A 72,089-nucleotide genomic window follows, 5' to 3' on the forward strand; every position below is an offset into this window, starting at 1 on the left:
ACAAAAGGATGTGAAGAGAGATGAAATGAAACATGAAAACGAAATCCATAATTTCAAACTGGACCATACCAAATCAGACCATCATGCAGTATTCCTTCAACTACTTTTAGTTCTTTATATCCCATTGGGATTCAAAGAAGTATACAACCATCCTTTCTCTACCACTTTATTATGGGGCAAATTGTATTACTTTGCCCATGCCGGATACCAAAGGTTGCAACTATGTATAGAATCCTGGTCAGAACGATTGCTGAGAGCTAAAAACTACAGAGAGTTTCCTCCAATCTGAAGACTCCATGTTCGACAGCAGTACCAACAGCAAAGGCACCAACAGTGCAGCGATGCCCACACGCATGCACCAATGGCCATGAGATACCCTTCCCAACACTGACTTACAATATTTGTCTGCATCCTTGAACAGTGCATGGCGAGCAGCATCAGACCCACTAGTCAATGCTTCCTCATTCTATAGACAAAATTTAACAATCAAAAAGAGTATAAACGGGTTCATAATATATCTACATAACCAGGCAAAAAAAAAACTACCACTTCAAAAGGAGGATATATCCATCACAGTATGCTGAGTCATTCATAAATACTCTTATCTACTATTCTTGCACAACTAGTACTACAATTTGTAAAACATTCGAAACAATGTCAATGCCGATGACCACCTTATAAAAAAAACAATGTTGACGGTGACGACGAAAAAGAATAATAAGCGTACCTTGTTCCTAAAACTCTTGAGTGCTTCCCTCAAAGGGTCAAGAGGAGATAGTTTGACAGAATGCTCCTTCCATTCCTCAGAAATTTTTTTCAAAATAGCAACACTTGCTTCTAGGTTGTCCTCATAAACCTCGTCCTATTTACAAGCAGGGTACAATAAGAAGACTAGATTAGTAAATCCCCAATTCCAAGTGGTGAAGCAATAAATAAGAAAGAAGAGACCATCATCCATAAAACTAAGAGTACAAGATATTAAATAGTGTGCTCACCCACTGCTTGAAACAATTAGCATTTTGGGTCAAGCACCAAATGAAAATATCAGTCGCTTCCTTGGATAACTCAGTAGTGCCTGTGACAAACAGATTCTATAAGCCCATCTTTTTTTCTTTTATCAGTGATTCTATAAGCCCATCTTTAAATTCAGTTTTCCTGAATTTACACCACAAAACTAATGAAAGGCAGTTCATTGAAGTTTGCATACTTTCCCCTGCCATTTTGACAGAAAAACTCGATATCTGCTGCGAAACTTGTTTCATTGCTTTGCTTCCAGGGGAGCCAGCAAGAGCCACCTCTTTTAGGGTGGGATATAAAACCTCAAACCTTTCAGTAGCCTGCATGAAACACAAACCAAAAGGGCATTAAGCAATTAATCTGCAATACAATTCAACATCAATACACAATGCCCAAAGAGTACCCACCTTGACTCTAGCTGAAGATGCAGGGAAGGTAACTCGCATGAGTATCTCCAATGCAGAAGGTGGCATCAACCTCTCCCCCTTCTTAACAGCACCATTTACTAGAATAGAGCGAGCTTTTTGGGCAGACAAAATTCTGCCACCAAAAACCATAATGAAAAATTCAAATCAATAACAGATCAGTAGATATAGATGCATTCACACATATTTCAGAACTATTCCAGCTTTCATACCTCTCCACCAGCTGCAAAACCAGATCCCTGGACTGTGTATTACAACTTTTTCCACTGACCAAAGGCAAGAGGTTGCATGCCCATGCATTCAATCCTACAGCCAGGTCTCCTTGACAGGACTACACAAAAGTTGTCAATTGACATGAGAAGTACAATTAAGGGAAAAAGGAAAGAACTAACTGTAATCTTGGTTCTCAAAAAATATTTTTAGTTACATTCATGATACGCTATTATTTGCTCACCTGCGCTATCATCCATATGATAACTGGAAGCTTATCCTGCCCCTGATACTTAGAAGTTTCCCTCAAAGTCGGCAATAGATTAACTAATACATCAGGTTTCCTCTGCAAAACCATTGCAACAACTACGAACATCGCAACCTGTCATATAAATTTGATAACAAGCTGATTTAGCAAATATAAATTTGATGAGACCTAGTGCAAGAATTGAAACACATGAAAATGAACTTTGTGATTGAAAGCAAGTATTTCAACCCTAACCAATCATCTCGTTCAGTTGGCCAAGTGGTTTAAATGATGACATGCTAACTCTATCTCACCAAAGTACCACAATATACTAGGCGAGAGATCAAATCACCAGTTAAGAGAGAAAAAACACAATCTCAACAGACATATTAGATAATGTTGTTAAATCACCAAGTGCCCCAAAGCTTAAGTTAATTGAAAGAGGTAAGTTGTAACAACCCAATGAAGACCCAAGCCACATTTAATCAAGTTTACAATTGGAGTCATTCTAAATCATTATGAAGGGATTGAACTTCTCCCTTTCAAGCAATGTGGGATCCCATTTACCACCATCCTATACACAATCTGAGTTATTACAATTATATCAACCCACAGAAGGCCCAAGCCACATTGGGCCCATATTCTAAAAGGACTAGTGAATGTTTTTAATAAGTAATAATTCTTTATCGATAAGCGTAAAAGGTGAAATTCAATTACACAAGGGATATAAAGGAGAGACACCTATCTAGAAGGTGAAAAGGATGCTTAAAATTCATGCAAGTTTAGTCCATTAAAGTCTATAGATATAGTCCAAAGGAAGAGCGTTGATAAAGAAGTTCCTCCCCCCACTCTCGATCCTAAAGAGTTTATTATTTCTCCTAGTCTAGATACACTAAATGAGGCAAATAGAAATCAGTTTTTTTTTTTTTTATAAGTGAGGCAAATAGAAATCATCTTCCATATTGCTGCAATTTTTGGGCTGCCACCTAGTATTCTCCATAAAAAGGCTTAGGCCTGCTACCTTCATGGACGGGTAGCTACCCTTCCCGCCTGGGCAGGGTGGCAAGATTCCTCCCCGTCCCTGTCTCAGGCCCTTACCCATCCGTATCCATTCAAATGATCTACAAAAAATACATACACTACAAAAAAAAAATAAAAATGATTTATATAGATTCAAATATACACACAGATATGCCACACAGATTCTCAAAAAATACAAAAATAACCAAACAAATTTGCAAAAATACATATCTTGGCGCCTCCAGCAATATTGCGGTGAGGTCAATACTTTTCTAACTTCTGAGATGCCATGGGTCTCATTGAACACAGATTTGATACTAAACGGTGCGATTGTGGGTCTAGATCTGATTTCTGAGACCCACGGCACAGAACACAGATCTGAGGCCCAAGGTTGCGCCGTGGATCTAAGTGAACTCAAACCTAAGATCACACGGTCCAGCCGTGGGTCTCAAATCCACCATTTCCAAAGCTAGTGATGATGACCATGGGAAAGGAGGAAGAAGAAAAAAAAATAAAGAGAAAAAAGATGAAGAAAGAAGAGAAAGGAGGAAGAAATAGAAAGAGTAGAGGAAGAGATGAGAGAGGAAGGGAGGAAGAGTGGAAGACGAAGAGAAAAGAGAGGGAGAGGAAGAGTCCGGAAGATGAAGAGAAAAAAGAGAGGAAGAGAAAAGAGAAAAGAGAAAAGAGAGGGAGAGGAAGAGGAAGAGGAAGAGTCCAGAAGAATCGAAGAGGAAGCCAAAAGAGAGAGGAAGAGGAAGAGGAAGAGTCCGGAAGAATTGAAGAGAAAGAGAAATGAGAGAGGAAGAGAAAAGTGAGAGGGAGAGAAGAGAGGGAAGAGAGAGAAAAAAAGAAATCGAAAAATGGGGAGGGGGTCTTTTTTAAATTTATATATTATTAATAAAAGAGATGTGGGCAGGAAGTCACCCGCCCGCCCGCAGGGCCCAGGTGGGCTATTTGCCCGTGATAGCGGGAAGCGGGCAAGGGTGCCGAGCAGGCCAGATATGGGTGCCAGCCCAGCACCCCTAAAAAAGCTCCTCAATACTTTTAGGCATGACCCAAACCAATCCAACCCGATTGAAGAAGTCATTCCAAAGTGTGCTTGCAACATCACAATATAGTTGGAGATGATCAACGGACTCCCCACTACTGTTACAAATGCAGCACCAGTTAATTACAACTACACGTCTCTTTCTTAATTATCTATTGTAGTGGCAGTCCTAGCAAAAAAAAAAACTGCTTGGAGATATACAGTAGTGGGAACTTGCACAGGCTATAGATGACAAGAACTTGCACAGATCTAAAGACATGATCGCATAGTCATGTTTTCTCTATTTTCTTTATCGGTGATAAAGGGCATACTTTTTTTCCCCATGCAGGAAACTTTTGGGCAACCAGTATTAGATAGGATGTCTATTAGATGGCAAGAACTTGCACAGATCTAGAGACATGATCGCATATTCATGTTTTCTCTTTTTTCTTTATCCTCTTCTCCATTCCGTATCGGCTTAAAAAAATAATGTGTTATCTCCCAAGTTTATATAATAGACATCCTATTTAATACTGATTGCCCAAAAGATTCTTGCATGGGGAAAATAAAGTAAGCCCTTTATTGTCCATATTTTTTTTTACAAGGTAAACAATCTCTGTATAAACCCAATATTATATGCATTTTTTAAAACCATTCTCTTTCATAAAGCCATGCCAAGTTTCTAGACATGCAATATTGGTCATGATTTATCCCAGCTCCTTCCAAACCCATCCTTGTGTTTGAGAATCTTGCTGCTAGAATTTGCTAGATGAAAGTGCTTCTTTCAATCATCCAATAAACCAAAGATTGAGGCCCCGTTTGGTTTCACAGATGTTCTCAACTCATCTCATCTCAACATCCAAACATCATTCAAACACAAACACTTTTCAATTTTTTCATCTAATCATTATCTAATCATTAAAACTTTTCAAACAAAACACAAAAAGCAATTCAACTTTTTCAAATCTCAAAACAAAAATAATATTAAAAAATTATATTCTAACAATATTTTAACTTTATAATATTTTTATTCAAACTTTTCTCTCTCCTTTCCCAAAACCCCATAAACATCTTAAATCAAACCATTTCACTACTATTCACAAACTATCTCACTACTATTCACAAATCTCTCATCTCATCTCATCTGTGTAACCAAATAAGACCTGAAAATATCCTTCTCCAAATCCCAAAACCCTAAATAAACCAGCTGCCAGAAAATCCTGCAACCCTACTTCCATGTCCTAGCCCAATTTGAACCATAACAGCTCTACATTTTGCCCTATCCATTAGAACTACAAGACCACATTTTTCTTTATTTTACATTTTATCAAATATTTGTTTGTATCCAATGAAACTTTGTAAAAATTTAAGCACGATAATTTACCAAAAATTGCTACAAGCATCATAAACATGTAAGATACCACATAAGATTGAGACAATCTGCATCAATAAATTATGTTCTGGGCTTTTTTATAAATCATAGTTGTCACCATTGTAACTGAGAATTTTCTCTTCTTTTTTTTTTTTGTATTGAAAAGAACCAATATCTATTAGTATAATTAGTATCACTTTGGATTTTCTTCATATCATGAAAAGATAGTTTCACATTCAAACCTATAATCATTCATGAATTCTAATTCACAGTCAATAGTTAATGGGGAGGAGAGGAGACCAAAACTCCCTTAGTGAGTTGGAAAAAAATTTGTTGTCCAATTGCTGATGGAGGTCTGGGTATTCATAGTCTATGTAGTTTTAATAAGGCGTTGTTGGGGAAGTGGCTATGGAGATATCATGGGGAAGAGGAAGCATTGTGGAGGGGGGTGATTGATTGCAAGTATGGTAGTGATTGGGGAGGATGGTGTACCATGGAGAGCAGGGATTCGTATGAAGTGAGTCTATGGAAGTTTATTAGGAAAGGTTGGGGTCGCTTCCTGAAACAAGTTAACTTCTCGGTTGGTGATGGTTCAAAAATCAGATTTTGGTCTGATGTTTGGTGTGGGGATATTGAATTGTCTCGAGCATTTCCGGTTGTTTTCAGATTGGCGACTAATAAGCAAGCTTCAGTTTCCGAGGTGATGGTATTTTCCAATGGAGTGGTGCTTTGGGATGTAGGCTTCTCCAGATCTGTCCAGGATTGGGAAGTAGAGGAGGTTACTGATTTTTTTAGACAGTTGTATTCAGTGGAGATAAGAAGACAGGGCAGGGACCAACTATGTTGGAGACAAACAGCCTCTAAAAAATTTACAGTTCGGTCATTTTATAAGGTGATACTAAATCAGCACCATATTGGCTTTCTTTGGAAAAGGATTTGGAAGGCTCATGTTCCATCAAGGGTGGCTTTTTTTGTATGGACAGCAGCAATAGGGATATTCAGACTATAGATAACTTGAGGAAGCGCGGAATGATTGTTGTGGATTGGTGTTTTATGTGCAAGAAAGAAGCGGAATCAGTGAACCATCTACTACTTCATTGTGAAATGGCTAAAGTGCTATGGGATGGTGTGTTTGGAAGGGTTGGGCTGTACTGGGTTATGCCAGAAGCAGTGGTCGATTTCTTAACATGCTTAACCAACTTTCAAATGCATACTTGTTCCCAAATGGCAGCTGCATGGAAAATGATGCATTTGTGTATTATGTGGTGTATTTGGTTGGAGAGAAATGAGAGGTGCTTTAATGATCGGGAATGCAATAGAGATGCATTTTGGAAGTTTTTTATAAGCACTCTACTTAGCTGGTTCTCCGCTATTGTACTCAAGGGTGGGGCTGTAAACGAGTTCTTGTCTTTGTTTTTCTAAGTTTTAGAATGTAACTAGGTGTTTCTTGTATATACTTCCTGTGTACTCGGGCTTTGCCTGTTACATTGTGCTTAATAAAGTTTTAACTTATCAAAAAAAAAATTTCTCCTGATTTTTTTTTTTTTTGGTGACAGAATCTGCAATTGGATAATGGAATCCACATGGCAAGAGACATGCCATCCTTCAAATTGTAAATGCATGCCAATAATCCAATTGGCTTTAGTCAAAGGTACAAACAAATATATTACAATTCCTTAGATACTTTCCCAATGAAGTCATCACACACTGTTACGAGACAAACCAAGCCTCTTACTTTTTTCCAGTTGATGGACTGCACAATTTTGACATGCTTAAATGATAACATTAACATAACGACTTTTTTTTTATAAGTCATTAACATAACGACTTAAAATCATTTTTTGCCTTCCTTCTTGATTCCTAGCTTATTTGTCAAATAAAAATATAAAAAACTTCTACAATTAAATTGCTATTATCCTACTTTTCAAGGATTTCACACATTATGAAGCATCTATCTTGTCATATCTACGGAAAAGCTTCACCACATAAAATATTTACACAAAGTGCATCCATTGTAGACGCAAGTCCAACCTAAATAAAGGGTTTGTATGGTTTCTACAATGCAAGAAACAACACCATATGAAGAATGAAACTATGGCATATGTATCACTAAACTAAATGAGCTTATAAACAGCAATGCCAACCAAAAGGGAAGGTAAGCATAAGACAGAAGGGAAGGAAAAGATAATTAAAAGAAAAAAGCTCGACAGCAAGTTACCTGTGATTTAGATGATACTTGAGGCCCACCCCTTTTAGAGCCCTTGGCACCAGCTTGCTGGCTTACTAAATCAGCGAAAATGCTGTCTAAAGACCACAATACAAATGAACCAAGTGCCTCAAGCGACAGTTCGTTGATCCAGTCAATTGAGGTCTTGTAAACAGTTTTGGAGATGTGCGAAATAGGAATCTGTTGAAAGCATTCTTTCTGATTAGGTCCACTTATATCACAATAATGAATTCTGATAAATCTACAAATGCATAATTATGAATACCTTTTTTATTATTGAGATTATGTTACGGAGATGTGAACAATTGGATAGTATGATGAGTTAAAAAAAAAAAGGAAAAAAGAACAAACAAGACGGTTTTGCACATGAACAAACAAATTCACTCAAGAAAAGGCAATGATATTAGAGACTAGGGTAAGGTATGTTGGTATACATATATATTTCTTACGATGATTGTCAAAATCTTAATCCAATAATTTCCTCTGCAACAGTTATTTACTTGCCTTAACTGTTAGTTTATTTGTGACAAGGATGTGAGTTGTCAATTTATATTTTTTGAAATGGGTCTTCTTTTTTATGCTAATGTAACTTCATTAACTTTTGCCAATGACATATCAACCAGCCATTAAGAATTAGCTGAAAGGGATTTATTAAAAAAAATATATATTAAGTATGACAATTTCTTTTAGAAGTAAATATAACTATGACACGCACGTTACAGAAGAGAAACAATGGTTTATTATTATGAGTTGTGCTATATATTACACTCACATTCTATATCCATCCCACTTTACAGATGTGACACTGCCTATCAACCCTTGGATTAACTCTTTTTTTTCTCTCAAAAAAATGAAGGGTTGATGGAAAATGCCACATTGACATGGTGGGATGGGGCGTACTACATAGCATTTTCTTTTGGTTTTGGGTAGAAGAAGAAACCTAAGCTCCAAAATGAGCAGGATGAGAGCAAAAGAATTTAAAATTTAGTATGCTGCAATACAACATAAAAGGAGCTTTGAAACAGTATTAAAAAAACTCATCCATTTACTTTGTCTACTTCTTAATGGAAACAAATCAAAAGTGTCTTTCCATTGAAGCACTACTTGCAGCTACCTATCTTTGACCTTACAACATTAGCTTATTTGCCATCGCATCTTTGGACATGTGGATAAATATCTTTACTGAATCAGATTTATAAAAATGATAAATTATTTTCCAAAGAAAGGCGCAACATAATCCAGAGGAGCCTCTAAACGAATGCATGCAAAATATACAGGAGAAGATCCTGACCAAGGAGAAAACAACCAGCCCCTCAATTTCATGCTATCCAAGGAATCCACAAAGATAAAGAACAGAACTTTGCTTGTAACGACATAGAACAATGTACACAGGGAACTTATGCAAATAATCTAGTGTTTCTTTTTCTCCAAATGCACCACATCAAAATGGGGAAAAAACCTTATAAGCTTTAACAGTCTTACTCTTCCAAACTACTTTCCTGTTCCAACTCCAAATAACCCAATTAAAGAATTTGGTACGACCAATGTAATGCCAAAGAAAGGAGAAGGTAGGGCCCCAATTATGAGAAGCTGAGTAATTTAGCAACAAATGCTCCATGTTCTCAATTTCCTGTTTACCTCGACGGAAAACCAGCTAGTTACAAAAAATTGGCACCTCCACCATTAATCACGTCACTAGCTCACATCATAGACCCTATAAAAAACCGCAATCTAACGGGCGAGAAAACTCTTCCATAAAATAGAGCACATATGAATATAACCAACACTGATCTACGCTGATCTCATCTGTGATCGTCACCACTGAGAACAATGTACAAGCAGTACTCACATCGGCGAATTTCGCCACCGTCGACTCCCTGAGCATCTTTACCCACGGAAACTGCGACGCACTCACCGCCGAAAATGCGCGCCCAAAGTAATCCGCAAATCGCATCAGCTGTATATCCTGCCGCGACTCAAACGACGCCTATCCGCAAAACAAAAAAGCAAACAGACACATCACATCCAATTCCTTCCCAAACCAGCAGATCAAACCACAACGTACACAAAAAAAAAGAATAAAAAATTCCGTATATGAAATGAACCAATAATTGAAGAACCCACCGAGATGTCGGCAATGAAAGCCGAGAGATGGTCCGCGTCGATCTTCGTGGCGGCCTCGGCAACTGTAACCTTGGGCTTCTTTGGCTTCTTCGGCTTGACTTTCTTGGCATCGTCGACCTTCCCGTCCTCCAACACACCCTCGGCCTCGCTATCCTCTGCGTCCTCATCGTGCGTCCGGTGCTTTGATCTGACAGGAGCGTCTTCAATGGCGGCAGCTCGCTGAGCCTCGAGAATTCGCCTACGGCGGTCCTCGGACTGCTGCTCCAGTGATCGGAAGACATTGTCGGCTCCGCCAAGAGCACCGTTGGGGATGGTTTTATTGTGATTGGTGACGGAGTCAGAGGGCTTGGTCTTCCTCAGCCGCTTAGCATAGGTGACCTTTTGCCAGCCGTGGTCGCTGTTGATGGGCGCTTCGTTGTCGTCCTTGGAGCTCGAATCGAAAGCTACGTGCTTTTCTTCCATGGTTGCTTTCGGGCTTAAACTTTTCTTGGGAGAGACAACGTAAGAGAAAAAGACAGAAGCGAGGGCTGAAGCGAATTTAAGGCGTTGACCTTTGTTACTTTAATCCCTATTTCTGTACTGAATTACAGGATTGCCACGATGCATTTGTAGTTAAAGAAGTGACAACTCTTAACGGCTTCGCGGTCGTCTTAGAAATAATTATAGTTTGCGAAGCGAACCATGATTTTTGAAAAGAAAAATTTTTATTCATTATTCTTATATCACATGTTATATATAATTTTTTTAATTTTTTATTATTTTTTCATAATAATTATATGGTACAGACTACAGAGATGATGAAAATAACCTAATTAATTTAACAAAAATAAAATAAAATAAATATAAATCTAATGTATAGTGTATTAGATGATAAGCAACAAAATTTTTTTACTATGGTATCTAATTTATCAAAGTTGAGATATTACATCATGTCATTATTAATTCTCGGAGACATTATTTTTAATCTGAGCAGTAAGATTCAAATTTTTAAATCTTTAATAATTCAAATCGTGTCATGTCAATGTAATGATAGAAAATGTGTGTCATGTACACTAGTTTCTTGATAATCTTTTTTTTTTTTTATCAAATAAACTTGGTCTAATTTAGATCATTAAGATGACAAAACAAGTAAATTAGTTGACATAATTTTCATTAGTAGTCTTCATTGAAGAATATTTGATCAAGATGTTATGTTAACAATATCTTATAATGAAAGTATATGGTAGTTGGAATAGAAATGTAGTTCTTTTTTTTTTTTATTCTTATTCATTTAGAGATGAGGGTTCGAATTCCAGATTTTCATTTTAGAAGTTGGAAGTTATATCAATCAGACCATATACTTTTGACAAATATTTAGATGCTTAAATACAATTATCAATAAAGAATTTGCTAAATAATAAGATAAAGAAAAATGATAGTTATAATTATGAGTATGTAGGTGCCACACAATCACATTAAAAATAAATAAATAAATATAAGATTTAAATAAAAATAAATAAATTTTTTAATAATAAATTTTTCTCTTTTTTAAAATAACTGTACGATATTTATACGTTGAATATAATATCACTCGAAAAGAAAAGAGAAAGCTAATGTTAGGAGAAATTATGGGACAGTTGGACGGGGGTTGTTGGGGAGTGAAGGACAGATGATGGTGTCTCATAGTCAACAAAAGCGACCACGGGAACAACGGCATCAGCTTGTAAGAGTCCGACTTGAATTTTTTTCTTTTTTTTTTTCTTTTGTTGCAAGGGATATGGTTTGAAGTGTGATTTTATATATATATATATATATATATATATATATATATATATAATATACTAGAAGTGAATTTATGTGCGATGCACGTTTGCCCTGTATTAGATTATTCTAAAATATAAACATCTAGTATAAAAAAAGAGAATTTAATGATAAGATCTATGAAGATAATATAACTAATTGTTTAAGTAAACTATAATTGTTTAAAGTCTCTGATAATAGATTTAAACAAACTATACATTTAAGCAAGTCTGAAAAGTGAATATTACATAATTGTTTCTTTCGTTATTGAAAGTAGAGTCTAAAACGACTAAATATTACATAATTGTTACTTTCGTTACTGAAAGTAAAGTCTGAAACGACTAAATATTACATAAGTGTTTCTTTTGTTACTGAAAGTAAAGTTTGCGGGTTATGGATTCAAAGTGGTGTGTTCTCGTCATTCACAGCATTTATGGAGAGAACATTGAAGTTTTTGTAACGCTGTTTTTGGAGTTGATCTAAATCTGCACCTAATTGTATGATCTATTTTTTGGTTGAACATAATTTTACAATATTTTTGATATACGGTAAATGTTCCTGTATAGTGAATAAATATAATGTAAAAGATATTTTTAATAACTTCCTATTTGAATATTTAAGATTAAATGTTTTTAAAATACAAATTGGAATATGAATAAGTTGGTTACATCTCCTATATGTTCCATTAGTTCGATTGTTGTGCAACCTAAAGCTTCTTCTGCAATTTTACCGAACATGACAGCCCCCAGTCGTCCATTACCATCGTCAACGTTGATGTAAGCTCGACAGCTATATAAACAAACTATATTTTTTTTAGTCTGAATGATTAAGCAATAATTTGAATATAACATAAAATTGATTAAAGAAACATTTACGACGTAAAATATGAATATAACATATATACCGTAGTTGTGCATTACTCATATATTTGCAATGATAACATTGAAATTTTTCATTTTGTTCATATCCAGTCCCCTTCTTACACCTAATGCAGGACATATAGAAGAATATTTGATGGAGATCAACCACACAAATAGTTGCTTTAATCTAAAATCTTGCTTTCTGCATTAATTTTGGAACAGATATATGTTTTTAATGGTTGTTGTAACCTTAAGATAAGGTTGTATTTATTTTGAAAATGCATGTGTAAAATTTTTAAAAGGCAATATATATAAAGAAAAAAAAGTTTAAGAAGACCATAGAAATGTATCGTCATTGGTTGTAATGATTTAAGAAAACCAGCAAGATCATCAAGTTTAATTATGTCTTTCATGTCAACATTTGATACCGATGCTGATGCTGATGCCATTGTGTGATGTAGATTTTTTTCGACGATTTCTTCAAGCAGTGCATGATTTAGCATCGTCCTAAATATTTTTAGAATAATTTAAAATGAATGAGAGAAATCGTGGAGGAAAAGATATAGTAGGTACAGATTATATATATATATAATAAAGTAAGATAGAATTACCATTGACATAATGGAGTTGCAGCAGGGATGACAGGATTTAAGGTAAATACACTTGTTGGTTGAGATGAAAGAGAAAGACCTATATTATAAAGAAAAGAAATTTGTTAGTAGATAATAACATTCTATTTTTAATAAATGCTGATATTATAAGTTGTGTAATATACCATTGTATGAACCGACTTTTATACGTGTTGCGAGTAGAGTTGGCTTAGCTTCAATAATATCAGAGATTGTTCGGCATTCACCATCCACAAATTGACTCCACATATTTAACCATATGGGCATTAGGCTGTAAAATTTAAGAGAAAGTATTTAAAAGTGTAGTATGATGAAATAGTATTGAAAACAAGTTAATTAAAGAATTTATTAATATCACATATATAGTTGAGAAATCTTCTTTACCTCTGGTCGATAACATATATTTCTTGGATTTTTATTGGCCTATGTATTGAGGTAATTTCTCTAGGAGGTTTCATATATATTGCGATTGACAGAATAGCTGTCCAATTATGTTAAAGAAAATTTTTTGTGAAAACTGAATAAGAGTATCAAGAAGTACATTAAATATATTGATGTGATATTTACCTATTTCAGTTTCAGTGTCTTTGTAGTAATGCAGATTGGTGAATGGGATAATATCATATTCTGGTGGTTGTAATTCCACTTCGTCATCTAGAATGTTTTCGATGATTGTTCTTGAATTTAAGATCCACTGGTATTCATGTGCTTCAATTCTATGCCTGGGATCTAAAGGCTTAACATAAGCATTACTGATGTAGTAAGATCGGAAGATGTGTAACATGTCATTATGTAGGTCTATATCTTTGCCGAAAATTGTTGCTTGTAGTCGGTTGCCCTGCATAATATTGTATAAATGAATAGTTATTTGCATTCAATTAATTATAAAATAGTATTTATTAAATAGATATAAGATTTAATTTGAGAATATATTTAGAATGAATCCATGTTGTAAGGGGAAAACATATTTATTTTGGATATATCATGTGAAAAAATACAATATAAATATTAAGTATATTCTTGCAAGTATGATAATGATGTCAATGTGTTACCTCAGGGTCTATCAATGTCAGATTTTGATATTTTGTCGGTGAATGTTGTGCAGTACGTTTGGGAGATTTGTCTGACACAATCATCTTGATGCTCCAATTTCTTGTACTTGGAGTAATGTCTTTGATTGATGTATAGACAGTCCGCATGTTGAAGCCTACTTATGAATGAAGAGAAAAAAAAATATTAGTCTAAACAATTGAATTTAAATAAAACAATTTTAATAAAAGAAAAAAAGGAAGTTGTAAAAATTACATAGTGAAAAAACAAATTGTATTCAATTGAGAGGTATATATTGAAATTCGATTACTTACAGAAGTTTATGATGGATATGCTAGTGTTAGTAATTCTTTATAAACAATATTATTTGTTTCAGCTTCTTCACAATCATGAGTTGATACTGGTCTTATAAGAACTTTTACTGAAGCAGAAGTCTTGACTCTTAACAATGCTACATAAAGTTGGCCATGACAAAATACAGGTTGAGGCGAGTATACACCAACAAAATCTAATGTCTGCCATTGTGCTTTATTTATTGTCATCGCAAAACTTAATCTGATAGGAAATTGTGTTCTTTTGAATAGAAAACCACTATTATCGTCTGCATTTGGCAAGAAAGGAATCCTTGGTATGAAAACTCTTTTTCTGGTGTGGTGACCAACTGCAATTTCAGCATCAATGATATTTCGTTCAAAGTTGCGACAAATAAGACGTGTTCCATTGCATAAACCTTCTGAAGGATTGACATTTCTGAGTAACATGATAGGACAATTTTTTTTTAGTAACAATTCATGAGGTGGAAGTCCATTTGGTGTCAATGTGTTTAAAAAATCCTCCATGATTCCTTATTCTGATGTATCAATCGTTTTATCGAAACTATAGTATTGTGTAACTGTACCAGGAAATCTTTGAATAAGTATTGTATTTATTTCATCGACGGAGTTGTTCTTTAGTGTCAAGATAGCTCGATTTGTCATTTTGGATAAATTTTTTGAATAACTGCCAATATCCTGGAAGACCGCATCGATCAGATCATCTAAAGACTCCACATTATTTTTGTAAGGAATAAGCATTTCATTGGAAATTTTGATCTTATTCTCAATTGTGATTGGTGTTGTTCCATTTCCGACCTGAAGTAAATAATTTGAGAAGTTTGGATCGAATCTTGCTCGCATATTTTTACTCAACCTAATCTTAGTTAGAGTAGACCACAAATATGACGATGCTAAACTGGCATTAACTTCTTCTTGTCTTGTCTTGTGTCAAATTTTATAAAATTAAATTTATTTTTAATTAAATTATATGATTATATTGATTGATTGAATTAATTTTATTTTATATTTTGCAATAAGAATAAATTTTGAGGTTTTTAATTCAAATATAAATAGCAAAAGGAAAAAAAATTGCTTAATAGTAAAACAATAGTAGAAGATGTATGATTACAAAATTATAATTTAAAAATATTTTAATTTTATAATAATTTTTATTTAACTATTATGTTTCATTTCTTAAAATCTAATAATTACTTAATCGGAAATTACATCTCTATTATTTACAAACTTTATTATTAATATTCATAAAATTTTTATTTCATTTTATTCTTGAAGCATCTTTTAAAATACAAGTTTATGCACAATATTATTTTTATTGAATATGTACTCTATTTTATCAAATTCTTTAATTGAATTTTCAATTTTTAAAAATTTCAACATTTTAATAATTGATTACGTATAATTATATGGGTAAAACTGTAAGTATTGATGTAAGTATTTACATATAGAACTAAATTTGTTGGTAAAATTTTATGAGTAATTTTATAGCAATTTTGTAAAAAAATTTTTTTTGATAAATATACATATATAACTAATAAGATATAACATCTAACTATGTCGGAACGCTAGTTTATAAGTTCACAACTTTAAGAAATTGATATTGCTTGATGATAAAAATAAACTCAAAGAGCAAAAGAATGTCAAATTTTATAAAATTAAAATTATTTTTAATTAAATTATATGATTAAATTGATTGATTCAATTAATTTTATTCTATATTATGCAATAAGAATAAATTCTGAGGTTTTTAATTCAAATAAAAATAGCAAAAGGAAAAAAAAATTGCTTAGTAGTAAAATAATAGTAAAAGAGGTATAATTATAGAATTATAATTTAAAAATATTTTAATTTTATAATATTTTTTATTCAACTGTTATGTCTCATTTCTTAAAATCCAATAATTACTTAATCCAAAACTACATCTCTATTATTTACAAACTTTCTTATTAATATTCATAAAATTTTTATTTCATTTTATTCTTCAAGCATCTTTTAAAGTATAAGTTTATGCACAATATTATTTTTAATGAATATGTACTCTATTTTATCAAATTCTTTAATTGAATTTTCAATTTTTAAAAATTTCAACATTTTAATAATTGATTACGTATAATTATATGGGTAAAACTGTAAGTATTGATGTAAGTATTTACATATAGAACTAAATTTGATGGTAAAATTTTATGAGCAATTTTATAGCAATTTTGTAAATTTTTTTTTTTTTATAAACATGCATTTATAACTAATAAGATATAACATCTAACTATGTCGGAATGCTAGTTTATAAGTTCACAACTTTAAGAAATTGATATTGCTTGATGATAAAAATAAACTCAAAGAGCAAAAGAATGTCAAATTTTATAAAATTAAATTTATTTTTAATTAAATTATATGATTATATTGATTGATTCAATTAATTTTATTCTATATTATGCAATAAGAATAAATTCTGAAGTTTTTAATTCAAATATAAATAGCAAAAGGAAAAAAAAAAATTGCTTATTAGTAAAATAATAGTAAAAGAGGTATAATTACAGAATTATAATTTAAAAATATTTTAATTTTATAATATTTACTATTCAACTGTTATGTCTCATTTTTTAAAATCCAATAATTACTTACTCCAAAACTACATTTCTATTATTCACAAACTTTCTTATTAATATTCACAAAATTTTATTTCATTTTATTCTTCAAGCATCTTTTAGAGTATAAGTTTATATACAATATTATTTTTAATGAGTATGTACTCTATTTTATCAAATTATTTAATTCAAATTTCAATTTTTAAAATTTTCTATATTTCAATAATTGATTACGTATAATTATATAGGTAAAACTATAAATATTGATGTAATTTTTCTAATGGCAAATGTATTTTGTTTATTTTGGAATTATAAAAAAAGCAAACTTATAGTTTAAAGTCAATTAAGACAGGTGGAACTAATTAAATAAAATATCATCAGTGAATGTTTTAAGCAATTTTATTTCATTAAATAAAATATAGTATTATTTTTATATGATTTATCTTAGCATATGTTTGGATGTAAATGTGAGATGAGATCGTTTTCTTTTTTGGGAAGATAAATGTAATAGATTCTCTTTTATATAGAAGCTACTACATTTGCAAAAGACTCTAGATAGTCTACAGTGAAAGATTTCAGGAAAAGTCTTCTTAAAACGTAATATTATTTTTAAATTAATTCGAAATTATAATTTAAAATAGTTCAAAGTCCATGCAAAATAATTATTGAATAAATGACATTAAATAATTGACTTAAAAGATTTTAAAATCAGAGAAGCAAAATAGATTATTTGAGTTATTAATTCACAGTATGAAACTAAAAAGTTAAAGGATCCATACTTTCGACACTTTTATATGTAGCTAGTTGTTGGGATATCTTGTTTCCACTTTCAACTTCACGGTGCTCAACTTATGTAAAAAATTCAACAATGTAATATTCTAGTAAGGACAAAAGCAAAGTTGTAAAGAAAAAAAAAAAAGAATTTACTATTATTTAATATTTTTCAGATGAGAAATTGTAAAATACAGGAACATATATATATTTTTTTAAGTAATTTTGTAGGAAAAAAACTTTTTTTTCCTAATTTTTTTCTCTCTCGTAGGCGATTCTCCCGCACGGCCAGTTCTCCTCCAGCGCAGCCCGGGGCCGCCGAGCCCTAGCCATGATCACTGCTTCCACCGGCGTGTTCCCCTCACGTCGACGAGCATCCCTGCCACCACCAATGTTCCTCACGCGCAGCCATGGCTCTCTCCAGCAGAAAGAGAACCGAAATGGGTTTCTCCCATTTATGTGATCTTGCGCCGCCGTATGCGGCCACCGGAGCTCACGACCACCACAGAGGAGTCCCCCTCAAGGCGGCGACCAACCCAGCCACCGTCGAAGTCCCCCACGCGCAACCCTCCCTCTCCCCCACGGAAACCGAACCGAAATGGGTTTCACCCATTTGTGTCATCTTAAGCCGCCGTACGCGGCCATCGAACCTCACGACCACCACCGAGGAGTCCCCCTCAAGGCGGCGACCAACCCAGCCACCGTCGAAGTCCACCACGCGCAGCCCTCCCTCTCCCCCACGGAAACCGAACCGAAATGAATTTCACCCATTTGTTTCACCGATTATGCGGCCGTAGGCAGCCACCCAGGCCACCGCACCTCCACCAGTTGACACCGACAACAACCTCTAGCAGACCCAGCCACCACGAGGTTCCGTTTCCCTCTCCGTCGCACATTGTGATTTGCACCCAGAAACCCATTTGAGGTGTAGAAAGGAAAAAAACATACGAGAAACAAAAAAAAAAAAAAAACAAGATGCAGAAGCTAGAGGCGAAATCAGAAGAGAATTGCATACCAACGGCGAGAAGAAATCTCAACAGCACGGGAATTTTTTTTTCTTCCTCGAGTTGAGTTTGAAAATTGTTCTATAAATGTGAATCTGGAAAAGCGAGAGATGTTGAAATCCATCTCTTGTATGTAAAGGTCAGATATTTTAAGTGTCGCACGACGAAAATAGATCATGCTAACTGAACGGAGAAGAGTAAAATTGTAACTGAGAATGAAGAAATTTCACAGAAGGCAACGAGAAAAAAAGAGGGCAGCACTATTCATTACTGTAGATCTTATACATACTTTTAAGTATTGGCAGGATATATATATATATATACTAGTAAATGCACGTTCGCCCAATTGATCATTTTTATTATTTTTCAAAATTTTAACTATAAATTGGACATAATTTTATCTATATTTTTAATTTTTTTTTTGTTTATAACATATTATACACATAATTTGTAGAATATTTATAACTATAATACAACGACTTACAAAAATCAAGTCATAACTATGTACATATATTTTTAAAATATATATTACAAGAGCGATAAGTTTGGAAAAAGATATTTAAAACATTCAAATAATTAACCTATTAAAGAATTTTATTTTAATATTTATTGAATAGAATGAGAAAAAACTTGAAGGAAATGTTTTTTAATAAGAAATGATTATGAATAAACATGATTGCTCAACATTGAGGTAGAGGTATTGTTATGGACGTTAGTTTCAGAATAATTGATATTCGAAGACGATTCAATCTCTCTTATATAAATGGCTTCATTGTTATTTAAATAAAAAGAAAGCATGTTGAGACTTTGTTTGCCTTCGCATTTTATTACTTGAAAATTTTTTCAACTCAGCATATCTCTCTCTTTTTTCCGGTGGATCTCTTATTTTTTCTCTTCTGATTGAGCACTATACTAATTTCTTATTGCCGGATGTTTTTCATGCTCTTCAAGGTTTATTCATAGAAGATGTTAGATAAATTTGAAAAGAATTGGTGTTAATAATGTTTAAATATATTTTTACATTTAATAATGTCGTCTTATCAGTCGGCATAAAAGTTTAGGAAGATTAAAAATTCTGTGTTGATTTCAAAGCGTAATCTAAAACACATTTGAAAACCTATCAAAGATGTGGGTAAATATGTATATATGGCGACATATATGCATAACAAATATTATAAGCATTTATAGTAAAAGCAAGAAAAGAAAATAATTAATTCAAAATAATTTTATACAAATCATATTAAGTGAATCAAATGAAATAGTAGATCTTAGAATAGAATAAATCTATTAAAAGAAATCAACATCATAAGGAAAAGAAATATTCATACAACAAACATATAATATCAATTTATCTTGACTACATGTGCATTTATATAAATATAAAAAAAATTGAATAATATTTTTCAAATGAGATAGAAGAGAACATACTATAAATTAGATGGCAAACAGAAGAACAGTGCAAATAGAGGAAATTGATAACAACTGGATTGACGAACAATAAAGTAAGAGCAAAAGCAGCTAATCTGTAGTAAAAATAAAAACATTAGAAAAAATATTCTAACTAACAGATGAAATAATCTCATCTCAATTAGGATCTAACCTATAAAAAAAAAAAAAAAAATCTCAGTATCCAAACTCACATAATTGGCAAAAGAGCAAAAACATAAAAGAACCGGATTTGATGAGAAAAACAGGGAAAAAAAGAGAGAGAGAGAAAGATTGATGAGAATATTGTTCATCCCTTACTTATTTTCAAATAAATGTCTATTTGAAAATAGATCTTATTTCAAAATTTTCATATCATATCTCATCTCATTTTTAAACATAACTGAAAATTTTTTTAAAATAATCATTACAACTTTCTCAAAATTTCAAATTTCAAATTTCAAATAATTTATTTTTTTAATTTTAAAACAAAAATAATATTATAAAATTATAATCTAAGCGTCTAATAATATTTTAATTTTATTATATTTTTATTTAACTCTTTCTCTCTTTCAATTATTTTTATAAAATTTTATCTCATCTAACTCTCTCCAACATTATATAAATTTTCAGAGAAGGAAAAAATTAAAAATTTTCTAATATATATTAACATATTCTAGACCATATTATTCAGCACTACAAATAATGTTAAATCATTATGTTAGTTCAAAGGCATTTTAGCTCTTAATTTAAGAATGTAAACCAGATCATCTTAATTTACTTCAAAAGTTTTCATAACCCTTTTTAATATTACTAAAACATAAGCATCATAAGAAATAATAACAATGAAAAACATTAATTTATTTAACATTTTCACATTTGGCTAAATAAAATAGTAATAATGACATATTATATTTTTAAATTATTAAGAAGTTATAATTTATTTCCTTCTAAAAATTTGTAATTATACTAACCAACCTACTATTATTACTCTTAATAGTTATAGTTGGATGTGCATGTTGTATATTTGTTATTTCCAAAATAATTATATAATGTGTCAATTTTAAAATTCAAAACTACAGTGGTAAGTATTAAATAGTTTAATCATATATTTTATAAAGTCTCATCCTTTACATTTAAAAAAATTAAACAAACTATAGTACATTAGAAACTGTAGATCTACCTCAAATAATGTAATTAATTTCAGGTTAATTAATAAATTATTCAATTTATCCAAAAATGAAAAAAAAATATTTAAGTTTATTTCTTAATAAATCATGAAACAAAAATCATTAATAAAAGGAAAAAAATTAGATTTATACAAAAATGTATCAATTCAATTCGATATTTACATAATTCAAAATTAAAGGAAATAAAATGTTGCACAACATTAAACAACATTTTGGTTTTTTATTAAAATTTTATGAAGAGTTGGTATCAATTTGGAAAAAAAATAAAAATACTATAGTCCAATTGTAAAGTTCAAACCGATTTGTAACATTACTCATTTTTCACATCTAAATCCTAAGAGCAGTGCTACACGCTCCGAGATGGGTTTCGATAAGGACAAAAAAATTTATTTTTTTTATTTTTTATTCAATTTTTTATACCTTTAATTTTTAAAAAAAATTTACAATATCATTAAAAATACTTTCTTATAATAATGAGATGATATAAGTTCATAATATTACTATATTTAAACGAAACCTAAATGAGAAAAAAAAAAAAAGCAAAGAAAATGTTTGTAAGAAGTTGAGATGAAATAAATACAATACAAAGAGATAAGCTCAATGAAAATTACTGTAAAAAGACATAAACTAAAAGTCGGCAGAAGCAAGAAAGAAGACAAAGAATAAGCTATATTCGTGATAAAATCAGGGGCAAAATAGGAAAAATTTTATTGGACGAAAACACTGTTTATGCCCTATTCGCACAACCGACGCTTTGATTCGCTCGCGGCGGTTAACGACGGGACGAGAGGAGCTGAGATTGGAAGGGGAGGGATGCCGGACGGAGGGGAAGAGAATGGGCCAGGTGGTGTTGGCCATGCGGCGCACTGGAGGGGACGAAGAAAAGGCCGGCCGCGCCTTGGATTTCCTCGTGGCTGTTAACGGTGGCACGACATGGGCTGAGATTGGATGGGGAGGGACGCTAGCCGGAGGGGAAGATAATGACTGGGGTGGTATTGGCCACGATGGCGTGCAGCGGCACACTGGAGGGGACGAAGAAACGGACAGACAGCGCCTTGGATTTTCTTGTGGTGGTTAACGGCGGCACAACAGGGGCTGAGATTGGATGGGGAGGGACGCCGACCGAAGGGGAAGATAATGACCGGGGTGGTGTTGGCCACGCTGGAGTGTGGCGGCGCACTGCAGGAAATGAAGAAACGGACAGGGGAGGGGGAAATAGGGGCAAAACGGAAAATTGAGAATAGAAGGAGGGGCAAATTGGGAAGAAGACCGGGGGCAAAACCAAAATTTAGAAATAAAAGTAGGGGCAAAATGGAAAAAGAAATGTTAGACAAAACACTGTTTATAAGCGATTCGCACTTTATTTATAAGTATAGATATAGATATAGATATATATATATATAAGAAAAGTACGAATAATTTAAAAAATGGAGTCATATCACGTCTGATTCTTGGCTGAAATGTGATTAGGGAGCGTAAAAAAGTTTTTGAGTATTTATAGGGGTTCTTCTATCCCGCTTTTGGGCGAGAAAGTTAGTCAGGTCATCAAATGCATGTAACTAATGTAGGTCACTTCTCCACGTGTATTTAATGCTAGTCTTGTAGAGGTTCGACACTATATTGTATTATGAATAGTGATGTAAATAGTAAGTTAAAATGAGAGTAGATTAGACGAATTAACATGATTTATAAATAATAGTGAGATATTTAAGTTAAGATGAGTTATAAATAATTTGAGTTAAAATCTTTTATGAGATTTTGAAAAATGAGAAAGAAAAAGTTGAATAAAAATATTATATAATTAAAATAGTGTTAGATTAATATTTTTTAATATTATTTTTATTTTAAAATTTAAAAAAGTTGAATTAATTTTTGTATTTTGTTTAGAAATTTGATAAAGTTGTAATAATTATGTAATTATTAGATGAAGAAATTGAAAATTGAAAATTAAAAAATATTTATATTTATGATATTTGGATAGAGCATCTCTCTGTCCAAACCAAGCTAAATGTAAATTGTCAAATGTCTTATCATACTACCCGCAAATCCCACAATTATTTCCTTTCCCATATCCCATGTCCAAAATAAGTAATGTTAGATACAGTTATAAATTGTGTAAGTATTATGTATTTTTTTCTAAAAAAAATATATAATTTATCATTAAAAAATTAATCTTTTTTAATATAAATTTCACATTTATTTAAAAAAAAAAAAAAACAATATAAAACGCTTGCACATTGTGTGACTACGATGTCATTTCCCGTTTGACATATGCTACCTTTCGCCAAATGTATCATCCCCTCACCTGTTGATTCAAGAGACTAGGTTTGGATATCAAAAATATTTTAAATATTCTCGTAATACTTTATTATTATTTATTATTTTATTATTAGTTTATACTTATTTTTTTATTACTATTTATTACTTTTCATTACTATTCAATATTCTATTATTAATTTTAATTATTTTTTCATTATTATTCACAAATCTTCTCAAAATTGTCAATCATAGCTTGTTTTATCTCGTCTCTAAAGTTCGTCATTCAGATTGTCCAGATTCTTATTTGTGGGCTTGCTATTGCCTTGGGCCAGGCGCTACACCCAAATTAGTCATTTATGTTTCTTGCCAAAATGAAAAAATTCCTTAATTTTTTTTTTTTTAATTCGGTTCTTAATACTTGATCCTGTTAGGATGAAGAAAGAAAAACTAGTACCAAGTAGATAATTGACCTTTTTATTCAATTTTCATGCCTCAAAAGTGTGATCTAACAATGAATCCTCTTATTCTCAAAGAAGAAAAATATAAAGGGAGAGAGAGAGAGAGCTGTATGTGCACGTTTATGGACTTAGAGCATTTCCAACAGTTTTTTAATTTTATCCTTTCAAATATATCACCAAAACTTTTTTTTTTCTATTTTACATATTAATTTTTACAATATACCACACATCAATTTATCTATTTTTTTATATTATTTAAATATTATACTTTTTAATATTTTTTTATTAATTTCAAATATTTTCTCTAACTATCAATAATATCTTTGTATCTTTTGATATTTGTAATATATCTCCATATACAATATCATATAATTATGTTCTATTTTAAATTAATTTAAATTTATAAAATAAATCAAAATATAAATTACTTAAAAAAAAGAGATTATATTTATGAGAATATTCTAAAAATACTATTGCTAGGAGGAACTCCCTTTTATTTCTCCGTCATTTCGAGCAACTTTCTAGCCGAGATAGTATTGAGTTTTTCAAATTTTAATTTCATTTTTTTATGTTAAATAATTTCTCTGTTTATAGACTTTTTTATAAAGTAGTTTCCTGGCTACCGTACTCTACCGGCCATCTCATGAAATAGGTGAAGCAAGCAGCTTTCGGTGATAGCTAGACTAGACGAGGAACAGCTTCACTCAGAGGAAGATGGGGGCTGAAATCAAATAAGAAATACTAGTAAATAAAAGCAGTGGAGAAAAAAGGTCCAAAGAAGATAAAATAATTAAAAGTATTTTAGAGTTGTAAATAGTATTCTTTACATCTAGAGAATGCTCTTAGAAGGATCTTTTGATCAACTTTCTTTATATTTTATAGAAAATAATATTTTACATGAACCATTGTGAATGCTCTTAGAAAAATAATCTAACCCATCGAAACGAGTTGAAACTAGTCGATTCTTCTTGAAACTCGATCATCTGTCCCAATATACAAAGAACTGGTCAAATCAATTTGATGGTAGGTTCGGGACCCAATTGCATTGATTCACTTGGACCGACTATTAATAATACATAAGAGAAATGTTATATATAGTCATTTTTACGTATTTTTTACGCATTCTATTGATATAGACAGTTATTTTATATTAAAAAAATTATTCGCAGTCAATCTGTAGAGTGCACAAATAACATGTAAAAATGAATGTACATTGAATTTTTGAATACATAATATCATATGTGATTATGAAAGTAAAAGAACAATGTTGTCTCTTAGCTAATAAGTTCTTAGGGTTTTTTTTTTCCTTTCAATTAATCTCAAAATAAGATATGGTATAAAGTGAGCTTTTACAACCAAAAACTACAAAGAACAGTGCTTTCATCGTAAGTAAAATGGACTCACTCACAGTTAATAAAAAATTTAAAAACAAAAAAACAAATGGGGGTTGTCCTAGGAGGGGCAAATGACCAGCCAAGTGAAAGGTGGTCTGAGCACCCTATGCAAGGTCATGAGGACCACCGCCAACATCGTAGTAGTTGCGCTTTATAACGTCAAAATAATCTAGTGTGGTTTAGTTTTTTTTAGGGATCGTAGGATCCTTATGTGTCAATTGGAAATCAGAGGGTGTAAAACTTACACCACATCCTAATTACTTTCATTAGTAGTTTTCAATGAAGAATATTTGAAGAAAAATAATATTATGATGATTAGATAAGACAAACAAGGATAATAATACAAAATTTTCTCTTGAAGGAGTAGGGAAGCAATGGTCTATGCAGGACCTACCTTCGTGATAGCAATCACGAAGTTTAGCGTGCATTGTACATTTGCCCAGTTTAAAGAAAAGATAAACACAAAGTTTTGTTGTAAAATCAAAATATAACAAAAAATATTTTAGAACTCCACAAGGAATAATAGACAAAAAAAAAAAAAAATGGAAAACTGATTGATAGACTGTGTGATGTATAGAAACAGAAATCTTGATACCAATATGAATTAATTCAAATTCAATAAGGTGCTTAGAAATAGATGGATGTAGAAACTGGATAAATTAGATAGGATAGCAAAGTAAAGACTCAAAGTAATTAGAATTTGTTGCTAAACTACCATATGATTGGTGTATGTTAAGTGTAATATATATATTGATAATCTTGTTAAAAGTAATTAGTATTGAATTATATTAAAATATAATTATCAATATTAGTAAAATATTATTGAATTATATATTTTCAATATAATTTTATTGAATTATGTAATATGTTAAATTATAAAATTTTATTGATAATTTTATTGTTAAGATAGCAATATAATTAAATATAAAATATAATTTTATACGTAACACTTAAATATTTTAATAAAATTATCAATATAATTCCTTTATTTTACTAAATACAACAACTACATCCAATCTACTAATACAACTATTGAAAAACCTTATTCTAAGCTGCTATAATCAAAGAAATAGGTTTAAATCCATATAGAAAAATTTATCAATTCACTCCCAAATTACTCAAAGATTATTATCATTAAAATATAAACACTAGCCTCAAAACAGCAAAAGTTATACAGAATATACATAAAAAAAAAGGCCCATGAACATAGTTTGAACTATCTCATTCGAATCTAACATAATAAGCATAAGGGAGTAGCAAAAGTATCCCATACAGATTTCTCATCCACATTACTCAATAAATCCTTATTGTCCGCCTGCAAACATTTTCTTGACATTAATGTTTTTGGCCTAGGATCTAGAACAGTCATGAGAGCTTTCTCTCTAAGAAATGGTCATTTGAAAACTCTTCATTTCTTACAAATCTTTATGCTTTGAAGGAGCAAAACTATACATGAAAAACAAAAAAGATTGAGCATGCAGTATAAAGAAAAAGGAGCAATTACCATTACCAAAGTTATCCCCATTAGTGCATTTCTTGCAAATGGTAATCCAACTATCCAAGCATCAACAAGAAATAAAATTTTAGAATTATATCAGAGGGATGATCACAAAGCCCTCCACAGACTATTTCAAAAAAGAGTTTGACATCAGCTTGAAACCTGTGCAAAATGAATCAGTAGGCACGCCACATTCCATATTCAATGATAAAACTAAAAATGATCACCTTCTTGTCAATATTTGTACAATAGATAGTTCTTGCACATATCTCACGTTCATCTTTTGTCTAAAAATGAAAGAACCAATAAAATCAATACATAATAAAGCAACTACAGATAACAAAAAAAAAAAAAAACAGTAATCTTTATAAGAGGTAGGCTCTCTCACCCTAGGCAAAAAAGTTGGGTTAACCAATGCAATAGCTGTTTTAGAATGCAGGACCCTCACAGGCCAAGCATCGTCCCCGACAGATCTAAAGCAGCCCTTGCACTTTCTGCACAATGAACAGGGATATTGATTAAGTAATCATCACCATTCAAAGAACTTTTAACCATGCACCAAATAACTACACATTACCTTCATCAGTAAACTAAACAAAGTCAAAACGAAGTATAGAATTAGGGTTACCAAATATTCGGAAGTAAACAACCTTCAAGCATAAAAGTACTTGTTCAAGACCAAAATCTCAACCACCCTATGCCAAAACCATATGTAGAAAAAGTCTCATTACCATTCCACAGTTGATAAACAGAGCTGCAAGCTGTTCTTCTGTGACCTATGTCCTAAAAACTTGTAACTTTTTATAGAAGCCTCAATAGTTCAAGATGTCTCAGCTGGTAAAACTTGTAATCTTTTTTTGCAGCAGGATACCCAAAAAAAATGAAATCCATAAATTTTTTGTTCAGAAAACAAACATGCAAAAAAGAAAAAAAACAGAAAACAAACATGCAAAAATAAAATAAAATAAAAAAATTACCTTTTTCTTCAAAAGCAATGAGAGAAAGACAGGAAAAGCTAATTTTTTTGCTTAAGGGGTGATTGAGCAGAAATTAGTGGCTACTAGTGGTGATTTTCAACGTTAGGATTGCTCTAGTGGTGACGCTCACAGTGGCGTTGTCGTAAGTAGTGTGACGGGGCTGGGCGTGAGTTTTGATAAGGAACGGAAGGGCTGAAACAGTGGCCAATCGGCTTGGTGGTGCAAGTCACCGTGCGACAACTGTGCTTAGGTCGGCGTGATGACAATGAGGATCTGGCGTGGCCAAGGTGGTGATGGGTTGCAGTGGTCATGCACGGCGCAGTGGAGCAAAACAAAACAAAAGGGCAAATGACAGTTGGGAGATAAGAGGGTGAGAAGTTGATGAGGAGAGAGGAGGGAGAGAGAGAGAGATCTACCCTTATCGGAGCTGGACGGCGGAGTGAGTTGGAGAGGAGATGTGGGACGACGTTTTAGGTCTAGAGAGAGAGAGAGAGAGAGAGAAGGAAAAAATGAGGTAGCTGACACAAACAGAATAAAAGTAAAAAAAAATCACTGACACGAGTAAAACCATTCCCTCTAGATGACTTAAAGACAATTATATTCCTAAACTACAAGGAAACACATGCACTAACTTTATTAATAGAAGGCTAAAATTGGCAGGACACAAAAAAACAATGGAAGAAAAAAATAGATGAACAAACTGTACTGTTCATTACTATTCAAAAGTGATAAGCGCTTATTATCATAGAATATACATAAAGTAAGAAATAAAATTCGCATTAACAGTGAGGAAAAAAAAAAGACCCAAAGAGAGAGGCATCAACCAAATTCAATTTCTTTTTTCAAAGAATGTTAAAATATAAACTCTAAACTATAGTAAGGTGTAGGAAGTTTCATATTTTTGACAAGTTTGATATCAAGTATGTACTTCATCTCACTTTATGGGGTGAATAGAAAAAAAAAAAAGTAGAAATTATAAGTTGGATGGATTGACGGACTAATACAAGATGAGTAAGAAATTTCAATTACCCAAACGAATGGACTAACAGATGAACAGTAAGAGCTTAAACACAAACCGACACATCAGCAGGGGAAAAAAGAAAAAAAAAAACTACACCAAAAGACAGACGCATGCTAACACTTAACTAGGCATTTTGTACTAACACTATAGGCAAAACCTAAAAGACAAAAACAAAACCTAGACTTTTTGTACTGACACAATTGACACTAGACAGATACAGAGGCGAAAAAGAAAAAAAAAAACACTCTGACCAATTGACACAAACAACCCCTTCCCAGGTCCCAGAACACTCAACCCATCCCCATCCCCAACACTGAATCCTGACCCACCAGACGCATTGACACAACACTGAAAAAGACAAATAAATCCTTATTTAAATGAACACAAAAGAACAGAACATAATGATAAAAGAAAAAACACTACACGACACACAGATACTACACACACGGAGGATGACAAAAATATTGTTCATACTCGATAGGCGCCTATTATCCTAGAAATAGATATATATATATATAAATGATAAATACATTTTTGGCGTAATAAATTATAATATATATTCTTTTTGTAAATACATTTTTATACATTTGATCATATATATTCATATAAGTCAAGAACTTATATAGACTATAGTTAAATTCAATATTATACTAGTATGCGTTAATTATCATAAAATAATGTATTTATACTATAATATAAATAATAGTTTAGTATATGTATATATATCATATTATTACTAGCATAGGTAATCTGTAAAATTAGAAAATTGGAGTAGACTGAACCAAAACCGAAAAAACCAAAAGTTTCGGTTTTAGTAATGAATCAGTCTAGTATTGGTTTTTAAAATTTTGAAATCGATGTATACTGATTTGGTTTTAAAAAATGTGCAAAACCGAACCAAACCAAATCGGTTACACCCCATAATCATGACGTACTCACAGTTGGCGCAAATGCCTATAATGTGATGCGATATTGGTAGGATCACATGGCTCAAGGAGACCTGTGTAGCATCCATGTTCATGTTTAATTAACCATGTATATGTTCGGTTACACCCCATTTACTTCTTGTTTACCTACTTTACATATTATGCTTATTACTTTTTTTAAGTATTATGCTTACTAAGAGCATCTATGCCTTGCCTCTATCGTAAATTAAAATCTATTTCCACCAATTCTAAAGTATCTTCCCAAACCTCCAAGTTACTCAATGTTATATGTGGACAAGTATCTTCCCCTATGACTGAACATAAACTCCAACAATTCCATTTAAATTACCTGGTATCCCGTTATGGTATTAGAGCCAAAAGCCTGAGATGTCTTTAAGAACTGGAGAAGTGTATCCCAAAGTCTTGTTCATTTTAAAAAAGATAGTTAAATCTAAGTTTTATCAGTATCTATCCTAAACATCATCCGAGCTACAACTTAAGCCTAAGATAGAAAAGTGCTAGTTGAACAGTAAAATCCTAGATCCAAACAGTAATTCCCGAGAAAGGCCTAAGCGGACGAATATGAGATGGTGTGTGTTACTAGCTATCTTAATTAAAAAGGTAGAAGCAAATGAAGGTTCTTGAGAAAATATTTTGATAACATTTAGAGATAATTATATTTTAAAATGAATAGGATGTTCAGATCCAATTCTTGTAGTTCTAGGATTGGCTCTACCTCTAGCTCAAAGCTTACATTACCAAAAATAGTAAATGAAGAATAACACTACATAACAGAAGAAAGTGCAGATATACAAGACTGAAATAATCCAAAAATTTCAACAAAAGAAATTTATAAAACAAGTTTTCCACCACTTTCACTTACAAGTAATTACAATGTTAAAACAGTTGAACAAGTATATATTTTGAATAAAGAACACGAAAAAGGTTGTTTATTTACTAGAGAGTCTTTAAAAAACACAAAGGGAAGAAGTTTAATTTTATACACATAAGACTTGTACAAGCAGTAGTCAAGCCACTCACAAGCAGAGGAATAAATGCATCAGTCCTATTGTGCCTAATAGATGCTAGATTCACGGATTATATCACGAGTATCTTAGGAGAATCAGGTCTTCACAAAGGTTGTGCATCGGGACTGGATTTTTTTTTCTGGTCCGGTCCGAAAACCGGATATCTAATAGTCCCGGGCGGTTAACCGCCCAGATTGTTACTAAGCGGTTAAAATATTTTTTTAACTGCCTTGATCCATGTCCAGATCCGGTTTGGCCATGAGGTTACGGGGACCGCACTATTTAAAAAAAAATGACATTAGGTTAAACTGAAAGATCTTTTCATCCCAAATGAGGTGATTGCCTCGCTCTCTCCCTCAGTCCCTTGCTCTCTTTGGCCAAAACCCTAAGGCAACATAGAGAATGTCGCCGCCGATTAACAACACAGAGAACGTCGTCGTCAGTTACCGTCACAGGTATGGGACTCCTATTTCACATCTAGTTCTTTTATTTTATTTTCATTTCTTCTATTTTGTATGTGCCCACCCTAAGCCATTTTCTCCCTCTCCTCAGTCTCGATCGTCTCTCCCTCTCTTTAGAGTCATCAGCACAAACCCATCACCAATCATGGCATAGTGTCCAGGTTTGTCGTCGATCTCTAAAAATCTCCATTAATATATGCAAAATTTCTTGTATTGGCTGATCCAGGCATTGATTAGTCGTTGATTCATCTTTAGAGGTGGGGCTTTACGTTAGTTGAGGCTTCTTATTAGATGTTGTATGTCAAGAATCTGAAGTTCCCTATTTCTCCATTGCGTTTATTGAACTTTTTTTTTCCCTTCCTTTTGGTTTGGATCTGGTTTTGGGATTTTTTTTTTTTTTGTTTTTTTTGTTTTCTAATCTCTATTCTATTTTCGATTTTTTTTCTTGCTAGTAATCTCTTTGGATGTTGTGACTGTGTTGATTAAATGTTTTTCCCTTCCTTTTTGTTTGGATCTGGGTTTGATTTTTTTTTTCTAATCTCTAGTCTATTTTCGATTTTTTTTCTTGCTATTCATTTCTTTGAATGTTGTATGTCAAGAATCTGAAGTTCTCTATTTCTCCACTACGTTTATTGAACTTTTTTTTCCCTTCCTTTTGGTTTGGATCTGTGTTTGGGATTTTTTGTTTTTTGTTTTTTTTTTGTTTTTCTAATCTCTATTCTAATTTCGATTTTTTTTTCTTGCTAGTCATCTCTTTGGATGTTGTGAATGTGTTCATTTAATATTTCTTCCTTCCTTTTTGGTTTGGATCTAGATTTGATTTGTTTTTTTTTTTCTAATCTCTAGTCTAGTTTTGATTTTTTTTTTCTTGCTATTCATTTCTTTGAATGTTGTATGTCAAGAATATGAAGTTCTCTATTTCTCCACTGCGTTCATTAAACTTTTTTTTCCTTCCTTTTTGGTTTGGATCTGGTTTTGGTTTGGTTTTGTTCTCTTATCTAATTTCTAGTTTGTTTTCAATTTTTGCTTAATAGATATCTCTCCGGATGTTGTGACTGTGTTCAATAAACTTTTTTCCCTTCCTTTTAATTTGAATCTAGGTCTGGAGAAATCTGATAAGAAATTCTAACACATACTCCAATTTAATAGGCCTCACTTGGTCTCTAGTCTCATTTAGGTATATGTCGTTTCTCTTCTGTCCAAACTATGAAAAGTTTTAGTATTTTTAGTGAACTTCATGACATGCTGAGTAATGGTTTTTGGTGGCCCGCTGATATGATTATTTTGTGTTGAAGTTCACTCCATTTTATATGCTAAGTTTACAATGGAGTAGAATAAGCAATAGCACATGGCAATAAGGACTTAACTGAAGCCATTTCTCTAACATTTCATTCCTTATCGACAAACTCCATAAGTATTTCATTTTCTCTCTATATATATGCATATCATTTGGGTTATGATTTTTTTTTACTAATCTTCCTGATTTTCAGTTCTTTGTTTCCCATAGCTCACACAATGGAGATGATAGGGGGCTTGACCTCAAATGTTCTTCCACAATTCTTTGTTGCTGCTTTTAAAATTTTCACTATTTGTTCTTTGTAAAGTTGATGTTTTGCATTATGATGTAAGCAACAATGTAAAGTATGTGGTGTATTGTGTATGTTGATGTCTATTATTATTTATTTTATTTTATAAAAATTTGAAAAGGCAATAAAAAAATTTAAAAAATACCTATAAAATATTCATTATATAAAAAATGCATATAAAAATATTCATTATATAAAAAATGCCTATAAAAAATAATAAACATAAAGGCCTATAAAAAAGCCTTTTAAAAAGTGTTGAAATTTTTTTTTTTTTAAATAAGTTTTAAAAGTGATAACAAGATTTATTTAAAAAAACACTGGGAAATCCAAATATCAGGCCTTTAAAAAAGCCTTTTAAAAGTATAAAAAAGTGTTTTAAAAAAGAGGTTTTGAAAGTGTTGAAAAGATTTGTTAAAAAAAAAATTGGGTATAAAATCCGGATATCCGGTTTCAATCTGGATATCCGGGTCTAAATCCAGATATCCGTCCGGGTTTTGACCGGGTTTATCCAGGCAGATATTTGCTCATTTTTAAGAAGCCGGATCCGAGTCCGGATCTTTCCAAATATTTGGATCCGGATGCACCTCCATACTTCATAATAGACCAATTCACTTTGATTCTTTCAGATTTCACTTTAAGTCTACAAGATCCCCATATCCTGAACGTTTTGACACTAGATATCAAAACATCATGATATAATGTTAGAAGGAAGTCAGCCTTGATGATTAATATATAGGATATATTACAAGTGCATAAACACAAATTTTAATATTCATGCATTAGTAAAAAGCCCAAAAGACAAAACTCATAATCCAAACAAATATAAATTATGCAAATATCAAAGTACCAAGATCAATCATTTGGAAAGACATTAACTTACTTAAAGAATGGTTTTTATATAATGAAAACCACCCATAAAAAATCCAAAATGGTGTTTCTAATTTAGACTTTATTCAACAATACCTAGATGGATCAATCAGGATTAATTTTGATCAAGCAAGATATAGGTCACCTTTGAAGATTAGAGAAGTAGGATCAAGTAGGTTAAGTGATGTAGGAACAAGATATTTTATTAGAGTCCAAACTACAAAAAAGAGATAAAAACCTCAAACTAAAAGGAATAAAAACTGAATCTCACATAAGTACTCCATGTTATACAGCCAAGTCTGAAAACATGGAAGAAGAAGAACAAAACTCCTCAATACATACAGATCTAGAAGAACCCATAAATTCCCAACTCCTAACTAAAAAAATGAATTTAAGATAAACATTAAAAAAACTCAATGATGACTTCATGTATGAAGAAAACACACAAAAAAGAGAACAATACAGAAAAACACAAAAATTAGAATAGAAGAAAGAAGATAAAACCATAACAGAATCTAACCATCCCCCATTAGAAACCATAATCTTAGAACACAAAGGAATAAAAGTAATAGCCTCACCCTTCAAGATGTCCACAGAAAATCAAATCAAGAAAGTAGTTGTACAAAATAACTATACAAATCAATGCTTAAAAACTATTGGAAATTAGCTCCATAAAATAAAAAATAAACTAGAAAATAGTATTGAAGTCAAAGCCCAAAAATATGAACAACCCTTAATCCAATTACCAGGAAAAACAATAGGAATAAAGCAAAGAGAATCAAAATCAATTGATAAGTTAAATCAAATGTTGAAAGAATTAGCAAAAACTAAAAAAGAAAATACATCTATCTCAAAAACTATAATAGGTTATAATAAAAAAAAAATGAAGATGATAGATCTAAAAAGAAGAAGAAGAAGATTATGAAACAAGCTCTACCATAAGTATGATAGAAAAATAATTCCAAGATCTTGAACTAAACAGAATAAAAACTACAAAAATCAACTCAATGAGCCTGACAAAGAACTGGTATCCCAAACCAACACCTCCGAACATCCAATTTGAAGACAAAAGCTTTCAAAACCAATTTTCAATATCTATTGACAAACTATTTTTATGGAACATAGATGGTTTTTTTGAACAAGAAATCCTAAATAAACTTCAACACATGACAATGGTAACCAACAACTATTTGATCAATCGAGAAATAAGACAATTAGAAGTAGTAGATTTACTCACTTCAGGATTCACAGGAACCCTAAGGCAATGGTGGGAAAAATATATCACTAAAGAAAACAAACAGAGTATAAAGTATGCTATAAGAAAAGATGAGGAAGGAAACCTAATTTTGATAATAACATATAAATGGGAATCCAAGATGGAATCAATGTACTCATATACCCCATCATGAATATTTTTTTAGGAACACCAATTAATATAACCTCAAGAAAACACGACCAATTAAGTAAACTTAGATGCCCAACCTTGAGTGATTTAAGATGGTACAAAGATGTTTTTATGTCAAGAGTAATGGTAAGAGAAGATTGTAAGAAACCTTTCTGGAAAGCAAAAAAAAAAATTATAAATGGCCTCCCCAATTTATTTGCCCATAAAATTAGAGAAATCTTAAGTAACCCAACATGAACAATAGACTAGGACTGTTCAACTGGGCCGGGTTTTTTCCCGGCCCGGTCCGGAACCCGGAAAACCGGGATCCGGTTCCGGGTTTCGGCCCGGATTAAATTCGGACCGAAACCCGGGTTGAAAAACCCGGATCTATCCGGCCCGGATACGGGTTACAAACCCGTACCCGGGTATAAACGAACCCCCCGACCCAGGTCTAAACGAAACCCCCCCCCCCCCGAGTCCGTCTCTCTCACTCTCTCTCTCTCTCTCGTTACGCTTGCCGAGAAACCCTACGTCCGTGCCTCCTCGCCGCGACCCCATTGCCGCCGCCGCATCTTCGTCGCCGCATCTCCGTCGACGTGACCCCGTGAGTCTGTCTCTCTCTCACTCTCTCTCTCCATCTCTATCTCCCTCTCTCTCTCCATTGGATTTCTGGGTTTGGATTATTAGAAACTATATATTGTTGAGTTTTCCATAAGCGGGCTTCTGGGTTTGGTTAATCTCTGGCAAGTTTACTTATGTTCAATTACTACCACAATAGAGGCAAGCATAACTTCGGAGAGAGCCCGATTCTAGGACTCGGCTTGATCTGGGTTTTGGTTGACTTATAAACTGTTGAATCCTAACATTGTCTCACATGTGGGTTTTCAAATCCTATAATCTCCCCTTGTAAAGTCAGGCCATTCGTGAGATTCTTTCTAGAAAAAAAAAAAAAAACACTATGTTCTTGTGTTAGGTTTGACTAATTATCTTGCCATCTGATATCATAATTTTTTTCCTTCTTTTGACAGGCTCTGGATCTAAACATAATAATTCGTATTCAATTGGATAAAATTGATTGAAGAGAATGATGATTTGGATTTTAGTTTTTTGTTTAAACTGTAAAATATGAAAAGTCCAAAATTGTTCACAATTAATGAAATATGAGAATATTGTTATAATTGAGTAAATGCTTAAATGGTTAAAGTAAATTAAGCACAATTCGAGCTCAAAATTCCTAAAGAAATAGGTGAAGATGTTCGAGTCAATTAATGGATAACTGGGAACTCCCAATCCATGGTACTCCACTCCCAAAATACAGTCCTCGTGTGAAGGCTTTCTTGTAACCTCTTTCTTTGTGAAACATTTACTCCTAATTACAATGACCATGTTCCCAAGGGGGGCAAATATTTAAGCCACATTTGAAATAATTTACGAGTGAATGGTTTCTGTAATATTTTCTATTATACCATATAATCATCTAAAATTGTCATGGTTTGGTTGTCTTGAGATGTTTTGAGAATTTGTGAGCATGTAATTGGAGTGGTGGTGCTTGGCGACTTTGGGAGGTTTAGTCGACAATCGATGCATGATGGTTGATGTAATGATTGGCCTTGTGCGGTTTTGGATTGTGAGGGATATAGTTTGGAAATGCATGTGTGAATATATATAGCAATTGGTGGCCATGCATGGTTGATGGGTGTGGATGGGTTATAATAATATAGGACTTTTACATGATGAAATGGATCATTATTCTACTGTTTTTGTGATGTCTTTGGCTGATATGGTCAAGCATTTCAAGATAAGCATCCTCAAATGGTCAAGACTTGGAGATTCATCACTTAAAAAGAGTATTATTAATATTACCATGATTTTGTTCTTTCTTCCCATTAAAAAAAAAGGGCTCAGCTCCCTCTTGGAGATCATCTAGGGCATTACCACCACTTGCATAGTCTTCAAATTTACTAGCCTTGCTTGTTAATTTTTCTGTTCTTAAAAGATGTGCTGCCAAAGGGAATATATATAGGCTTTATGTAGGGGATATTAGTATGATAACTTTGACTTTAACGCAGGATAAATGCAGGGTTGAAATGAAATGTATTAGACGAAAGGAAGAATATATAAGCTGATCTCCAACTAGCTAACTTCATTGCGCAACAATTTCACATGTAAAAGATTCAATATATAGGCATTACATTATTTCATAATATAATGTATCATTTCTGTTTGTTGAGTGTTATTTCAGTTTGTGCAATCTCTATTATGAAAAAAAAAAATAAAAAAAAATAAAAAATAAAAATAAAAATTCGGGTTCAACCCGGAACCTGGAATCCGGGTTTTGAAAAACCCGGATTTACCCTGGTTCCAACCCGGGTCTGACCCGGATCAATCCGGCTCGGGTTTGAAACCCGGATCCGGATCCGGGTATACCCGGGTTCCTGGGTTGGAACCTGGATGAACAGTCCTACACTAGACTATGATAATCTCACGTATGGAGACATCATAAGTACAATAACTAAGGAAGGATTAAAGATGTGTATAGACATGAAAATTAGTAATCAAATTAACAAAGGCAAAAAGAAAGCTAAGTATGAAATGGAGAATTTTTGTGAATAATATGGATTGTCTTCTGTAGTCCCATCCAGGAGAAAAGTTAAAGATAAATATTCAAAAAATAAAAAAGATATTACAAGACTAATTACAAAAAAGAAGAAAAATTATGAACCAATGAAACTTTATAACGAAAGAAACAAATATTACAAAAATAACAAGAAAGATAAGAGTGAATAAAATATTAGATAAATTTAAGAAAAGGCAAAAACAATTAACCTCTACAACAATAAATAAGCCGATTAAGAAAGAAATAATAGAATTAAACAAAGAAAATAAAAAATTACAACATTAATAAGTAACAATCCTAAAAATTGACCAAGATTTATATATATATATATATATATATATATATACACATAAAACAAGAAAGTCATTCAACAAGATAAAGATGATATTCCCTAAATGGAAATTGGAACCTATTCCTCAAACTTAGGAGGTAGAAAATTTTCTAAGAATAGTCACAAGAATGAATTACCAGAAATTGCAGGCTAAAGTGAAAATAGTTATTAATAAGGAGTTTGATTTCGAAGTAATTGTTTTAATAGACTCAGGAACAGACCTAAATTGTATCCAAGAAAGAATAGTACCAACTAAGTATTACGAAAAAATCAAAGAAAAATTACCTAAAGTATAAAAACATATAATAGTAATATATAATAACCAATGTTTCAATATATGATATATAATCACTAGTGATTAGTATAATAAATTAAATATAGAATACTAAGTCTAGTATATAATATTTAAGTTATAAACTAATATAATAATATATAATACCTTAGTAGAACAATACGTAACTAACTACTAATGTATAAATATGTAATACTATTATACTAATATATAATACTAATTATACTTTAGCTATTAATAGGAATAAGTTAGACACTAGTGATAGTAAAAATATAATGAGTTAATAAGATGTAATTAAATACTATTTATAAAATCTATAGTACAAGTCTATAGACTATAACATGTAGTTATTAATAACATGTAATACTATAGTATAATAATATGTCATTGTCAATAATCGATCCTATAGTACAAGTCAATTTAAATAATGCTTTTCATTAATTAATACTAACAATTAAATTGAATAATGGAAAAAATTATAAAAATCATAAATAAAATGATAAGTGGATAACATATAATTAGACACTATAATGTGATAAAATGTTAAAAGTATCATATGAATCTATGATAAGTGATAACATATAATTAATAATAATAACTAATTCTAACAATTATAAAAACTATAAAAAAAAAAAATAGGGTTAAAAGTCTAAACAAAGATTAAGATTAAAATTAAATTCAGTGTCCATAAAAATCAAAGAAAACGGCGCCGTTTTTGAAACACACCTCCCCCCCAACCCGCCCCCGCGCGCGGCCTCATGTCCCCTCACCCAATCACTCTCGTCTCCCTTTGGCTTCAGCCTTCAAAAAACCCTAGCCTCCACAGGACCACTCTCGTCTCTCTCTCCCTGCGAGTCTCGATCTCACCCTGCGATAGTCCCCCCTGACTCTCGTCTCTCTCTCTCTCGCCGAGTCGCCGCGCGACCTCACACTGACCCAGTAACTACCCCCGTAGGCCGCGGTCGACACGGTAAGCCTCTCTCTCTTCTCCCTTCGTCTTCTCTCTCTTTGTGTAAAATGTGAATCTGTGTAATTTTGCGATGATATGTTGTGTAAAATTTGTTTAATTTTGTGATGATATGGTTGTGTAAAATCTGTGCAATGTTGTGATGATATGGTTGTGTAAAATCTGTGTAATGTTGTGATGATATAGTTGTGTAAAATCTGTGTAATTTTGTGTTGATGAGTTGTGTAAAATCTGTTTATTTTTGTGATGATGAGTTTGTATAAAATATGTGTAACTAAAATAGGATGGATGTTGCAGACTTGCAGTTGATGAGTTTGAGTTAATATTGGGGCTGTTTTTGTTGGGATGTTTTGAAGGAATAAACTGTGATTATACTTGTTTGGATGGATGTTGCAGTTGATGAGTTTGTGTAAAATCTGTGTAACTAAAATAGAATGAGTTTGGGGCTGTATTTTTGTTGTTGCAAGGAATGATTGGATAAAACTGTGATTATACTGGGGCTGTTTTAATTTGAGTTAATATTGGGGCTGTTTTTGTTGGGATGTTTTAAATGAATAAACTGTGATTATACTTGTTTTTGGTGCTGTTTTTGTTTGTGTGTTGTGGTTTGGGGCTGTTTTTATATTGATATGATGCTAAAGTTGGGATTGTTTCAGTGAACATGTGGGCTGTTTTATTTTCTTTCTGTAATTGATGGTGTGGTTGGGCAGTTAATCTGTGTAGCACAAAGTTGAACATTTTTATAAGTACAAAGTTGAAGTTTTATCACCTTTAAGAATTCAGACTTGACAAAATCACCTCTTTTTGATAAACTAATTTAGTGCATATACGACATAAGTTGTCATGTTATTCCTGGAAAGTCTTGCTGATGTCTGTTTTGTGGCTGACAATCTTGAAAATCATGGTAAGAAAGATTGGATAACTTATATCACGTTCCTTGATTGAATTGAGAGGACCATCAACAATGCTTGCATTGGATTTTTGGAGTTGGTAAGATCATTGAACTGTTAGTGGTTGGAGTTTGTTAGTCTCTTTGAACTGTTATATAGTTCTTGGAGTTCGGGAGCTCCTAAATTTCATGGTATTAATGTTATTCTCTGTGAAATTCATGGAGGATAATGTATATTTACTGCATAGCAAACTTCATAGTTAGCTCTGTTGTCATTATCATTTTCCGGTTGGCATAGCAAAATATTTTCTAACTAAAATCTTTTCATATATTTTTTAAGCACAACTTAGGAGTTGGAATGACAGTGTGGCACTTGGAACATTTAATTTGTTGTAATATATATTTGTTGGGAACATTTTATTTGGTTGGCCCTTAGAAAATGTTGGGTTTCTCTTTTTTTCAAAATTAGAACTTAAAAAATGTTTGTTGTAATCGTTGTAAGAACATATTATTATGATTGATGTGGATGATGGGTGTGGATGATTTTGGATGTGGTTGATGGATGATGGGTGTGAATATTTATTGTAGACTTGAAGTGATTAGTTGGATGTGGATGATGGATGATGCATTGATGGGAGTGGATGTTTATTGTAGTGATTAGTCATTTTTAATTTTTTGAATCATGTTAGTACCTTAGTATGTTACTTGTTTTTCTTTAGTTTTATTTTTTTGTTATGTTTTTAGTAAAAAGTAAATTATTTGCTTTAAATTGTTTCTTTTTTTGAAAAAAATTAAATTTAAAAGCTCACACAAAAAATTCTTTTTTAAAAAGTGTGCCAAATATGAAGTTGAAAACAGTAAAAAAAAAAAAGCCCAAATCCGACTCTGCTCTGACAAGTTGGAGTCGGAGTCGGAGTCGCATCAGTAAAGCTTAGCCAAAGTCACACTCCTAAAACTAAGCTAAATTCACGACTCAGTGAAGTTTTTCAAGAAGCACAAGATCCATATGCTTACCTCATGAAGATTTTTGACGTTGAAAGAAGACAAGGTAATAGTAAAAATGTAAATAGAAAATCGTCACCAACACTATTTATGGAATAGTAAAATCCGACAAAACACTATTTATGAACAATGTGTCGTCCTGTGAACATTCCCAGCTCCTAGCCCTATAAAAGGGAGGAGGATCAGTAAACGAAGAGGACATGACAAAAAAACCAGTAACCAAAGAGCAAACTGTAAAGAGAGAAAACCAAGAGAGAAACCACTCCCTTATTTTCTCCATGTATCCCTAATTGTGTGAACCCAAGTTGGAATCTCAAGTAATGTATTCAAGTAAAGCTGAGGGTTGTGAGTAATCTTTCTACTTTAAATAAAAATAGAATTTCAAAGTATATTTGTTGTTTACATGCTTATTGTTTACTTGTTTTACATATTATGTTGATGCTTATTAAATTACTAAGAGTATCCATGTCTTTCCTCCATCATAAATTAAAGTCCACTTCCACAAATTTCAAAGTATCTTCCCTAACCTCCAAGTTACTCAATATTATATACGGACAAGTATCTTCTTATATGACTGAAGATGAACTCCAACAATTCCACTCAAATGCCTCCTGAAGTAAAAGAAAAACTCTATAAAATCTTAGATAAACTTTTGATAGTGAAATCTTGGAAGAAGATGCTAGTTCTACAGATTCGGCATCAGAAGTAGAAGAATATAATAGTCCAGATATTGAATTAGGATGTCTAGATACCTTATATATATTTTTTTTATAAGTAAAAGTATATTAATAAAAGAATAGGCAATGCCATGTTCAGTACAAAGAAGACCCTATACTACGTAGGGGCAAAAGATACAAGGAACTCATGAAAATCCTGGCCATTCAAATTAACGGCTATGGCTCAAGTACAAAGAGTTCGAAAAAAGAAAGCTTTTAGTTCCTCCAACGATCTCTCTTTGTCCTCAACCGTCCGTTCATTGTGCTCTTGCCACATGCACCACATGATGCAAATAGACAGCATTTTCCATACAACCTTGATCTGTTGATTGCCTCTTAGATCTGTCCAACTAGCCAACATTGCCACTACTGTCCCAGGCATGAACCAACCCGTCTATTCTACTAAATACCTCGTTCCATAACCCTCGAGCTACCTCACAATGTAATAGAAGAGGGTCCATAGATTCATCCCCATTCCTACACATGCAACACCAATCTGCAATAATCACTCTTCGTTTTCTCAAATTATCCGTTGTGAGGATCTTGCCCAAGGAAGCCGTCCACACGAAAAGTGCTGTTTTGATAGGCGTCTTATGTCTCCAAATCATTTTCCATGTATACTGAGTTGGAGATTCTTGAGTAAGTGACTTATAAACGATCGAACCGAAAACAGACCTTTCTCTGTTGGAATCCACCACAGTGAATCAGCGTGCTGGATACTCGGTTTGATTGAATATAGGAGGCTGAAGAAAGTTGCAAAACTCTCCATTTCCCAATCATGTGCCGCCCGACTAAAGTTGATATTCCATTGAATTTGTTCCCCCACTCTCGCCATGACTTCCGCCACCGAAACATCATTGGCACTTGCTACCCTGAAAAGAGCAGGGAAAAGATCCTTTAGAGGACCATTGCCACACCAAGTATCATACCAGAATTTGATCCTAGCCCCATCTCCAAGACGATAACTTGTGTGGCGAGAAAAGACCCTCCATTCTCCTCTTATATGTTTCCACAAACCCACTCCATTTCCCCCTCTCACTTCATTGGAACACCATCCTCCCCATAATCCACCATATTTACTCTCAATCACCAACTTCCATAAAACTTCTGATTCGTTATGATATCTCCGCAACCATTTTCCAAGTAGCGCCCGATTGAAAGTTCTCAAATTTCTGATGCCCAAACCATCATTAGAGAGAGGACTACATACCTTCTCCCACCTGACTAGGTGGAATTTAAACTCCTCACCTACTCCACCCCACAGGAAATCCTGTTGAAGTCTCTCAATACGAAGTGCCACACTTGCTGGAATAGGGAATAATGACAAAAAATAGGTTGGTAGGTTAGATAATGTACTCTTTATTAGGGTAATCCTACCACCTTTCGACAGGTACATTCTCTTCCAGCCTACTAATCGACACTCTACTTTTTCGATCACTATATCCTATAAAGAGGCCGCTCGCGAAACGGCCACCAACGGGAGACCAAGATATGTCAAAGGAAGTGAGGCAATCTTACACCCTAGAATATTAGCCAACTGTCTTATTCGTTGAACACCTCCAATAGGCACCATCTTTGATTTGTCCAAGTTTACTTTCAACCCTGAGACTGCTTCAAGACAAAGTAGGAGGACCTTCAGTACTCGAACTTGGTTATGATCTGCCTCACAGAAAAAAGAGTGTCATCTGCAAACAATAAATGTGAAATATTAATAATTCCCCCTCCCGGGGATCCAATCAAGAAACCAGTCACACGCCCATTGGCGACCAGGGCTGAAATCATTCTGCTCAAAGCCTCCATCACAATAACAAAGAGTAGAAGGGACAGCGGGTCTCCTTGTCTTAGACCTCGAGAGCTATTAAAAAAACCTGTTGGACTTCCGTTTATCAATACTGAAAATTTTACCGTAGATATACACCAACGGATCCATGATCTCCATCTCTCCCCAAAACCACACCTCCCAAGAAGGTCTCGGAGAAAGTCCCAATTAACATGATCAAATGCCTTCTCCATGTCTAGCTTGCATATAATCCTTGCATTTCCAGCTTTCAGTCTACTGTCCAGACATTCATTTGCAATAAGAACCGCGTCTAATATCTGTTTATCATTTACAAAATCATTTTGAGGTTTTGAGATTATCTTCCCCACTACCTCACTAAGGCGATTCGCAAGTACCTTGGACAGAATCTTGTATACCCCATTTACTAGACTAATGGGTCGGAACTCCTTAGTGTATGTTTGGATGTTGAAGTGAGTTGAATTGAGTTGAGTTAAGATGATAAAATATTATTAAAATATTATTTTTTAATATTATTATTATTTTGATATTTGAAAAAGTTGAATTGTTTATTATATTTTGTATTGAAATTTGAAAAAGTTGTAATGATGAGTTGAGATGAATTGAGATAAATTTGGCAACCAAACTCACCCTTAATCTCCACAACCCCAACCTTCTTTGGTATTAAAGCAAGAAAAGTGGCATTTAGGCTTTTCTCAAATTTTCTATCCGAGTAAAACTCTTGGAACACCTTCATGAGATCATCCTTTAATACCTCCCAACAAGTTTGGAAGAAACCCATAAAGAACCAGTCAGGACCCGGGGCCTTGTCTTTAGCCATTTTCCTCACCACTTCGAAAACCTCGACCTCCTCGAAAGCCCTCTCCAAACGGTTACCATCCATAGGCCCAATAGAATAAAAAACTAACCCCTCAAGCTTAGGCTGCCAACTCTCTTGCTCGGTAGTAGCTGTTAAAAAAAACCAACTACGTGTTTATTAATCCTCTGCTCATCCGTACAATTTACCCCATCAATCTTCAGCATCTCAATGTTGTTTGATCTCCTGTGAAAATTGGCTACCCTGTGGAAGAACTTAGTACTTCAATCACCTTCCTTCAACCATAACGCTCTCGACTTTTGCCGCCACAAAATTTCTTCTAATAAAACAATCCTCTCTAGATCTGCATCCAGGTCTCCGTAAGTCCACTAAATCTAGATCTGATTATTGGCCCACGTACATGAACCCCCCGCCATTGGTAAGTCCACTAAATTCAACTCAAAGATGCATTCCGAAAAATCTGAAATTGCTAGATGCATTCTTCTATTTTCAAAGCACTCACTGGGAAATCTTATAACATTAAAATCTCCACCAATACACCATGGAAGGTCCCACCAACTGTGTACTCCAGCTAATTCATCTCACAATCATCTATGATCATTGTCTAAATTGGGGCCATAAACACCTGCAAAGGCCCACAAATAACCATCTGACACACTCTTAAAAGAGCATGTAACCGAAAACAACCCTATAAACTCCCCCCTTTTCTCTACCACTCTTTGATCCCACATCACCAACACCCCTCTTGAGGCCCCACTAGCTGTCAAATATACCCAATCCACGTGTGCACAGCTCCATATACTTCGTACAATTTTTGTAGTAATAACTTTCAATTTCGTCTCTTGTAAACAGACGATGACTGCCTTCCACCCTAGCAACAAGTTTCTTACTTGAGGACGCTTACTAGCCTCATTTAGTCCGCGTACATTCCACGATACAATTTTTGGTCTCATTTGGGCTAGGCCAGCCCCTTCCCTTTGGTCCTATCCCTACTAGAGCTACCCTCAGACTTCATGGACCAGGTTAGCCTTTTGAGTTCCCGCTGTTTCTTAGAGCCAGCTTTCCTATGTTGTTGGTGCCCCGCTTCGATAGCGGTAAGTAGTGCCATGAACTGTTTCTCATAACCTTCACACTTCAGACCCACCATTTCCTGTATATCCTTCACTGTGTTAAACACCCAATTTGAAGCACTAGAATGGTTTGGGAACAAACAATTCAAAGGGATAGGATTCTACATTCTCAAATCTGGTTGTTCCTCCATATGTTCTTCCCCAAACACAAAACCAAGTTCCCCACCAGCTTCATTTGAAACCTGAATAAGCCTCTAAGAGTTCTCCTCATCTGAAAGAAAAAGATCATCACTGTCCGAGACCTCAGATCCCTCTATATCGTTGTCTCCCATTACAACCATGTCATTGTGCAACTCAGGGTGGCTTGTCATACCTTCATCCCCTCCCCCACACCCTGTCGGCGGTTTCTGTGCACTCCCCGGAGGAGGGAAAGCACACGGAGGTGGTGGAAGGTCCTCCTCCCTCACAATTGGCTATTTTTGTGCCTCCTGCAGAAACAAACCACCCTCCACTTGCGCCACCACCTTCGTCGGCGTCTTCTGGTGGCATCGCGAGGATGATTCCGGTAGGTCCACCACCTTCTGTTGGCGGCGAAACAACGACACCTGCATAGCGGGCCTCCAGCCTGCTCCAGCGTTACTAGCCCGAACCCTCCATTGTCAAGCCTTTTTCTGAAAGTAAGGCTTGGGCCTAGGCCTTTCAGCCCTGCCCTTTGGGTAAGACACTTGTGAGTTAAACCGGGCCTGAGCCCATCTCGGCCCATCCCATTACTATCAACTCTAAAAAGCCCCTGACAGAACACATTTCCTCCCCCAAAACACCCCATATCCTCCCATTCTTTATTAGCCCCGACGCACCTCAACACTTTATCCACCTCCCCTTGCAAATATCCCAACTGATTTTGCACCTCCCTCACTATACAAAGTACCTCCCGCACCTCTCTGACAGCATCATTCTCCCGAAAAAGGCCACTTGTGCCACGATGCCCAGCCCCAACAACAAAGCCGTCTGATCTTGTTCTCTGCTCACCCATAGCAGAGCCGCCTGTTCTAGTTCTCGATGCCCCAAAAGATCCTGCTAGAGCAAGAGCTTCCTTATACGATTTCCTAAAAACCTCTTCCTCCCAATGCCTTCTTTGAACATCACCATCTTGCCTAACTCCGTTTCTATCTGCTTGAGTAACCTCCCTCAACACTTCCCACATTCTTCTCCATCCCCTTCCCTCCTCTTCTTCAGCAATGACAATGAAGCTTTGACGGCCCCCTTCCCCGTACACTGCCACCTCCAAGAATCTACCATGGTTGTTCGCACGGCATTGAGCAATAAAACTCTGATAACCCTCCTTTTTTGACGTATAAAATCCTTACTATCGCCTCTCACACTATCCTCCAAAGCTCTCTGAAGCCATTGAACAGTGCCCAGCCCCAACAGTAACTCCTGCTTGAGCCTCTTGCCTCTCTCAGTGATATGAACCAGACCGCCTTCTCTCACAACCGAAAAGAGCTTTGATTCAATCACAATCTCCCTTATATAGCCCATCTTAACCACTATCAATGTTGCTAAGCTCCTAACTACCCACCATCCTCGACGGCAGAAACTATAACTTTTTCACTCTTTTTCACACTTGTACGGAGAGAGGATTCTATATATATATATATAAATATATATCCTATGACAAATCTTATAAATTGGACATCCTATATCTGAAATTCAGCATTCACATTTTTTGGATCATCGGACTTAAGGAATTTTTCCTTAAATATCAAATGTGCACTTGTGAGAATTTTTTACCGAAAGTTTGTATAAGGTTAGAATTATAAGATTGGGGGATAGATTATATACTTGAACAGAAAGCTAAATGTATTTGTTAAATTTCCTGAAAATATGATTATTATAGATTTTTGGGTAGTGAAGGGATTATGTTAAAATTTTTAGGAGCCAATAATAATATTTTTTTTAAATGTATGTAATATGAAAGAAACAAGGGGATTTTGTGGGGTGGCAGCCTGGGCTCCCCCTCTAAATTCTGCTCTGGATACACTGTTATAAATCAGTGATATGAATGTTTTCTGATAACCACTGAACTTTCTCAATATTTTCAGATTGTTGCCAAATCCTGCTTCGAGCATCAATCTTAAACTCAAACTTCGGTGAATTTGATTTTGATTTCTCCTCGGTTTTAATTAACACATTGACAAGATGCCCCGAAGACCAACATGGCATTGCCGCTCGTTGAATCCTCAGCCTCTGACCTTCTCCTCTTTTTCACGTTCTGTTGCTCAAGTAGCCTCATCTTTCAAGGCCAAGCGTCGAATGCAACACTCCAAACAACACAGAGAATCTCCCCCAAAATCTGCAGGTATTTTCAATTTTATTTTTGACAAATTCTTCATCTTAATCCAATATGTAGTCTTTATTTTTGCTTGCTGTCTGCTTGATGCACTTTGTTTTGTGGAAGTATACTTGCTATCTTTTTTCCTGCTTTCTAGTTAATGGGTTTTCAAATAATACTTTGGAAGAGAGGAGAGAACAGTCTGTGTCTTCTGATGAAGAGTTTGAAGTAAGCATTTTGTTATTTCGTTTGGAATTTTTATCAATATATTAGTTTTAAAATTCATGAAATTTCATTAATTTGGAAAATTATATATTCATGTTGATTTAGTATGTATATTTGTGGGAATTCGATCTATACCCGTGAAGGGTGTGGTTCAAGCAGATTTTGCATTCTTTGATCCCAAAGCCAACGACTTTCATGGAGTGAAGACCTTGCTACAAACCTACCTTGATGATAAGCAGTGGGATTTGAGTGGTTTTGTTGACTTAATATTGGGCCAGACCACGGTGGGGACTGTAGTTAAAATAGAGGATGACGAAGATGAAGGAGTTTTTTCTCTCGTGACTGCACTAAACATGCAAAGATACAAGGTAAGACAGTATTTTCTTCCAGATCTTTCTTCCTTTTTTCACTTGTTTGGCTTATCTACAGAGCTTAACCCTAGTATTTAGGTTTCTGGCATAATTATGTAGTATTGATATATTTGCAATGCCCAACATGCTGTCAATAACTTTGTGCCCTATCTAAAGCAGGAGTGTACTGCAATATAATTAGACATGAGGAACCATTCATTTTATTTATGTTCAACTTCGCGTGGTTTGGGGATGGTAATGTGCTGGTTTTGGATAGGTTGACACCAAGTTGAATCCAACCCACCTTGTGTCCTTGCCCTTCTGTTTCAACGAAGTGCATCTTTACTTATAATTAAATGCCCGACCTTTATCTCTCCTTAAAGAAACTTGGGTTTGATATTATTTTATGACAAAACTTATGGAAACCTGGTTATACGCCCCAAAGGTGTTTTATTAGGGGCTAGGCAGAGGTGGCTGCCCAACTAACACAGTGACTATGCTGTCTGTTTTAATGCATTTGCAAACATGTTATCATTTCACATTAACACTATCTGGATGGTTAACTTATTGAACATCTCCAAACCCAAACGTAGTTCGGGTCTCAAGTCCCTTGCTTCAACCATGGTTATCTTTCTTTTGCATCCGTCCCAATATGGATTTTATGGGGCAGGTTACTTGATTAACCCACTGCTTTCCTTCCATAACTGAGTTTTGGTAGCCCTTTTGCATTTTCCAGAATAAAGCATATTTTGATCAGATTTTTTTTTTTTTTATAGGTAATCAAGAATTTTATTCATAACAAAAGGAGGCATAACCCAAGTACATAGGAAGTATACATGAGAAGTACCTAACTAGGGTTTACAACCGAATGTAGAAAATTATGGACATTTATACCATTAAAATCAAGGACCCCCGCCCATAAGAACAAGGTTTTAAAGAAGAGAACTTTAACCTCATCCATTGCCCTCTCGCGATCCTCAAAGCTTCTATCATTTCACTCCTGTCAAATGCACCAACACATACATATAGGGGCCACCTTCCATATTGCTGCCACTTGAGGATTGACTTGCCACTTGAGGATTGACTTGGAGTCTTCTCCAGCTTGCTAGAAAATCCACTAGCCTACGAGGCATGGCCTAGGATAATCCTATTCCCAAAAGAATATCATCCCATAAGGTCCTGGCCACCTCACAATGTAGAAGCAAGTGATCTATTGATTTCCCATTCTTCTTACACATGCAACACCAGTTCAACACCATTACTCAACGTTTCCTCAAATTGTCTGTAGTTAGAATCTTGTTTAGGGAGGCTGTCCAAACAAAAAAAGCTGCATTCAGAGGAGTTTTTGTCTTCCATATATTCCTCCATGGAAAATATGGCTTGCCCTGGTTAGTTAGAACTTGGTAGAACGATCAAACTGTGAATCTACCTTTCTTGGAGGGGCTCCAACTGATCTTATCTATGGTGCCCTCAGTCACCTTGGAAGAATATAGTAAGACAAAACTCGGTGATAGCTTTCAACTCCCAATCTTGTGTTACCCTAATGAAATCTACATTCCACTTAGGGGAGCCATGAGAAAAGACCAAGAGATCAGCTTCTGAAGCATCCTATGCTCGTACAAGGTCAAAAACATCAGGGAATGTTTCTTTGAGGCTTTGTTCACCACGCCATTTGTTGTGCCAAAATTTGACTCGAGAACCATCACCTACTTCAATACATGCATGGCTTAGGAAAGTCTCCCACCCTTTTCTAATGTGTTTCCTCAAACCCACCCCATATGATCCACGTACCACATTCGAGCACCATCCTCCCCATGACTCCCCAAACTTTGAATATATAATTGACTTCCATAGGGCCCCCTTTCTTGTTGGTACTGCCACAACCATTTACCCAACATAGCTTGATTGAACCTCATCAAATTACGGATCCCCAAGCCACACCTAGATATTGGTGTGCAAACAATTGACCAATTCACCAAATGGAATTTGAACTCGTCCCTCATTCCACTCCACAAGAAATCCTGTTGTAGCTTCTCCATGCGATTGGTTACTTTTGTAGTAAGCGGGAACAAGGACAGAAAATATGTAGGTAAATTAGAAAGGGTACTTTTGATAAGAGTAAGCCTACCCCCTTTAGAGAAGTATAACCTTTTCCAAGAAGTCAAATTACATTCCACCTTTTCAATCACAATATTCCAAATCCCCTTTGATTTGAATGAAGCACACGACAGTAAGCCAAGATACTTTATCGGTAGAGAAGATACCTTACACATCCCAGGAGGCGAGCTACCGCATTGGGGACAACCCCCACCGACACCAAACTAGACTTTGCAAGATTTACTCTCCATCTGAAGACAGCTTCAAAACAAAGGAGGAGACTCAAAGATTGAATGAGCCCTTAATTTGCTCCACAAAAGATGAGAGTATCATTGGCAAAAAGCAAATGAGAAATATCAATAAAGTCATAATCACCATTCCCCGTCGAGAAGCCATCGAGGTAGCCACCTTCCACAAGGCCCAAAATCATCTTGCTAAGGGATTCCATGACGATAATTAAAAGTAATGGAGAGAGTGGATCCCCTTGTCTCAAGCCACGAGAGGAGTAAAAAACATCCACTGGCAAACCATTCACCAAGATAGAAAAGCGAGGTGTAGAAATGCAAAATGCTACCCAAGACGCCATTTCACCCCAAAGCCACATCTTGCAAGAAGATAGAGCAAGAAGTTCCAGTTGACACAATCGTAAGCTTTCTCCATGTCTAGTTTGCATAGTAATCCAGGTTCTTTAGATCGAGTCTTTCGTCCAAGACTTCATTTACAATTAATGCTGAGTCAAGAATTTGTATACCTTTGACGAACGCGCTTTGAGACTTTGAAATTAACTTGTCCCATCACCATACTCAATCTGTTCGCCAGAACTTTAGAAAGGATCTTGTACACCCTATTCACTAGGCTTATAGGACACTAGTTTCTAACATCCACGGACCCCATGTTTTTAGGAATCTGAGCTAAAAAAGTAGCATTTAGACTTTTTTCAAACCTCTCATTAGCATGAAACTCTTGAAACACCCTCATGAGATCATCCTTGATCACTTCCCAACAAATTTGGAAGAAACCCAAGGTAAAACTGTTAGGGCCTGGAGCCTTGTCACTAGCCATGCTATGGATCACTTTGCGCACTTCATCTTCTTCAAACGGTCTCTCAAGCCACCTTGAACCCTGTTGGTCAAATGATTCAAAAGTTAATCCATCCACTTTCGGTCTCCATGTGTACTGTTCTAAGAGGAGGTGCTCATAATACTGTACAATGTGGTACAATGTGTATAATATAGGTATTGATCACTGACTGGTTGGTAAATTTTAACATTAGTAGATAAGCTGACTATAATTTCATCCTCCTAATCAGACTTTGTGGGTTTGGTACTTATTAGGACCATAAATGTATCATGGAACTCAAGGAGTTCCTCCTTAAAGCATGCCAGGAGAAGGATGTACAAGATAACTTGATATCACTATTGGGAGAGCAAGCAAAGTATGTGGGTCTCATGGTCTCTCAGCGCGTGGTGAATCTTCCTCCCCAGCTATTGCCACCTCTTTATGATGCCCTCTTTGATGAAGTCTCGTGGGCTACGGAAGATGAGGTAAGATGCTAACAGTAATGGATGGATGAGCAAGATAAATTTCTTTTTCTTTACCTGCTAGAAGCAACTTCCTGTACTAAAGTTATTATCTTCTTGTTTTGCTTTTGAAGCCCACGAAAGAGCTCAAGAATTCCTTCAGCTTTAAGTTTTATATACTTGTCAGTAAAATTTATAAGGTACACTGTCGGAGCATCTTCTCATGCCTGTTTTGGGTTTGCAATTGACTTTTAGCTGCGGTACTGTTGGTTGTAGCAATTTCTTATCTGCCTCCTTACTATTTCTATATTTATTTGTTTTTGGATGCAAACGACAGAACAAGAATGCAAATAAGAAAAAGAAGCTGAGCAGTGACAGTGATGAGGCAATAATATATACAAAGCCAGAAGATGAAATTTTCCACAGGGTATCGATACCTATATGCACTGCATGCCAAAAATAAATTCATCTTTGTGTTACTCTTTTTTTGAAGTCTACCTCTATGTCTTGTTGTGCCCGTCACTTGACTAGATTTTTCCCATATGTATTTCAGCTTAGCTTGTGGTCCTTCTGCTTTCCTTTGCAGACTCAGCAGCCTGCAACTCTTGAGGTTAGTGTCTATGTTTGTTTTTTTTTTTTTTTTACGACCTGCCATTTTTTGTTAGGATGGCTTCACTAAATTAATTCAAACTCATAGCACCTAATGCTTAAGAGTCCCCCACCCACCCCCACGAAAAAAAAAAGTATTAAGATATTGTCATGATTGAGGCTGAAAATACACATGGAGTAAGAGGTGATCCGTGGATTCCCCCACTCTTCTCACACGTTGCACCAGTCAATTACTACATGTCTTTTTCTTGGTTTACGCATAGTGAGAAGCTTTCCTAGTATGGCTGTTCAAGGAAAAATGCAGCTCTCGAAAGTACCTTAAAGGATATGGATTACTATCCTGGGGAATAAAGACCTTATGGAAAACAAGCATTAAACATCAATTTGTTGAAAGAAGCCCAAAGGAGCTTGTCTTCACCTCCTTGTCTCAAGCTAATGGAGTAGAGCAAACTAAATAGTGCAGTAAATAAAGGCTTCTGTTTCTCCATCGTGAGCTACTCTGATAAAGCTCAAATTCCATTGATGGGGATAACTGGATATCTCCAGATAGTTTGTTACAGGATCATTTTTAACGTTGGCAATTCTATCCACATCGAAGATGATCCCTTCACCACGCATTAATGAAGTTCTAATCCTGACTCTGTATCTCAGTTCAAATATTATATGATTAGAAAACTTCCCCCCGAGCTTTTCTTACGTTTATCCTTAATCCCGCCCCATGTAAGATCTTGGACCTCATTAGAACACCACCCACCCCACACCCATACTTAGCCTCTACACCTGACCTCCACAATGTCTTTCTCTCATTTTGATAGTGTCAAAGCCGCTTGCCCAATAGTGCACAACTAAACAAGAGCAGGTTCCAAGCCTTTAAAGCACCCTCGGTGATCAAAGTACATACTTTGGCTGAGCTGGCCAGGTAATCGCCTAACTTACCCCAAAGGAAGTCTTGCTGTAGCTTCTCTATGCAGTTAGCCACACTAGATGGAAGGGGAAATAGAGAACATAGATTAGGATAGTGTGAATACAGTCTTCCTGTGCACACTCAGCAGCTCATTACTTGGGATGCAATAATATTAAGTCATGTAGCTGATGGTGGTAGCATACATTATTGCAATTAGTGGCTCTCTGCAAAATTTGTTGCATAGGGTTTACGCCAGAATAAGTGAACTATATTACTGTGCCCACCTAGGCCTTTCTGTGTATTGGTTTTGAGACTTCATTTGTACTGTTCTTGTTTTTGGTTTGACGCGTCTAAAGTGGACAGTCATTGGTTGCCCTGCGTGTCTATTATTGAGACTCAAGACCTAATGTTTCGTTTCTATGGTTTTTATTAATCTTTTGCAGCTCAGAAATTATCGATTTATGGGATTAGTCATGGCTATTGAAGCTGACAAAATTTCTACATTTCGCCAAGAGTTGAAATCTTTAATAAATGAATCTTGAGGCCAGCAAAATATGTACAATATTTCTTTTAGTTTAAAAGCTTTCATTTACCTCTTCCCATTTTTCTTGTAGCATGGGGGGATTTTGTTCCAGTATTTTCACCCAATTTTGTAGTCACGGCAAGCAGACCTGATTTACAACACATTGTGAGAACTAAGAATTCTTTTCAAGATCCCCTTGGCTTTTGAACTTCAATTGTGTTCTGTATTCTGTCCTGTTTTCCAGTGTGTTTTAGCCCTGGTTTGTTTTTACTTGATGACAGTCTACTTTGTCTTGGTTCGTTGTACTGAATCCATCTTTGCCTCGGAAATCATCGTCTGGATGAAAATATTTGTGTTCATACCATTTGGTGGTAGCAATATATCAAGTCATGTCAACTCAAAGTCCTCCGGGATAACATTATCTTGATCCCCAAAACCTGTCAATCTGTAAATCTCATGCACAGATATGTTTGAGTTGGCATGGCTAAGCCAATTTTGAGCCCACCACCTTCTTCTATGTCCCTTTCCTATGGACAAAACTCCCTTAGACATAGTTGAAACACTGCTCTAAGTTGGGAATTGGGACCCCAAATGCAAAAGAAAAAAAAAAAAGGAAATAAAAAGAAAAAGAGATTGTGTCTCACATCACAGCTAAAATGTGTAGGCAGGCATGATGCAGGGGGACCGACATAATGCACATGATATGGGACTGGGACTCCCTGTACAGTGGCCCTAAAACTGGTCCCTCAAAAGATTTATAACGTATAGAAAAAAGTGGTTCAAAATCTTGAAAGCTTTCTTAAATTTCTACCTACCTATTTTTCTGTACTTGGTAGTCAAAATGACTCCACGCAATCTATTTGATTAATTAAATTATAATCTAACCCTAAAAAATAGTGAAGAAAAAGAAAAGAAAATGAGGCATCACCATCACAGCCATCCTCTAGGTCTGTTGCCATTGTCTACTCGCTATCAATCACCATAGATAGGTCAATAATTGCATTTATTTCTTTCAGTTTTGATTTCCCTTCCTTATCACTTGGGTAGACAGACTTATATTTTTGTGAGAATTCATTAATTTTCAAAAAAAGAAAAGAATTGTTGTTGTAGAAACTAAGAAATCCATCACAAATAATGTCTATGTTCTTAGGTAAAGTTATTTCTTAAACTATCAAGTATATATGAAGGTGACTTCCTTCAGAGAAATAAACTGAACTCAAACCCAAAGTCGAAGGTTCTTCTTCTATTCAGTAGAAATGGAGGAGTCCAAGAAAGAGAAAAAGGGCAAGTAAAAAAGAGCCATCGTAAAATTTAAATAAGGGATTTTATAAAATTACCTTATAAAAAGATCTTATAATTTTAAAAAATGATAGAGTGAAAAATTTAAATATTTTAATCACAAATAAATTATAAAAAAATAATTTTAAAAATTAATATAATTTCTTGTGATTCGTTAAATTTATTTTATAATAAAAATAATTTCATAATATAATAAATCACATGAAATTATTTTAATTTATAAGATTATTTTTATATAATTAATTTGTGATTAAAATATTTGTCCGAAAATAATAAAGAGCTTGAAGCAGAGTCTTCGGTCGAGTACTTGAGCTATTAAAGTGGATAATGATTAGAAGTTCTAGTCTATCACAATCCAACCCTATAAAGTCTTTTGCACATTCTTTTTTATAAAGTAAATAAATTTAAAATTTATATAAAAAAATTATTTTTTAATAATAAAACTTACTTATTTTTAAAAGAAATGTATAAAATTTACATATCACAAGAGTGTAAAAATTATATATATATATATTAAATAAAAGAAGAAGCAGCCATGGCCTCATCATTTGTTGTTTGCTGTGTAAAAATGGTCAAATGGTCCATTAATGATTAACTACAGCTTGAATTTATCCAAAAGAAAAAGATCTCTCCTACGTTAAGATTATTACGAGACGAGGGCACAGTCATGTAAGGATATAACGAGGCTGCATCATGAATATTTCTTTCATCTAATTTAACTTTCTTGGAAGACTTTCTCCCAGTTGCTCTCCCACGAAAATGATGAAATCTGATGCTGAGTTATCCAAATTACCCTAAAGTTGATGACTATAAGAGCATAAATAAAGTGTTGTTATCGATGGCATTTACAAGTTGTATTCCAGTTACCATCAAATGGGACTCCTTTTAATATCCAGAAACTCTTATGGAGATCGAAGATGGAAGAGTCGAGAAATGGGACTCATTTTTGGGTGTTTCCTATCTTCCTTTTGCTTTACGAGACGTTTGATTAGACACCAACTTCATCCACTTTACAGGCCAATTAAACGAACAGTACTGGCAATACTCAATAGCTAAGAGGAAATGGGCTCAAAAGAGGATGGATGCATTCGAAGAGAGACACATGGCCATCTTTGGTTCTTGTAATTTGAATATTGTCAGTACTGTGACCATTTAGGATGAAGATTCAAAGCATTGTTCCCATAAGATGTCAGGATAGGATCCCTGGCTGTCCTATGTTTGCCATTTAGGGTCTAGCCATTTTCAGCGTGCATCCTCCTCCCACATGCAACAGTAAAAAGTTGTTATATTTCAATGGGATTTGGAGGTCCACTAGGCTGTTTCAGCACTCGATGCATTCACGACCTCTATTAGGAGGGGTGATTGTTTTGTTTTGTAGGTGGGAAAAATCACACTATCATCCTATTTTCAGATCATTATCTAAAGTGACGAGCTACATTCACTGCTCTCAGCATTAGCCTAAGAGCTATTATTAGACAAATTTTTTTTGTTAAATGTATTTTTTTAATACTTTTAAATATTTTTTTAAAAAAATAAAAAAAAATCACAATATTATTAAAAAATATTTTTTTAATCACTAAATAAAAAAATAAAAAAATTACAACAGTTAAAATGAACATAAAGAATAATATTTTGCTTATTTAAAATATAATATATTTATTATCATTAAATAATCTTCTATTAAATGATAAAGTGATAAATATATCATATCTTATATAATTATATAAAAGTGAGGTGGCAGTGTGTACGATATATAACATTACTCGAAAAAAAAATTCATGCTTAGGCAGAAGAGAATATGCCAGAGCTTTTCAAATAATTAAAATTTTTAAAAAATAAAATATAAATAAATAATGCTCCGAAACAAACTAGGCAACATGCTGGTTGTTCTTAAATCATAATATATAGGGTACTGTTTGTTGATATGCTAAGAACTGAAACATTGATGATCTAAATTAAATGGTTGGTGATATTCGTGCAACTCTGTTAGAGAGAATCATTCATTTGTTTAATCATCTGCGATCTTGATTTGTAGTTATAAATATTGTAACCTACCTGCATGAATCTAGATCTGAAACTAATGTTTATGTATTTAATATGTAACTTGGATTAGTTAATTTCTTACTTGGCTTATAATTTGATATGGTATCAAATTAATTATTCAATTTTTTATTCTCTTCATCAGCTGTTATGGGACCATAACACGAACCATAAATAAAAGATGCTACTATAATCACGTTGAAGTGAAATTAAAATATACACAAGCTGAATTAATGCTTGACGTGAGATATCAGATTATAAATTTTTTTTATTATTATAAAATAGATCTAACGTTTCATATTAAGTCGTATCTGCATGTAAATTTAATTTTGTAACATTTCTGTATATAATAGACCTAACACTACTTAAAAAAAAGTCGAATATCTCATAGTATTGGCGAAATGGAAGCAAATTCTCACTAAAACGTTTGAAGGCCATTGATTTATGTGTGGAATATTAAATTTTGCATAAAATTGGGTTAAGATGAGGAACTTAGAAAAAAAAAAAAAAATGGCGTTCAAATAGTGAAAGAAGACCATGTGCGTTGTTGAGTTGGTAGGGAAGCATAACATAATATAGAGCACAAAAGCTGGGACGCCGGAAAGAAAGAAAGGCATTTTCTTTGGTCAATGCCAGGGGTTGGCTTTTTTTTTTTTTTGTTAGGTGTGGTTGTCAATTTTTTTTAGCCTTTTTTGATTTAAAAATTATTTTTTTCAATCCATATTCACTATCACGTATCTCACATCATATAAAAAATATCATCATATCTTATAAAAAAATTATAAGTGTGAAACGTAAGAATAAATAGTGACTGATATATAGTATTAATTTTTTTTTTCTCTTTTTTTTTTTTTAATGGTAAGAAATAGTCATTTTATTAGAATAGTTATTCTTTCAAAAGTAGGAGAAATGGCTATATCAAGGGTATTAAGTGTGAAATTCTTAAAATTAAATTTTCGTATTTTTTTTTTAAAAAACTAAAGTAGATCGCTATCGAAGATGGCCCAAGCAACGCTTCCGATTGGCCAAGGGTGGCCACAAAAGGAGGGGTGTGGTTGAACCAACATCAATTAAAAATCTTCCTTTTTATTTTAAATTTTTTAATTTTAAAGTTAGAATAGTTGCATTTTTGTAAAAAAATAAAAAAAAATGTGCAGCTTGGATATTTTAAAATTCTCACTTTAATTTTATTGAGATTTTCATCTTTTCTTACCAACAAAAAAAAAAAAAATAAAAGAATATTCATAAGAGAGAAATTGGAATGTCTTTAAAAATAGGAAACATCAATTTTGCGATCAGATATATATTTTAAGAATAATTTTATTTGAAAGGATTGTACATGAAAGAAGAATAAATCTGAATTGAATAATGGCCTATTTTAATAATGTAACGAAGGAAATGCTATCTACTGTTTGATTCAATATGAATTGACACTGATTTTATTAGAGAGAGAGAGAGAGAGAGAGAGAGAGCATGCAATACATTTTGTCATTTTAGTCGTGCGCTTTGGAGTTTGCACTGCTTGGTGCTTTTGAAGTGTTCCGGTCTGAGTATAGATGTAAGATCACAAGGGCATATATGCTTGGATTTTGACACACGTGACTTTGATAACCTTAGACTATATTAAGAAGTCTACTATTATGCATACAACTCAAACTTAGTTTTGATTTTTTGATCAATGGTCAAAACTTGGAAAAATGTATATACCATATATGTGTATACCTTATTAGATCTGATAATATTTGACATGATGTGATCTGAACACGAATATAACAAGAAGTAATATAGTTAGAATTATATATAATGACGCTCAGATTGTCAGAAAAAACCAATAATAACATTAGAGGTAACGTACTATACAAGACTTATGATCACGAGACGACCTAACATATATAAGAGGTTATGCGTATGACATGATTATGATCCTAGCGGCTTGCGGGTTGACCCTCATGACTCGATTAATTTACCTTATAAAGACACGTTATGGCTTTCAAGCAAAGGTTAAGCATCTTTAAGCGTGTTAATGTTAATTACTTTCTAATTGGTTTGGAAGCATTTGTTTATTTAAGTAAAGATAAAGCATCTTCAAAGTCTAGGTTGGGTAGGTTGACTTGGCATGACAAATTAAAATTAAAGATAGTACAAAGGATGAAAGGTTTGCAAACTCACCTCTAGTAGTAACTCCCATAAGCCACAATTACAACTTTAAATTGATATGTATGTTCTATTATTTTATTTGGGTCCTTTTTTTTTTTTTTCAAATGCAGTATCTCAAGTTAGGTCAATCTAACTTAATCAGATAATTAAACGGATCGAATAGGTTGCGAGGGTCAATCGATAATATAAGTGAGTTGTGTTAGGTCATGATAATTGACCTATTTAGTTTATCATATTATAAGGAATTGACTCGTAAATGACTTGAACGTAAATAATCTTGTATAAACCCTACACGACATGACCCATTAATTGACAATAGTAGATCTTACCTATAGAAGCTGGTTCACTTAATAATTAACTAAAGGTTAATTACTACATAGTGTCTATAGGAAGAAAGCAAACAAGCAGGATCATGTGTGTTCGCTATATGGGCTTTCTGACTTTCTTATTCATAGTTTTGTTAGATTAGTGCCTAAATAATCCTATTTTTATCGTGAATTTACTACTTTTATTCACATTAAAACAATTTGAGGTTTGCCCAAAAAATAAAAACACAGTTTAAGTAATTTTTAATACCAATCACTAAAATTAGAAATTACTTTAAATAGGTTACATGAGTTTGTTGTGACAAGAGAGAACATGCAAAATTCAGGTTAAGAACAACACATTATCCATTTTATAATTTCTTTTGTATTATATGACCTCGAAATTTTTGGTATTTGACACCAATTTCATCCAAATTACCGACCAGGATTCACAAAGGCACTACTCAGAGCACTGGTATTGATTTAGTCAAATGCCAGTTCATCTTCAAAATTTAAAGAAATAGAGATGGAATCATCTGCATTGGAGTAGTCAAATACTAGTGACTTCAACTATGAGCTACAATATTTCTAAGTGTTTATTCATATTTGAAGATATACTATTCATTTTCAAAAATAATATTTTATTCTAAAATATCAAACACATGCTTTAATATTTCCCACATTATATTCTAAAATGTGTTTGTTGAATAATTAGGTTGAGAAAAAAAATTAGTTGGAAAATAATAATTTTAGTAAAAATGAAATTATTAATTAACATATGGTTAGTACAAGAAAAAAAAAATTAAAAATAATATTATTAAAAAATTAATATTATATTATTATTTTGATTAATCTAATATGGAAACATTATGATTTGAATGATTTTGGATTTATAAAAAATATATATTTTTAACTAAATTTTAGAGATAATTTTGACGAAGGGAATGATAATACTGAAGGCCGACAAAGAGGAAAAAGCTCAAAAACCATAATGCCTGTCAAAGACGCATGCATGGCCATCTTTCGTTCTTGTAATTTGAATGCCAAAACTCATGTGACCACCTTTTTCGATCGGACGAAGATTCAAGCAATCTTTCCGTAAGATGTCAGGATCTCTGGTTGTCCATGTTTGCTATTTAGGGTCTAACCATTTAGAATGCATCCTTTGCCCACAGACAAAGAGTCATGAAAGGTGCACATGTTACAATCGAATTTGGAGGTCCACTACTTTCAGCGCTTGAGCCATTTTACCTATCTCGCGAGTGGCAATATATATTAAGCTAAGTTTTATGAGCTTTTCTTTTATAACTTTTGTAGGGTATATATATACATTTTCTTAAAGAGGATAAATATACACCATTTGATTGTAATGGATAAAGGTTGTAACGTTACAATGTGATTGGATAATGAAATGAAAACAACGTTGATTTAGGAAAAAAAAAAAAAGAAGGAAAAAAGAAAAAAAAAAAAAAGAGAAATGCTTTAATCATAAAGTGGTTTTATAAAATTTTATAAAACTGACGTGACTTGATGTAGTATATCAGATTATAAAGTTAATTTTATTATAAAGTATATATAACGTATTATATAAAACCACGTCATCAGTTGTGAAATTATTTTTATGAAATATCCTTTTAACTGTAGCATTTATCAAAGATCAGTATTAATGATACCCACCATCTCTTTTATTATAATCCCCTCACCATCCCATGACGTAGTAATTAATAATTGTGAGTTTTTTGTTAACTTGATACCACATTTAGGAATCGTGTTGAGATTACGACGATAAAAAGAATCATAAATATAATTTTTATTTCCTATATTTCCTTCCCTCTCTATCTCTCATGCATATTTGTGGATTGCTCAAAAACTTGTTGCTTGTTTCGATTCTTTAGTTTTTTTTTTTTTATGTTGGTTTGGATCAAGAATTTGAGTATGGATATGGTGGAGAGAGATAGATAAAATAAATACGCCGTACAACATTTATTGTTACCAGCAGAAATATTTTAAGCAGTATTAAACGATCAATAAATACTAACTATAGTAGCTATTTAATGTGTATCTCTCGCACTTAAAACTTTAAAATTTAGACAATAAATTTAGAAAATGACTTGAAGAATATCTTTTCTTAAAATAAGGTGTGATTCACATAAAAAGATACAAAATAAAAAGAGAGATTCCACTCATTTATGCTGCACTTTAATTAGGTAGAAAGCAATACGGGAGAGGAAAGAAAAGAAAAATAGGGAATATATTTTCCACTAGTTTTATGCTAATTTCAAAGGTTCTCTGACCATCTAGCTAGGCAAAAGAAAATGAGTGATATTATATACAGTCGTAGAGTATACAAGCGTTATATAATTGTTTAAAAAAAGTAGGGCTCATTATTAAAAAATTAGTTTTTTTATGTAGGTCTCGTATTTACTTATTTTTTCAAAGAGATTACACAGTACTTGTGCACTCCACGACTGTAAATATCATTTCTCAAAGAAAATACTACTTGACATTTCCCATAAGCTACGATTGTTTTTTTTTTCTTTTTTCAAACAAGCAAGCATTTTATAGATAAACTAAGTGGTTACAAGATACAAGATTCAATGGAGTGGGAGCTACCAACAATCATCCCACAAAGGGAAAGCCGTTTGAAGCGATTTTTCACATAGTCTGATAAACAGACTATAAAACTATGACTATAAGTCGCAGTGGATTATCATGTGCTGTATTTTGCTGGTCTTGACTGGCTGGATGAGACTTTTACAACCACTTTATTTTGATTCTTGATTAGGAAAAACGAGAACATAGGGAAGTAGCAACCGAAAGATGAGTCAATTCGTCGGCAAATGACCATCACTAGCTGTGGAGGCGCATGTAGCTCATGCATCACTCTTGAAAAGAAGGTAAAAGTCAAATCTAAGAGATTCGAAGCTGCTGACCTTGATGGTGTTGTGCGTGGCAGCGACAAACCCTACATGGCGCGGTGGTGCGTGAGGCTTATGCATAGTATGAGCCACGCGTGAGACATAAGCGCTGCTCTTTTAGTCGATTTTTTTTCTACCGTCCAACAGATCAGAGGCTAGAGAATTTGGTGGTGAGGCGCATGGCGGTCGTAGGAGGTCGATAAATAGTATATCGGTGCATCTTGGTGCTATGGACAAAAATTAAAGAAAAATTTAAAAAAGAAAAAAAACTGAAGGACAAGTCCGACGTTGGCTAGATAGGGGAGAGTTCGTGGAGTCGAAGCTCCACCCCCTCTAGCGAAGAGAGAGAGTCGTAGCTACAATTGCTTACAAGCTGCCATTTAATTTGTTTCCATGAAAGGTGGCTAGCTACTGATAATGATACTGCCAATTGATTAAAACAACGTAGCTTTCCCTATACTTTCCATAACATAAAAGAATTTAGTCTCATAATGTAATGGCAGATTTTGGAAACTTTAATCACAGTCCTTACATCAAAGATTCAAAATAGGCTGATCGATATATATATATATATATATATATATATTTATTTATATATTAGATCGATCATGTCATTGAGCAGTAAATCTCTTTTTAAAAGTTGTTAAAAAAAAAAACACAAAAAAACCAAACCAAAATAATAATAAAAAATACATAAATCCTTTTTTATCCAAAAGAAAAGCGAGGAAAAGAGTAATGCTAGAATATATAGTTTTGAAGTGTGCAATAATGTTTTAAATTTAATTCTGGTGATTATTTTAATTTAAATATTGAAATGAAATATTTCAACATCGGTATGTTACGATATACCGTTTCAAGACTAGTTATATATACTCTTATAAAATGAAAAAATGTCAGAGCAACACACATATATAAGTGTATTAATGGACCCCAACCAAATAATTAAGGTAGCTAACATACTGCTGGTTGTTCTTGAATCAGATGCATGCGTTAGGTTGGCTGCAGAAAATTATAAACATGGAAGTGTGCATATAATGCAGGATTGTTTGTAGATATGAGAACATGATGATGAAAGATGGAAATTAAATTAAATTAAATTTATCTCAATCGTTTGGTATTATAATATATCCTTAACAGCCGGCGCAAGTCTTCGTGGAATTAAAAGAATCTTTCATTTGTTTAATCATCTTCGATCGAGATTTGTAATTATAAATAAATAAATGCACCATCTTCGTACGTACCATCTAGATCGGAAACTCACGTTTATTTATTCATAATTAGAGTATCAATGATATTCATTTTTTTTTTATCATCATCTCATTATACAGTATTAAATAATTAAAAACTATTGATTATGTGTTATATATATATAACTAAAAGTACTTGACTAAATTATTATATACCATATAATATAATTTGATATGTAGTACTTAAATTAATCTATTTATTATTTTTCTCTTTTACCAATAATGTAAGACCGTCAAAGCCGCCTACATGAAACCTACAAGAAAATAATGACAATACTAGTGATATTAATAATAATAACTTATATATATTATAATATGTAGGTTAATTTGTAGAGGTTGAAAGATGATTAGCTCAAATCAACGAGTATTTGCTTAGTAAGTGATTAAGTACTTACCATTCGTTTGGTCATGGGACTAGGGCATATAATAATTAAGAGAGAGAGAGATGAGATGAGTTAATCATTTTTGGTGAACTGCCTCGTTTGTTTTTAAAGATAAGATGAGATGAGTTGAGATTAAAGTTAAAAAATTGAATAAAATATTGTTAGAATATATTTTTTAATATTATTTTTATTTTAAAATTTGAAAAAATTAAATTATAATGTATACTTGTTCTCAACTCTCAATTAAGTCGTGAAATCTAGCTAGGTTGATTGTGTAGTAATAATAATATATAGCACAACAAAATTAATAAAAGTCTAATTTTTCTTAGCATTTTTCCTTCAATTTTTTATAATTCTTTCTTCAATATATAATATTATACACAATATGTATGTTGGTGTTACAAGAAGGGATATGTATTCAATACAATTTATTTAGTAGGTTAGGAGCATATGGACTTTTTCTAATTTCTCAATAGTCATGTAGATCTCACGTACGTACGTGAATATATAAGGTCGTACTTTTTAATGAATAAATTAAGGTATATACTTATTTTAATCTCTCATGCCACCATAGATTAGTCGTGTAATAAAAATCGTTCTTATCCATTAATTCCAGAGTTTTTTAATGTGTCGTTTTCATTTTACATAATGCATTACTTATGAGATAGACACATTATGTTGATCATTCGTATATGCCGAAAAAGGTTTTCTTATTCAATTCATTAATTAGTACATTAAGCGTATTTAGACTTTTTTTTCCCGAGAATTGTATAGATCACCTAGCATGTATAAAATTTATTTAATAAATAAATTAAGGCTAATTACTAATTTAAGTCTATGTGTTTTCACACTACACGAATAGATCCCGACATCCCGTCATAAAAATCATTGTGTCTCGTTTGGTTACGCAATTCAGATAGGATGAGATGATATGTTTTATTGAAAGTTGAATAAAATATTATTATAATATTATTTTTGTTTTAAAATTTGAAAATATTGAATTGTTTATTATATTTTGTATGGAGTTTGAAAAAGTTGTAATAATTTTATAAGATGAAATAGTTTAATTTTGTATAACCAAAACAGTCAATATCTTTTTTTTTTATTATTATTTTTGTTAAAATATTGCATTAATATTCTGAGTGTTTAGACAGTACTCCTTTCTTCCCGGACATAATTTATTTATATATACTAAAACAATACCATTAGCAACAATAGAAAAACAATAAAGCCTATTTTTTTCAAGAGACTATGGCCAAAATAGAATTAGGAAAATTTTATGCACCGACATTTTTTAATGTGATCTATCATATTGTAAATACTTCTTTATTTGAAAATAAATCTAATGTATTACATTAACCCATATCAGCATGCATATTTCTTTATATAAAATTTATGTGTAAATCTAACACTTCTCAATAAAATTAGGAGATACTTACTGCAAAGTTTTTAGAGAGATCATTCCATAATATATGATTTTGATATGGATAATACTATTTAGTCCCGTGATTTTGCTGGCCTCCTCATTTTGACCGTTTGTGTATTTTATTTTATTTATTTTAATATTTTTTTCTTAATGATTAAATAAATAACTACTAGTGAACTTGTGTATTGTTTTAAAATGTTTTAAAATATTTAAAAAAATATTTAAAAGAAAAAGAAAAAAAAATGCAATCACACTAATGGCCGCACCCTTTTGATATTTGATATTGCAAAGAATACAACTTATTCAAAATCTTGTGTGGCATTTTAAATGTTGCAAAAAGTTGGATTAAGATGGGAAAATGAAGAAAGAAATAAAATAGTAAACGAAAATGCAGGTCAAGAAATAACTGTGCAGTCCAAATAGTGAATATTGGGAACCCCGGCCATGCATGAGTTTCATAGGACTGAAAGCTGGAGAAGGCAGGCATTTTGGTCAGGGACCTGTAGGGAGTACTGTGGCTTTTTTCTTGCGTGCAGGTTGTCGACTTTGATGATCTCACGTGCATACTCCTCCTCCTGTGATATAAGGGCAATTTTTCCTTCAACATTATAATAAAAGTCTTGGCTTCATTTGATAAGTAAACTTATTTTAATTTATTATTATAATTTTTTTAAATTTTAAAATAATAATAATATTAAAAAATAATATTCTAACAATATTTTATCATCTCAACTTAACTCAATTCAATTCAACATCTAAACGCATTCTTAATATTTATTGAACACACAATATATATATATATATATATTAAGCTTAATATATTCGATTTAATTAGTGTCTTATGCCTCGCGGAAATATAGATTCGTTGTCTTGTAATAAAAATCTCTTTTATTTATTTCAAGGTTTTTGAATGTGTCATTTTCATTAATTTGTACATGATAATACGTTATATATTTATGAGATAAAATACGTTAATTTTTCAGAAGGTTATTTCATTCAATTTAGTTATACGTTACACGTATTTAGACTTTTTCTTCTCGAGAGTTGTGTAGATCATCTAGCGTGTATTAAAACTCGCTTGATGAATATTATAAAATTAAGGTTAATTACTTGTTTAAGTCTATATCATGTGCTTTCACACGACCATAGATCTAGTGATAGAGAAATCACTCTTAGCAATGTAATTAGGGTTTTAAAATCATGTGTGATTTTGGTGTTATATTTTGATCTAGTCAAAATATGTTGATCCCTAACTATTTACAAGAAGAGGTACCCCTACAATTCATTTTATAGCTAGGGCACACTTTATTTTGACTTTTCTCACCTTAAACCAAGTGAAAGAAGAGTCTCATTATCTGATGGCATATGATCCGATTTTTTAAATAGAAAATTTGATTCGAAATGCTTTATTCTTGTATAAAAAAATAAAAAATCTTCACAACCTCCTAACACTCCACACTCCACATTATTTTTAATTTTTATTATTTTTTTCTTTTATTAAATATTTATTACATGAATAATGAATAAAAAATTTGAAATAATTTAAAAAGAATAAACTCAAAAAAAAATTTAAAAAAAATATTAAAAATTTAAAAAATTTTAAAAAGTGTGGAGTGTGGAGTGTGGTGGAGGTTGTGTAGCAATGCTCATAAAAAAATATATATATGATTTTTTTTTTTTTAAAAAAAAAAAAGTGAAGGAAGAGCTATGGAGTGAGTAAGACGCCAACTAAATCACAAGTCTAGGGATTCACGAGATCTAATTAAGAATTTGTTTTTCGAGGTGTAAGTGGCTTTGTTTTTGGATCATGTAATTTGGTTGCTTGTTCGAGCAATTGTGCTTGACAAAGAAGGAAAGGTATTCCCTAGCATATGGGGGGACTAGGTCTTGTTTTAATAATTATGAGCAATGATATGTGTAGTCTCTTTATAATTCTCGAAAACTTAAAATTAAGAAAAAAAACTTTTAGTATGTTTTAGAGAGTCACCCTAGGTTGAGCACTATGCTAATCTGTACTTTTTATACTCAAGGTTGCTTAAGTATTCACCCCACGGAGTTTGAGAAAGACCATGCATTTTTCTGCACTTCATTTAATAATCTTATTAAAATAGGCAATATTGTTTATTATATAAAAGTGGTTTGAGGTTTTAATGGATTGATATAGGGGTGTATTCGGTCCGATTTTATACATTTTTTAGAACTGAACAGATATACACCGGTTTTAAAAATTTAAGAATCGATACCAGATTGATTTACTACCGAAATTGAAAAAAAAATTTCAATTTCGGTCCGGTCCGGTCCGGTTCAACCAGTTTTCCAGTTTTTTTTAACACCCCTAAATTGATATTGCATTGTCTATACTCTATAAACTTTAAGAAGAATCTGATGTGGATGGACCAACCCCTTCCATCAATCATATCCAAGAAATTGTGTTGTCCACTCTAAAAATAGACATTTTTATTTGTGTTAGCATTTCCAAATACAATAATGTTAAAAAATCAGTGAGTAAAACACATGCATCATGAATGTCCATATCTTGAACTACTTTGCCCATCCAAACCAAAGTATATGCCTTTCATACGTGATATTCATCAAATTATGTGTGGTTAAGAAATGATATGCAAAAGAATATGATCAGTATTATATAAAGTTCAATGCAAAGTAAAATTAAAGCAAGAAAAATGAAGCGGGAATAAAACAAAAACCATGTATCCATGGGATCATAGTCCTCATATTCCTTGCAATAATGCAAAATCATTATAGCTTATATCTCTTTTACGTAATTCATGTGCCTTTTAAATCGTCATGTTCCAATATTACCTACAATATATAGTTAAATTAGGTTTCCGAATGGAAAATTTAGAAATTGTTTCAGAAAGAAACAAAAAAAAAATATATATATTACACAATATTCTACCCTACAAATACCAAATTTATGAGCAAATAGCACATGATCGTCCAATTCTAACAGTTAAATATATATGAACGAAGATCAATTCATGAAATGACATCATTTTGATAATTGGATTTTTATGAGATAGAGGTGTAAGTTTTAACTTTTTAGTATTTGAACATGCAATGTATCCTCTTTAAAAGTTGAGTTCTTCTATCTAGCTGCCTGCATCTCACACCACACCACGGTTGTTTTAATTTTTTTAATTCATGATAAATTAGTTGGATTTTTCTACTCGTCATCCTTGCACCACAATGACCACATACTTATTAAGTGGAAAAAAAATAAAAGTAAATGCATGGTATAGAAATGATAAATAGAATTATTCTTAAAAGCTTAATGAACAAATTAGCGAATGTCTTTTTATAATTTTAAACTAGTACAATATATCCATTCAAGAAAAGAGATAAGTGAAACCCTAAAGAAAAGAGATCGGTAAAACCCTAAAAGGAATGGTTGGTATGCTTGAATAATAGAGATATTCTACTAATTTATAGAGTCAAAAATGCTTTAGCAATAGAGTTGGAACTTGGTACATCATTTTTGTCCGTCAACATTAATGTTTTGGGGGATATTAGCGTCTCCAATTCTACGCTAGGGCAACCTTTGTGCGGTATATGTAATTGGATTTAAATACTCTATGAGTCTAGAGTTTTTCTTAGGCCTAGATATATACCATAAAGTTGGGGTCCACATAATTTAATATTGTCCATCAAATTTGCTCGAACAGCTATAAATGATGTGGAATCCATTTTAAATGTCTATATCTCTCTTACTTTACAATTTAAAGTATGAGAAATGATATCTAGAAATAAAATGCACAAGCACTGCACATTTCTTTTAAAAATGTAAATAAATATCAGATTTACATGAAGAAAATTAATTTTTTAATAATGGATCTCACTTTTTTCAAAATGAGTATGCGATACTTGCTCAACTTATGACTGCATCTAACATTATTCCAATTGCATTGTTATACCTGGGAGGCTAATTACAGACAATGTAATTGTAACCTAGCTATGAAGCTCTACACTCAATGAAGACCAAACATAAGGGGAAAACATGCAATATGACACTGAAGCTTGATATGTCTAAGACCTATGATCGCATTGAATGAATTTTTTTGGAAGCAATAATGAAGAAGTTAGGATTTGAAGGAAGATGGATATCACTAATCATGAGTTGTGTTACAACTGTAACCTACTCTGTCATAGTAAATAGGCAACTTGGTGGTATGTTTAAACTAGTAAGAGGAATAAGGTAAGGAGATCCAATATCTCCTTACCTTTTTATATTGTGTGCAGAAGGTCTAAGTCCACTATTGAATCATGCAAAGGAAGTTGGTGAGATGAAAGGAGTTGCTATCTTGAGAGGGGGTTTAAAAATAAACCACCTTCTTTTTGCTGATGATAGTGTCTTATTCTGTAAAGCAAAAATTGAAGAGCAGAATAAGATACAAGAGTTGCTTTAGAAATATGAGAAGGCATCGAGTCAATGTTTAAACAGAGATAAAACTACTATGTTTTTCAGTTCTAATTCTACAAATGTAGTTAAATAACAGATTAAAAGAGCTACTAGGGTATCTATTAGTAATAATTATGAAAGATATTTGGGGTTACCTTCAATGGTGGGCAGAGCGAAGTATAACTCTTTTAGATCCATAAAAGAGAGAATCTGGACAAAGATAACTAGCTAGAAAGACACTTTTCTCTCTCAGGCAGGGAAGCAAGTCATGATTAAGGCACTAATCCAAGCAATTCCAACATATACAATGAGTGTCTTCGTGTTGCCTAAGAAGTTGCTTAAGGAAATTACTACCATGATGGGCAAGTTCTGGTGGAGTCACAAGTAGAACTACAATAAAATTCAATGGAGAGGTTGGACACAATTGGGCGAATCAAAGAAGAGAGGTGGCTTGGGTTTTAGAGATCTTGAATCATTTGATAAAGTTATGGTTGAAAAACATATATGGAGAATGCAGGCTTATCCTGACTCTTTAGTGGCAAAAATAATGAGGGAAAAATATATAAAAAAGAATGGTAATCTATTGGAGGCACAACTTGTCTATAATCCATCTTTGATTTGGAAGAGTATCTGGTCATTATTGGATTTGGTCAAAGCGGGAATTATGTGGAGCGTTAAAAATGGAAGGTGTATTAGAATCTGGCATGACAAATGGATCCCTAGGCCTATTTCATTTAAAGTACAATCCCCCATTCAATTATTGCATTGTGATGCAACAGTGTTAGAACTTCTAGAGGGTAATGCAGCTTGCTGGAGCAAAGAATTGATCTCTCAGATTTTTCAACCAGAAGAAGGGAAAGTGATATGTAGAATACCAGTAAGTACAAGGGATGATGAAGATAAAATGATATGGGGTTACATTGCTAATGGAAAATTTTCTGGTAGAAGTGCATACCATCTGCATTACACAATCAAACGGCAGGAGAGTGGGGAATCTTTTGGAGGAACATGGGTAGATTTGATTGGCAGCAGATGTGGAGACTCCAAGTTCCAGGGAAGACCAAACACTCTTTATGGGAAGCAGCACACGAGTTGTTACTAACTATGCATAATTTATTTAAGAAGAATGTGGTTGAAAATGACCTCTGCCCAATTTGTCAAAGGGAACCTAAATCTGTTCTTCATGCTATATTGAGTTGTCCTGCACCTAGTGATGTATAGGTTGAAGGTTTAAGTCCAATTACTAAATGGTCAAATTCAGTATTACAGTTCAAAGAGCTATGGGTGGACTTAAATTCATTGTCGTCTGTTGAAATCATAGTTTTAAATTTCGTACCGTACCAGTCGGTACGACAGAAATTTTTCATACCGGTCGTCCGGCCGGTACATATACTATATCTATTTCGTACCGGCCAAAATACAGGCCGTATCGGCCAATACCGGACGTACCGACCTCAATTTCGGCCTGTATCGGCCTGAATTTCGGCTATTTTTTTTTTCAACTACAAGCTTATTTTTTAACCCACAATTCAAATTAGACTATTTATAATTTATATATATGTATTTATATATAATTTATTTATATATAGACTATTATTTTGGAATATAATTTTGGAATATAATTTATTTATATATCGAGTATTCTGAAATGTTATCCCGAAACGCTATTTCGAAACGGTATC

The 72,089-nt window shown here is 33.3% G+C and overlaps 3 protein-coding genes across 7 annotated transcripts in view; 1 reads left to right on the plus strand and 2 right to left on the minus strand.

Annotated features, from left to right (window-relative positions):
• Window positions 1–10,194, minus strand: part of LOC108980590 — a 10,327-nt gene extending 133 nt beyond the window's left edge. The window contains exons 1-10 of one of the 2 annotated variants that reach the window (XM_018951558.2): window positions 9,670–10,194; window positions 9,395–9,532; window positions 7,537–7,725; window positions 1,897–2,034; window positions 1,655–1,773; window positions 1,425–1,557; window positions 1,208–1,337; window positions 996–1,075; window positions 728–862; window positions 1–466 (exon numbers count right to left, since the gene is read on the minus strand). The exon at window positions 1–466 is cut by the window's left edge and continues 133 nt beyond it. In XM_018951558.2, coding sequence (XP_018807103.1) covers window positions 239–466; window positions 728–862; window positions 996–1,075; window positions 1,208–1,337; window positions 1,425–1,557; window positions 1,655–1,773; window positions 1,897–2,034; window positions 7,537–7,725; window positions 9,395–9,532; window positions 9,670–10,131 — 1,752 coding nt within the window. In that variant the 5' untranslated portion in view covers window positions 10,132–10,194 and the 3' untranslated portion in view covers window positions 1–238. The remainder of the gene's footprint in view (window positions 467–727; window positions 863–995; window positions 1,076–1,207; window positions 1,338–1,424; window positions 1,558–1,654; window positions 1,774–1,896; window positions 2,035–7,536; window positions 7,726–9,394; window positions 9,533–9,669) is intronic. The other variant, XM_018951559.2, reaches the window with a different exon arrangement.
• A 28,945-nt stretch (window positions 10,195–39,139) lies between these two features.
• LOC108986542 (protein BCCIP homolog) lies at window positions 39,140–54,429 on the plus strand. Of its 4 annotated transcripts, none has more exons than XM_018959183.2 (10): window positions 39,140–39,366; window positions 47,758–48,014; window positions 48,145–48,215; window positions 48,356–48,580; window positions 51,994–52,203; window positions 52,314–52,379; window positions 52,517–52,606; window positions 52,733–52,789; window positions 53,604–53,707; window positions 54,136–54,429. In XM_018959183.2, the coding sequence occupies exons 2-10, from the start codon at window positions 47,855–47,857 to the stop codon at window positions 54,161–54,163; spliced, it is 1,011 nt and encodes a 336-aa protein (XP_018814728.1). In that variant the 5' UTR covers window positions 39,140–39,366; window positions 47,758–47,854; the 3' UTR covers window positions 54,164–54,429. The 4 variants fall into 4 exon arrangements, with proteins under 4 accessions (XP_018814728.1, XP_018814730.1, XP_018814731.1 ...); XM_018959185.2 differs by having other exon boundaries at window positions 48,175–48,215; XM_018959186.2 differs by lacking the exon at window positions 53,604–53,707.
• On the minus strand, window positions 43,415–44,651 carry LOC108986538. Its single transcript, XM_018959180.1, has 3 exons — window positions 44,421–44,651; window positions 43,716–44,067; window positions 43,415–43,629 (listed from the first exon to the last, which is right to left on the minus strand). Exons 1-3 carry the CDS (start codon window positions 44,649–44,651, stop codon window positions 43,415–43,417), a joined length of 798 nt encoding a protein of 265 aa, XP_018814725.1.
• Window positions 54,430–72,089: the final 17,660 nt, after the last annotated feature.

This window comes from Juglans regia, chromosome 13 (genome assembly GCF_001411555.2).
Source record: "Juglans regia cultivar Chandler chromosome 13, Walnut 2.0, whole genome shotgun sequence".
NCBI lineage: Eukaryota > Viridiplantae > Streptophyta > Magnoliopsida > Fagales > Juglandaceae > Juglans > Juglans regia.

What these genes read in the sequence shown, in the direction of transcription:
- LOC108986538 (XM_018959180.1), bottom strand. Translation starts at nt 44,651, where the DNA reads ATGGATGGTAACCGTTTGGAGAGGGCTTTCGAGGAGGTCGAGGTTTTC. An exon ending in TTGCTTTAATACCAAAGAAG is followed by an intron (nt 44,068 to 44,420) that starts GTTGGGGTTGTG and finishes AATGATAAACAG; the next exon opens with ATATTAGACGCGGTTCTTAT. An exon ending in CGCCAATGGGCGTGTGACTG is followed by an intron (nt 43,630 to 43,715) that starts GTTTCTTGATTG and finishes TCTGTGAGGCAG; the next exon opens with ATCATAACCAAGTTCGAGTA.
- LOC108986542 (XM_018959183.2), top strand. Translation starts at nt 47,855, where the DNA reads ATGCCCCGAAGACCAACATGGCATTGCCGCTCGTTGAATCCTCAGCCT. An exon ending in CTTCTGATGAAGAGTTTGAA is followed by an intron (nt 48,216 to 48,355) that starts GTAAGCATTTTG and finishes ATACCCGTGAAG; the next exon opens with GGTGTGGTTCAAGCAGATTT. An exon ending in TTGTCAGTAAAATTTATAAG is followed by an intron (nt 52,380 to 52,516) that starts GTACACTGTCGG and finishes TGCAAACGACAG; the next exon opens with AACAAGAATGCAAATAAGAA.